Source organism: Tenrec ecaudatus, chromosome 14 (genome assembly GCF_050624435.1).
Source record: "Tenrec ecaudatus isolate mTenEca1 chromosome 14, mTenEca1.hap1, whole genome shotgun sequence".
Lineage (NCBI taxonomy): Eukaryota > Metazoa > Chordata > Mammalia > Afrosoricida > Tenrecidae > Tenrec > Tenrec ecaudatus.
The window spans coordinates 87,315,726-87,387,814 of record NC_134543.1 but is presented as its reverse complement, the minus strand read 5'-3'; the positions used below and the strand labels follow the sequence as shown (position 1 = coordinate 87,387,814).

Sequence of the window (72,089 nt, the reverse complement as noted above, 5' to 3'; positions counted from 1 at the left end):
TATACACACACTCACACATATTCTTTTTTTTTTTTTTTTGCATGATTCCTTATACCTGATCCCTTTGGCACCTCGTGATCGCACTGGCTGGCGTGCTTCTTCCATTTGGGCTTTTTTGCTTCTGAGCTAGATGGCTGCTTGTTGGTCTTCAAGCCTTTAGGACCATAGACAATAGCTCTTTTGATAGCCGGACACCATCCGCTTTCTTCGCCACATTTGCTTATGCACCCATTTGTCCTCATCGATCCTATCATGGAGGTGTGCACCCAATGATATGATGATTTTTTGTTCTTTGATGCCTGATAACTGATCCCTTTGGGATCACTCGCTCACACAAGCTGGTGTGTTCTTCCATGTGGGCTTTATTGCTTCTGAGGTAGATGGCCGCTTGTTTATCTTCAATCCTTTAAGACCCCAGTCACTATCTCTTTTGATAGCCCGGAACCATCAGCTTTCTTCACCACATTTACTTGTTAACCCACTTTGGCTTCAGCAGTTGTGTCGTGAGAGTGAGCATCATAGAGTACCAATTTAATAAACGAAATTATTCATGCATTGAGGGCGTGCTTGAGTAGAGGCCCAAGGTCCGTCCGCTACCTTAATATTAAACCTATAAATGTAGACAATTAGATCTATTTCCCCATCCTCCTATATATGTTTGCATGTACATGTGTTTGTCTAGACCTCCATAAATGCCCCTTGACTCCCAGCTCCTTCCTCCATCTCCCTTGACGTTCCTGCTGCCCCACCACCATGCTCTGTCCCCACCTGGGCTACAGCTATACCGCTTCTCTACGCAACCTTACCCTTGATGGTTCCCCATCAGGCCTGCCACTCCCCCCTCACTACCTTTTTGGGTCCCATGTTGTTCCCTTGTCCCTGTGTTTATTAACACCACTTCCTTACACTCCTCCACCTCCCCCACCCGGAACTGTCTGTCCCCCCGGAACTATATGTCCCCTTGTTTTTCCTCCAGAGAGTTCATCCAGCCTGTCCTATTCAGACTGACCTGTGGAGACACAAACATGCACGAAAACAAGACAGAGGAAAACAAAGCAACAGTATACAACCAGACAATAAAACTACAAAAACAAACCACTGACAAAGAACAAAACAAAACACTTCACAAAGAAAGGCTTGTAGTTCGTTCAAGGATTGTTTGCTGGCCCTTAGGAGCGTTCTCCAGTCCAGTCTGTTGGGGCACCATGCCCTGGCCCCAAAGTCCACTTTCACCATTCCCTGGGGACCTTGCCACTCCATTCCCTTGCTGGTCCACTGCACTCCCCCAGTGCTTTGCCTCGGTGTGGTGGGATCAGGTCAGGTGCAATTCCCATACTGTGTCTCTGGTGCTGTCCCCTCTATCGCCCTTAGTCACTGAGGGGCATCATGTCTCATAGTAGGGCCAGCCATGTTGTTCTCTCTGTGGACTGGCTGCTCTACTCAGGAACATCATCCTCACGGCCTCGTGGGCCAGGCTGTGTCCCACTGTCTCCTCCTGCCCCTTCATCTGCTCCCGTGTGCTCTGATCAGATATGTCCATCTACCAGAGCTGCAGAATCAATGTCATCCTTTGAAACAAATTCTTTTCGGGGGAGGGGCAGGAACCCACTTAATTTTTGGTGCTGGGGCCAGCCTCCCAGACCTCTCCACAGGTTCCCTACTCCACGCCGGGATATTGCATTCACAAGTTGCGGCATTGGGTTGAAGTCTGGTCCCACTTTCCCTGTGGAGATATAAACAATACCCTCCCCTTGGGTGGATTAGTGCCCCATGCCCCCAATTCCCTTTTCTTCCTTATATTCATCCGTTTATTTTCCTTTCCCCACCTCCTCCACTGTTGTCTACCATGTGCAACCCTGGTTTTGATCTAGTCTCTGCCATACTACACAGTCTTCACCCCAGAAATGTTTGTATACAGTAGCTTTTTCCCCTATGCCACTTTTGCATTAAAAAAATTTTTTTTAATACTTACCTCAGGGGGCTCATGTTGTACTTGTCCTTTTTTGCCTGACTTACTTCGCTTAGCATGATTACCTCCAGTTCTTCCCATGCTGCTATGTGCCTCATACGTTCATCACTGCTTTTTAGTGATGCGTAGTACTCCATTGTATGTATATACCACAGTTTTTTAATCCAATCGTCAGTTGATGGAAATTCAGGTTGCTTCCAACTCCTTGCAATTGTGAACTGTGCCGCAATGAGCATTGGAGCACAGATGTCTGGTCTTGGTTTGTTCCTTGCCTCTTCCGGGTATATGCCCAGTAGGGGGATTGCTGGGTCATATGGTAACTCTATTTCCATCTGTTTTAGGTATTGCCAGGTTGATTTCCATAGTGGCTGTACATACTTACAGGCCCACCAGCAGTGGATGAGAGTTCCTGTCTCCCCACAGCCCCTCCAACACTTGTTGCTTTTTGATTTTTTGAATTGGGCTACCTTTGAGGGTGTCAGGTGGTACCTCATTGTTGTTTTAATTTGCATTTCTCTTATGGCTAAAGATCGGGAACATTTTCTCTTATGTTTGTTGACCATTCGGATTTCTGTCCCTGTGAAATTTCTGTTCAGCTCCTTTGCTCACTTTTCAAGTGGGCTATTGGTTTTTTTCTTTTTGGAAGCTAGGAGAGTATTGTAGATTTTAGTAATAAGACCTTTGTCTGATGTGTCATTGCTAAAGATGTTTTCCCAGTCTGTGGAATCTCTTATTACTTTCTTGGTGAATTCTTTTGATGTACACAAGTGTTTTATCTTCAGTATATCCCATTTGTCAATTTGTGCCTCCTCTGTGTTTGTGTCCTTCCCTATTTCTGATAGCCTGTGTATTCCCTGCGCCAAAGTTCTCAAGTTGGTCCCAATTCCCTCATTGATGGCCCTAATAGTTTGGGGTTTAACTTCAAGGTCTGTGATCCACCTTGAGTTTATTCTTGTGCATGGAGTGAGATAAGGGTCTTGCTTCATTTTCTGCATGTGGATATCCATTTTTTCCAGCACCACTTGTTAAAGAGGGCGTCGGCTTCCCATTTGATATATTTGGGGCCCTTATCAAAGATCAGCTGTGTGTATGCTGATGCTTTTATTTCTGGGTTTTCAGTTCTTTTCCATTGGTCTGAGTATCTGTCATTGTACCAAAAACATGCAGTTTTGAGAACTGTGGCTGCATTGTATGTGCCAAAGTCAGGTAAAGCAAGCCCTCCCACGGTGTCCTTCTTCTTGAGGAGTTCTCTGCTAATTCTGGGTTTCTCCCCTCTCCATATGAAGTTGGTAATCAGTTTTTCCATTTCTTTGAAGAAAGATGATGGTAATTGTATCGGGATGGCATTAAACTTATATAGTGCTTTTGGCAGAACTGACATCTTAACTATATTAAGTCTCCCAATCCAAGAGCATGGAATATTCTTCCATTTGTTGAGGGCACTCTTGGTTTCTTGTAATAGTGTTCTATAGTTTTTCCTATATAGATCTTTTGTTTTTTTCAGTCAGGTGTATCCCTAGATATTTCTATTTGTGTTTGGCTATTGTGAAGAGTACCACCTTTTTGATCTCTTCTTCTGTGGTCTTATCTGATGTGTATAACAGTCTGATGGACTTCTGTTTGTTGATCTTGTATCCTGCCACTCTGCCAAACTCTTCTATTGCTTCCAGTACTCCCCTTGTGGAACTTTTGGGATTTTCCATATATAGAATCATATCATCTGCAAATAACGATAGTTTCACCTCTTCCTTCCCCAGACGAATACCTTTGATGTCACTTCTTTGCCTTATGCTGTTAGCTAAAACCTCCAGCACGATATTAAATAGGAGTGGGGACAAGGGGTATCCTTTTCTGGTCCCTTTTTCAGTGAGATTGTGGTAGTCTTTTCTCCATTAACTACCACTTTGGCTGTTGGTTTTTCATATATAGCTTGTATTGTCTTGAGGAACTTTCCTTCCATTCCTATCTTCGCTAGTGTCTTAAACAGGAATTGGTGTTGGATGTTGTCGAATGCTTTTTCTGCATCTATTGATATAATCATGTGATTCTTATACTTTTTCATGTCAATGTGACGAATAGTACTATTGGTCTTTCGTATGTTGAACCATCCCTGCATCCCTGGTATGAATCCCACTTGGTCATGGTGAATTATTTGTTTTATATACTTTTGTATTCTGTTGGCTAGTATTTTGTTAAGGATTTTTGCATCAATGTTCATTAGGGATATTGGTCTGTAGTTCTCGATTCTTGTGGGATTCTTGCCCGGTTTGGGTGTCAGAGTTATACTAGCTTCATAGAAGGAGTTTGGGAGTTTGCCATCTTTTTCTATGTTCTGGAAAAGTTTGTGTAGGAGTGGTATTAGTTCTTCCCTGAATGCTTGGTAGAATTCTCCAGTGTAGCCCTCTGGTCTAGGCGATTATTTTTTTGGCAATCCCTTGATAACCTTTTCTATTTCTTCTATTGCTATGGGTCTGTTGAGATTCTTGATGTCCGCCGAGGATAGTCTAGGGAAGGATTGTTTTTCCAGGAATTTGTCCATGTCTTCCAAATTGTTGAATTCATTGAAGTACAATCCTTCATAGTACTGTGTAACTGTCCTTTTGATTTCATTAGGGTCTGTTGTAATGACTCCTCTTTCATCCCTTATTCTTGTTACTGAGATTTGTTCCCTCCTTTCTTTGGTTAGGTTTGCCAATGGTCTATCGATCCTGTTTATCCATTCAAAGAACCAACTTTTAGCGATATTAATTTTTTCCATAGTTTTTTTTATTTCCCCTCTCCTGAATCTCAGCCCTGATTTTTATAATTTCGTTTCTTTTGTTATTAGTAGGGTTGTCCTGCTGACTCTGCTCTAGTTTTTGTAAATTTTGTGTCAGCGTATCCATCATGATTCTCTCTTCCTTTCTTAGGTGTGCTCATATTGCTATGAAACTTCCTCTGATGACTGCCTTTGCTGTGTCCCATAAGTTTTGGTACGTCGTGTGCTCATTTTCATTGGCTTCTAGAAATTTCCGAATTTCACCTCTGATCTGCACCAGTATGCACTCCTTTTGCAGTAGCGAGTTATTCATTCTCCAATTATTTTCTCTTATTTTCTTTGCCTTCTTTATGTTGATTTCCAGTCTTATGGCACAGTGGTCAGAGAGAGAGGTCTGTATTATTTCAATGTGCTTAAATTTATGTAGATTTGCCTTATGCCCCAGCATTTGGTCTATCTTCGAATATGTGCCATGAAAATTTGAAAAGAATGTGAAAATTTTTTTATTTGGATGAAAAGCTCTGTAAATATCTATTAGGTCAAATTGTCTAATTGTGGAGATTAGCTCCCTAGTCTCCTTGTTGAGTTTCTTTCCCTGTGATCTATCTTTCTCAGTGAGTGGTGTGTTGAAGTCGCCCACTATAATTGTCGAGTCTGTGATTTCTTTCTTAATCTTTTGGAGTGTTTGGTTGACGTATTGAGCTGGTCTCTCATTCGGGGAATATATGTTTACAATGCTTAGTGGTTCATTGTCTATGATTCCCTTGAGCATTATATAGTGTCCGCCCTTATCTCTTTTTCTGGTTTGCACTTTGAGGTCAATTTTATCCGAGATAAGGTTTGCAACCCTTGCTTTTTTTTGTATTGCTGTTTGCTTGGTAGTTCCTTCTCCAGCCTTTGATGCTCAGCCTTTTTTTGTCTGTAGCCTTGAGATGTGTTGCCTGTAGGCAGCTAATTGATGGGTTGTGTTTTCTAAACCATTCTGCTAGTCTCATTCTTTTAATGCCTGAGTTCAGGCCATTGATATTCAGGGTTATTATCTCAATGTGCACACTCTGTAATGCCATTTTAAACCTTTTGTGTTGGGAGTTTTCCTACATTCCTTTATCATTAGTATGTGTTTTGTGTGTGTTTCATTCTTGACTTCTTTCCATCCTTAAGCCATTGCTATCTTGGGGCCTGTTTTCTCTTTGTTGTGCTCTGGGTGCAGTTGTTCTATGTGTTGGTCTCTTATTTGTGCTTGGTGAGTGTTGTTCTTCTGCTCATACTGAGTCGGCGAGGATCTTTTGTAAGGCTGGGTTTGTTGTAACGTATTTTTTGAGTTTTTCCTTGTCTGGGAAGACTTTTACTTCTCCATCTATCTTGATCGATAATTTGGCTGGGTAGAGTATTCTTGGATTTGCATTGTTTTCCTTCAACTTTTGGAATATGTTACTCCACTCTCTCCGTTTTTTCATAGTTTCTGCTGATAGGTCTGAACATATCCTTATGTGGTGACCTTTATATGTGATTGCTTTTTTTGCCCTAGCTGCTCTCATGATTTTCTCCTTTTCCTCAAAGTTGGATAGTTTAACTATTATGTGCCTTGGTGATTTCATTTGGGATCCCGTCGTGCTGGTGTTCTTTCAGCATCCTGGATGGTTGCTTGGTTTTCATTAATTAGGCTGGGGAAGTTTTCCTCCAAGAATTCTCTCGCTACTTTTGCAGATGACTTCTTTGTTTTGTCTTCCTCTAGTAGGCCAATAATTCTAATGTTCCTCTTCATAGAATCAGACATAGCTCTTAGGTTTTCTTCGGCTTCTCTGATGGTATTAGATTTTTGTTCACGTTTATTAAAATCTGCTTGGCTGTCCTACAACACTAATGCGGTTCTCTGATTCCTCCAGTTGATTCTCAAGGAACATGATTTTGCTATTGTTTTTTGTTATTTCCTCCCTACGCTCCTGTATTTCCCTTTGGTGTATGGCTTTTATCTCCTCTATCGTTTCATCCTTTTTCTGTATTGTTTCCTTCATATCCTGCATGATTCCAAGCAGCATTCTGAGAGTTTCTTTGTATGGCTTCTCAATGTCTGCTTCTTCTATGTAGGTTGCTATGCTCAGCACATCTTCTGCCTTTGTCTTTTGTTTCTCCTGTCTTTTCTTTGAGGTCGTTGGGGCTGATGGCTGTTTGAGTTGAATTGTTTTTGAGGGACCAGGTGCCAATTTCTAGTCTCTCTCTGGAAGACTTAGAAAGATGCTTCTTTGAACTGCCTACAGCTGATTTTGCAAGGTTATTAACCTACCACTCTATCTTCCTGTGGCTTCCCTATCAGGGGAGTGCCCCAGATGGCAGGTCGGCTGCCTGCCCCAGTGTTGCAGAGGCTGGGCTGAAATTCCTGCTATTGGTTTGAATATTGATAAGTGTTGGCTGAGCTGCCTTATGTCCCCAGGTACACAGGCAGGAACTCCCTGGTGAGGAGTCAGAGGAGTATCCCCTGGAGAGCAAGCAGGCCTTTCCCTAGCCTTGGGCTATCTATGCAGGTTGGAGCTCACCTAGCTGGGTGTGGCCCAGGAGCAAATGCCCTAGGGCAATGGGAGTGCCCAGTAAGTCTGCAATGGCTTGTGAGAGAGCAGTTCAGGAACAAGAGGGGGAGAAAAATTAAACAGTGAGACCAAACTGTACTGGGGTACAGGGAAGCAAGGGAAGGAAAAGCAACTATGCAGCGGAGTCCCACTCCATGCCTCTGGACCTGCAAGGGCCCACTCCCTGCCCCAAGCCCCAGCGGCAGTCCATAGCTGAGCCCCAAGAAGAGTCGCATGAAAGCTGCTGAGCAGCCCCCAGAGAAGTGGGGGGTCAGAGAGCAGAGATGTTATCCGACGCAGCAGTGTAGCTGAAGCTTGATCCCTGCCTATGGAACTGTGGGGGTTTGGGTTCAGTCCCTGCTCAGCCCACAAAGTGTGGTAAGCTGTGGCTGTGCCCCGAAAAAGCCCCTGCACAGCCCTCCAAGGCTGCATGGGAATATAGAGCAGAGACACAAACAGAAGCAACAATGCAGCTGAACACCAATCCCTGCTGGGGGAGGCTCAAGGGCCCTGTCCCTGCCCTGAGGCAGGCAGGGGAAAACTGTGGCTGTGCAGAGGCCAAGCCCTGCTACAGGCTCCAAATGGTCCCGGCTTGGGCAGACACAGGGGCTAGGCTAGGGTTGAGCCCCAGCCGGACTCCACTGAGGTAAGTCAAAAGCCCCCAGTCCCTCAAAACCCCATGGATCTGAGACTACTTATCTTTATGATGCACCTCCTGCGATCCAGGGGCGTTGAATTTCCCTCTGAGCAACTCTCCTGGGCTGGATTCTGCGGAGTCCCTCTGGTATGTGTTCTTCTTGTCTTAACTTCCTGGGCATCGAGTGCCACGGATATTGTACACACAGGACTGGCCATAATTCTGTGTTCAACTCTCACTACTAGTGATCTCAGCCAGCTGAACTTGCCAAGAATTTGTGAGGGCACATGGGATGTGTGTTTGAAAGTATTCTCATGTTCAAAGGCTCAGAAAATATTTTAACTTTCAGAAGAATACGTAGAGAAATAATTTCTTGCAGATGCAATTGCTATCTGTCGCAAGTGTCAGAGTGGTTGTTTCAGTCAGGAGTTTCAATATTAATAATGGATCCATTGGAAAAGAGGGACAAAGATTGGGATGAGGAAGGATAAATAACACAAGTAGGGGTTCATAGCATTTACTTACAGCTAGCAATAGAACCATCTCCAGCAGTTGTCTTTAAAGAATGACAAATTAGCTAAATTTCTCTACAAATAAATTGGGATCTTAATCCCTGTACTTTTGTACCTGTGTATAAAACTCAATTTCTTTGTTATGGTTTCTGGTAAGGAGGCAATTGCATTTAATATTTTTGCAATCTTATCTTTAATAAGATTTATCTATCTACTCTGAGTTTCCTAGGGGAGAAATCAGAATTTAAAAAACAAAAGGATGAATATAAGGAAGAAAAGGGTAGTGGGGTCATGGGGCATTAATCCACCCAAGGGGAGGGTATTGTTTATATCTCCACAGGGAAAGTGGGACCAGACTTCAACGAATTGTCGCAAGGTGTGAATGCAATATCCCGACATGGAGTAGGGAACAAGTGGAGAGGTCTGGGAGGCTGGCCCCAGCACCATAAATTAAGAGGATTCCTGCCCCTCCCCCGAAAAGAATTTGTTCCAAAGGACGACATTGACTCTGCAGCTCCGGGAGATGGACATATCTGATCAGAGCACACGGGAGCAGACGAAGGGAGAGGAGGAGAGAGTGGAGCACAGCCTGGCCCACCAGGCCGTGATGATGATGTTCCTGAGTAGAGCAGCCAGTCCACAGAGAGAACAACATGGCTGGCCCTACTATGAGACATGATGCCCCTCAGTGACTAAGGGCGGTATAGGAGACAGCACCGGAGACACAGTGTGGGAATTGCACCTGACCTGATCCCACCACACCGAGGCAAATCACTGGGGGAGTGCAGCGGAACAGCAAGGGAATGGAGTGGCAAGGTCCCCAGGGAATGGTGAAAGTGGACTTTGGGGCCAGGGCATGGTGCCCCAACAGACTGGACTGGAAATCGCCCCTAAGGGCCAGTAAACGATCCCTGAACTAACTACAAGCTTTTCTCTTGTGAAAAAAAGAAAAAAATAATAATGGAATAAATTGAAGGAAAATTTGAATGCTCTTATAAGTCCAACAAAGCTGCAAAGGTCCAAGTGTCATGTACAAAGAAGTCTCAACCAAGCACTCGCTCCACATAATACAACACCAAAACCCAGGAATAAAGTAGTTTTCTCAAGGTCACCTTAGAGGCAAAATCTGTACCACTCATATAAAAATATGGATATTAATTTTTTGGCTAACCAGTAATGAGATAGACTTGAGCAACAATATTTGCTGGATCATTTTGGAAATCTAAAGCAAGTTTGCATATAATAAAGTTCTAAATGATCAGAGCCATTTCCCAGGATAAACAGTGTTTTATTTAAGGAATCTATGGAATAGTGGCCCTACAATTTATTGGAATAAATAATTGCATTAATTTGTAGAACATATTAATTATCTAGTCAACTTCATTTATTTTGAGCATGATGAAACTGAGGACCAAGGAGTAAAATTATTTTCCCAAGTACATCAAGCTATTTGATGACAGTCTAGCCTAGAAGGCCCTCTCTTCGCTTCCTAGTTTCACCTATTACTTCCCCAACTTATTTTAAGGCATTTTGGCCATGATCATTCTGAGAGCTGCACATCACAAAACAGTTTCATGTATAAAATTAATTCCTGGGATTTGTAAACACTAAAAATTAGCAAATTGCCTACAACAGAAAAAAAGCCATACTATTTGTATAATATTATTATTGCCCTTGTCTGAATATAGACAAAAATACATGGATATTTAGAATGATTGAAAATAGATTTGATGGAGTTGATAGATAGATTAATAAGTGAATTGGTAGGAATATAGATGTATAAGTGAGTGGATGTTAAATGGATATATGGTAATATAAGTAGACAGATAAAACAATATTGACTGTTCATATCTAAATGAATATAATTTAGAATAGTGACTCAATAGTTCATGTGTATGTATATTTAACCTGTACCAACTATAAAATACAATTTGTTTACTTTTGAATAATTATTTGAAAAGTTACTAGAATTGAAAATGCATAGTCTTAAATACATTTTTCACGATGAAGAACAACCACTAGGTATTAAAAATATGTTCAACCACCACTGGGACTATCTGATAATGAATTAAGGACAGTGAACATATAATAAAAGGATCTTTGACTTTTTATGAGTCTCTAAATATTATAAAACTGCCCCACCTCCATCACCTACTGAACCTTGTTAGTAAGAGGAATCCTTGCATTGAGCTGGAAATATTTCAGTCTGACCAATAGCATATGGCTGGTTGATGAAGAGGAGAAGGAGAACATTATGGTTTTTGTTTTGTTTTACTACATTTTAGGTTATCAATCATATGCTACATTATATTCTCCGCATATACGACCTTTGGACTTATAGCTAAATAAGTGTCATGGGTTCAGTTGGACTTGAATTTGTTCTAAAATAAGGGAAAGTTTCAGGAATACAATATAGAAAATTAACTCTAAAGAAAAAGTCTAACTATTTGGAAGCATCAAACAAACAAAAGTTGAGAAAAGGACTATTCCAGAATGTTAGTCTGGGTTGACTAGAGAAATAAATCCAGAGACACTCATATGTGTATAAGAAATATTTTATATCAAAGAGTAATTGTATGCTAAGAAAACATCTCAATCCAGTCCAGGTCAAGTCCATAAGTCCATACTCGTCCATAAGTTAATAATAGTCCATAAATCACTCTTCAGACTCCTGCAGTCACATACACTGATACAGAAGGCAGGAAGGTCTCAGGCTGGTGGTGCACAGTCTTCTGGATCCAATGGTGGTGGATGCATCCACAGGGCTCTGGCTGCCATAAGTGTGACTACATGTGGCTTGTCCACAGGAAGGTGAAGTAGGGAGAGTGTGGTCCACCTACCAGGAGAAAAAGGTAGGAAGTTTCCAGAATCCTCATGATTAGGCCATCCCCCAAGAGGTACCATCAGGTCGTGAGCTGACTGACAGACTAAACTCCACCCTTTCATTCTTTTACCAAGTTGACACAAGATTCTGTCACTACCACACAGACTATATTGTAAGCCCCCATCGCACAGTGGTTAATGTTGGTCTACTAACTTTTTGCAGTTACAAGTCTTAGGAATTCAGTTAGCTAATAGCTCCATGCCACCATTTAGTCATATTTCTCCTTGAGAAGAAAATTTCCCATGTTACTCAAATAATTACTTTCCTCTGCTCCTCTCATAAGCAAAAAATGAGGAAGTGATGTAGCCTCTGATGCTGTATTTAAAAATTCATGAAGCGTTATTACAATAAACTGACAAAGAAATGGTTTGGCATGCCATTATTTCTGCTCAGTTAGAAATTTGCTCATCTCTATTTCCAGAACATATATTTTTAAATTATGTTACAATTTTTGTTTTAAAAAATACCAGTGCCAAGGAGGTAAGTGCAAACCCAAGCTTAAACTTTGTCCAAGGGCCATGGTCTCAGGGGTTTTGATCACTCTTTATCTGACCAATAAGCCCGGGCCTTTGTAAGATGGTTAGTTTCGTTCCACCCTACTTTATCCAGGATATTCTAATGTGATTTCTTTCCGAGAAGTTGGTAGTTCCATCTTGGGTCTTTTGATCTCAAGGCTGTGAAGGTTGAGGTTCACGTGGTTCACTGGTCGTTTGAACTGTTTCCATGTTTCTTTCATTTTCTTCCCTCTTTGTTCCAGACATGGTGCAAATTATTCTAACTTATATGGCTGCTCGTGGACTTTTAAAACACACTTCATCATCAATGTGGAGCCCTGGTGATGGAATGGTTATTATACGGTGGGCTGCTAGCCACAAGGTTAGCAGTTCAAAACCACCAGCTGCTCCTTGTGAGAATTATGAAGCTCTCTATTCCCACCAAGAATTACAATCTTGGAAATCCACAGAGGACAGTTTTACTCTGTCCTATAGGGCCGATATGAGTTGGAATTGACTCAATGGTGGTGTGTTTGAGTTTGAAATGCCAAAGTAAATGGATGTAGAGCATTTTCCTTGTGAACTATATTGTGCTAGTTGAACTTTGTGTCTCCCAAGACTATGATCCAGAGACCTCATACCCAAGTGCTTATTCTTTCAAGGTGTTGTTTATGGTTAAGAAGTTTTCATAACATTTCCCTCTGTATGCGCTATTATATTTATGGATCTGCAGGAAAGGCAAATACATATGTATTTATATCCTCTGTTAAAACTATACATATTCATGGGTGTAGTCCCATTCTTCTTCCCAGACCAGTTCAGCTTGCATGTCTGTCTACGACACTGGTAGATTATTGTTATTACTGTTATTTCAGGACCGTGTGCATTCAAAATCAAATGGGCAGCATTTTCCCAGGGCAAAATCAGAAGGCATGAAGAGGTAAGAAAGAAGGAGGAATAAAGATGGAAAACTTAGGGTAAAATTGAAATAAGGGGTATTGCATTGTGGGGGTTGTTATCAATAACCTGAATCAAAATGGATATGAATAGCTGAATGGTAAATGGATGTGCTCTGTGCGTTTTCATTCAATTCACACAAAAAAAGGAAAAAATAAGCCATAAAAACACCAATGATTTTACACACAACACAAGTACGGTTTTATTATATCGCCCTTCAAGTTTGTCAAGGCTTATCTCTTCAAAAAATCTTCTTTATTTCTTGTATTGATTTCTTTTCAATTATTCTTCACAGTTGTCATTGTTTCCATTTGTTTGTTAATTTCTCCTGTGTTAATTTTTTAGTACCTGACACAGTACTTGACTTGGACATAATTAGAAGTGGCAACTTGCTGTACTTTCTAAATTAAATATCGTCTTAATAATAAACATACTGTCTGTACACTTTTCTTTGACATTCCACAGCTCATAGTAAACTATCATAGAAATTTTAGACACATTTCTTTAGAGAGAATTTCAAAGATAATAAAATGACCTTGTCATATTTCACTATTAACTGTAGTGGTTGATACTATGTCAACTAGACACTCCTGGCTAGGGGTGGAGTTCACCCTGTCATTCGGGTAACCGCCTGGTGATATCTTGTTTGGAGTGTGGCCTTTTTAAAAGTGGGAAGCTGGGAACTTTGCTTCTCTCTCTGTCCTTTCTCCTTCCTGCTTTCTGGGGTCCATGCTTGCCTCCAGGATCATCCCATGGGGCCCACTTGACATTGAGAGCTGTCGGTAACCTGCCATGTCCCCATTCACTGAGATCCGCTGCACTCAGCACCTAGCCTGTGATCTTCCTGCATTTTGCTTCTCAATTCTTAATTATAGAGCACCAGTTACATGAGTCTGAGAAGAGCTCTTATGTGCATCTGATTTATGGACTCAAGTTGGCCTGGACTGAGATGCCTTCTTGATACAATATTACTTCTTGATATAAAACTCTTATACGTATGTGAGTGTCGCTGGCTTGTTTCGCTACATAATTCAGCTTATGCAACGATGTGCAAAACTCTGATTTGATTGGCTCCTCCTGGGATCTTTTAAGCTGTAATATTCTAAGGTCCTGCTTCTCTGATTCCAAATCCAAGTTGTCCTATGGTAGTTCACGTATAAAACTTCCAAAAGTCAGATTGCTAGCAGTAGAATTGATATCAGGAATAAGTCATTGGGAGTACAAGGGAACGGTGGTGATGAGATTAGGGAAAAGGAAGCTGTGATTTGCACTGGTGTCTAAAAGACCATAACAAATAAAACAAGTGAGATGCAGCCACATGTTGCACCAATGCTCCCCCAAACCAAAAGAAGCCCCAAACTCACTACCATGGGGTTGGTTCCAATCCATAGTGACCTTTAGGATAGGGTAGAATTGCTCATGAGGGTTTGTGAGACTGTAAATCTTTACGGGAGTAGAAAGACTTCTTTTCCTTCCATAGAGGGTCTAGTGATTTTGAACTGCTGACCTTGTGATTATCAGCTCAACACATAATGACTATGCCACCAGGCCTCCCCAATGGTTCTCAGAAACCGAGAAACCATACTGAAATACTTTTATAGAAAAAGAGAGAGACAGAGATTTCCTCTAGTTTTCATTTCTATCTCTGTTCTAAGAATCCTCTGTGGGAGGTGGAGTGAAGGGAACCCAGAACTTGGCACACTCTGCCCCTCTCTCCCCTCTCCTGAAGACTCAGAGACTTTCAACTGTGAACAGAGGCTTGGGGACACTTGTGGAATGCCAATGCTGGGCAGCTGGGGCCCAATTTATACTCCCCCAATATTATGTACCCTGGAGGTGCTAACCCTGCCCATCCACCACCTGTGAACCCTGCCTGCCTTCCAGGCCCCTTTCACACTGCCCTGGGAGTGCCCCAGGGGAACCAGCTACCACAACTAGGGTATCTAGGATGCCAAGCCCCAAGGCCCTACCCACCTCCTGGTCCCTACCCTCCTCCATACCCACCACCTGTTTCTGGGCTGCCTCCTATGAATCCCTTGGCTCCTGGCGTGGAAGGACCAGAAATGATGATGGACAAGAAGATTCTGAAGAAAATGAAGAAAACCCATAAAAAGATGCAGAAGAAACAGAAGCAAGGCAAGAGGATGGAGGACCAGGAGGATGAAGTCGTCTAGGAAGAATCCGACCCCAGCCCTCGAGTGAAAGAGATGCAAGAGGAGGAGGAGGAAAAGAAGGAGCCTCCTGGTCCTGTGGAGGTTGATTCCCTCCCCACCATGGACATGATGGCTGCATCCTTCAAGAGATCCCACAAAAATAAAGAAGGGCCTGACATCCAGCACTTGTCCCCCCTCCAGGTGAAACTGCTGACCCAGTGGCCGAAAACGTGTTAGCAAACACTGGCAATCCAGTAACCCCAGTAAAACCGTTTCTGGCCATAAGTTGCCATTGATACTGCAGCTTCTGGGTCTCCTGTATTACTAAACAAGGTGCCACCGGTCAGATTACAGTCATATTGCCCCTGCAGCCCATAAACAGCAGAAGGGGGAGGGGTGGGAAACTGAGGACCTGGAGGGAAGTACACAGGGCCTGCTCCCAGCACTTGTGACCACGGGGCTTGGCACGTCAGCCCTAGTGAGAGACACGCCTCCACAGTCCCAGATATGGAAAGCACTTCAATGCACATATTCCAGGACGGATGTTTCTCCACCGCACATCTTCCCCCAGAAATGCTAATAGAAAGCTGTCTCCTACAGGTGCCTGGCTCCTCCCTCCCCACATGTGCAGCTAAAAGAAGCTCATTTCTAAGAGCATTCACTTGCTTTGTCCTTTATTCTAGAGGAACAATACACACCTCTTATCTCTTGCATGCCTGGTACTCCCTTTGAAGTATACCTGTTGAGGTTTTGGTTTGTTCAAGATGAGCACATTGCCCGTTTGATTGATGTGTATGTATAACGAGAGGCTTGCAGGCCCCAAGAACTATAAATACCTGTTGGTGACTAAACTCTGGACTCTTGCACCACTTCTCTCTTCCCAAATGAGATCAGTCACCTACACTCTGCTGTCTGTCTGCGATTTCTTTTTAACTGTGCATGTTGCTCTGCAGGACCATTCAGTGGTGGAGCTCGCCCTCACCAACAGACTCATCTTTCTCCTGCTGAATAAATGATGAGTTAAAAAACAAAAAGAATCCCCTGTGACTGCTTGATTTCTAGCAAAAAGAAAGACAAGCCTATCAAAAGAGACAAGTTACATATCCCATGTCACAACAGTAAGAAGTGTGGTAGACTAGGAAACCAAGAAGACTCCATAGTTCAGTGAGTTCAGAGCCTATGGGAAAGGCATCTTAGTTTTATACCTTTAAATTATCCTAGAGCCAGGTTTATCATTTTGATCTTCTATAGACTCCGATGCACTCTACTTAGTAACTACTGTCCTCCCACCCACCCCTCTATTATGGATAGAGGGAGATCACTGGAGGCTTATCTCCTATGTAGATCCCTTGAACCTTGGTACAAAGACTAATGAGCCTTGCTCTTTCCCTGCCATGAATAGCCTTCGACAAAGTGGATTTTCCCACTTTGGGCTCTGATACCTCAAAGCTTAATGAAGAGTATGCACGGCATACATGCTTTCGTTCACCGTGTTCCTGTAACATGTACATGTATAGGAATGTATAGGACTACTGCATGTACGTGCATACTTCCACTACATCTACAGCAACACTACATCACTCACGAGTTAATACAATTTTTTTTCACAGACTTTCTGCCCAAGTACAAACATTTTCCAGGGCTCACTATGAATTAGCTCTGGTGTCACCAGAACTAGAGTGTTTCTCAATAATTACAGTAACTTCTCTTATCTCACAGAAAGGAAACGAGGGCATTTTAAATAATTGTTATACTTTTCCTTTGGTAGTAGAATCAATATGCATTTGGGGACTAATCAGGAAGACTATTTCGTGAATTGCATTGGGAGCAGGGAGTGAATGGAACCCTAATTATGCATTAATATCTCAGAATCTATTCTGCCAATATCCTTTTTCTTCCCTTGATTATTATCTCTTATATCTTCTTTTCAAATATATCTTTTGATTGTCCTTTGTTGATGACAATCATATGAGTAAATCACCCTCAGTGTAGTGACTGAAGAGTCCTGGGAGACTTGTGCGATATTGAGATAGATTACATGTTGAACTGTACATGTATAAACTGGAGAATTAGTGTAATTCTGGTTTCATATTCTCAACACCAAAATATAAATAAATAAAAAGAATGGTTGGCATATTGTGCCAATGCAGAAATCTAAACTAGGCACAATGAGTGAGAGCTCAGAGGGGACAGTTTGGGGCTTAACCAAGTCCCCGGGAAAGGACTGTACCACCAGAGCTGCCCAAGTGATATCGCCTAACAACTGCCAGCTTCGGGGATGAACTATCTTTCTAGATGCTGTCCTTTCAAATGTCTAATTTTAACCATTTCCTGAATAGGACGTTCTTCCTTTTCTCTGAATAGAGAGCTCCCTTATATTTTCATAATTCTCGACAAAATCTCTCTACTGTAGAACTTTGTTTATTGATGTATAATGTCAACAAATAACAAGTGTTGCCATTCAAAGGAGCTCCATGGCATAGAGAGTGGTTAACTGCTTGACTACAAACTAAAAGGCCTGAGGGTCAAACCATTTGATATGGTTCATTCATGGCCAATATACTCCACATGTTGCATAAAAACCATATTTCTTACTAGTGGGGTTTTGACCTCAGAAGGAAAAAGACAGAAATCCCCTGCTCAGAGATGGCAGGAACTATGCCATTTGGAATGCGTGCCAGCTGGCATCTTTGAGCCAGTCATCCAGCACTGCCTCGCTCTTACTTGAGTAAAAACCCCATTGCCTGGGAAGGTGGGTGAGGGGAGGCGCCGGGCAGTGTAAGATAAGATAAAATAATAATTTATAAACTAGTAAGGGTTCAGGTGGGAGGGGGAAGTGGGGAGGGAGGAGGTGGGAAAGGAAAATGAGCTGATTCCAGGAACCCAAGTGGAAGGCGAAATTTGAGAATGACGAGGGCAATGAATGTATAAGGGTGCTTTATTCATTTGATCTATGTATGGATTGTGATAAGAGTTGTATGAGCCCCAATAAAAAGACTTATTAAATTAAAAAATCCCATTGTCAATGGATTAGATATGCAACACATACATGCTGTCAGTCATGAGTGTATTGTTTAAAATCAGGTTTAAAGGTTAGTTTGAAGCCGCCAATTACTCAATAGATAAAGAAATGGAGAAACTCCCCCTATAAAGATGACAGGTTTGGGGTAGCTCTACTCTGACTGCAGGGTCACTGTGCATCAGAACCCACTCAAAGGCAGTAGGCTTGATTTTTTTTTCAGTTATCACCGTTTGTTTCCAGATAATGCCCTTTTTGTAAACCTCATTTCATAACAATTTTAAATTACTCCATTAAAATCTTTTGGCTGGGTAAAAGCATTTAAAGACAGCCAAACCTACCTAATGTGTCTTCTTTCAACAATGCATATTTTATTTTAATATATCTGTAATACAATAAGACACGGATCTACTGATTATGTATTTACTATTTTTCCCTTCATTCAATCTTTGAATATATTTGAAGTTACAATGATTAAGAAAAGCACAAAAATAATACTTCTTTCCAAAAAGTACATACATACCAAAGACAAAAGTAAACACAACAAAGAATAATAATTGGCACAAATCCAATATTTCCATAGTAGTAAATATTAGCTAACTTAACTATCTTAGTACAGAATTAAAACTGTGCTCTCCAGTTCTAAGTAAACACCTGGTTCCATCCAGAACCCTGTAATGTTATAGATAAAAACACAACAGTAACAGTAACAACATTATTATCTAGTATTCATTTAAACCTTAATGCTAAATGTTTCAACTATGTTTTGTTAATCTTTAAATAATTTCTAGTAATTAAAGGCAACTATTACAAAGATCAAGAAACTGAGGCTTAGAATCTTTTAAAATGTCGAGTTTACACAGCCAAAGCTTTAGGACTGGACTTCAGACGACTGCAGAGTCATCATCCTTTTTCCTGTAGACAGACCAACCTCCTTGTATTTAGTGTGTTTGCATCACGCAGAAAGAGCCTTGAGGAGAGCGAGAGCTCAACAAGTGATCATTGAGCTAAAGGTTAACTTTCAGAAACAAAATTTTATATTTTAAAACAAGATCAAAATTTTACCTGAAGAATGGATATGAGGAAAAAATACATTTTCCCTTCAATCTTTTCTTTGTCTGACTGATTTTGAGGCAAGAAGGAAGAGTTTGTGATTTGGATAAGAAGAAACAAATATTTAAAACCAAACTTTTGTGCTTGATTTAACTTCAGAGTTCAAATATTGGACCTGGAACTTGTTTGTGCTTAAGCATGTTAAGACCAAAATTCGAAGATAAATGTACGATACTATTAATATCATTTGCCAGAATTCTTTTCATATATTCCAGTGAATAAAAAAGGTACCATCCATCACTATACTGTTAACAATACGAATCTCTAAGTATCAGATAACCTGCCTAATTTTGTCATCACCATTTTCACGATGGGAAATGGCACCATGCTCCTCTTGTTTGGCGGAAGTGTGTCATTTCAAATACACTCCTAGAGTCATCCTATAGCTAGGGTACCAAATGTTGCATACTGGTGGTTGGCCCTGAGTAAAGTGATCCTTCAAAAGCAGATGACATCAAAACAAACTTATTTTGTGTGGCTGTCCGTAGGGCTGAGAGAGAATGGAAATGACATTTATAAGCATTCTTTTCACATTTCATTAAGCAGTGACACACCATAGCTATCTACTTTGTTTTCCTCGCGTTAGAGGTGAGATGAGAAGAACATCCAGGAGTGAAGTCCCTGTCCCAGGATAGCACAAATGACAGCGTCAAGATGGGATTGCCAAGTTCATATGTAGACATTCCTAGAGGAATGTTCTTTACCACTTAAAGTGACTCAGCCCGGAGCCAGCTCTAGGAAACCTCCAGACATTAGGTTTTTCGGTTATTATATTTGTTTTATAATCTCATGATATAAAACATATTCTACTGGACATCTCCGTTTATACTATGAAATGGTCTTTAGCAAAATGCACATCAGAAAAAAACTATGAAGCCTCTATAAAGTAGATGATTGAGGTGTATCTTATAACTAGTTACATATGCACTTCAAACAACAGATTATTGTGGAATTTCTCATTATAAAAACTAAATTATACCTCGCCCGGTACTAACTGTGATTCAATATTATGTTCTAAAACCTTCAAAGATCAGATAAGCACAAGTTGAATTGTTGCCCGCTGAGAGTCACTGAGAGACACTGTTGAAGAAGCATAGAATTTTGTGAATTTGTACCTACAATTCTAGTGCTTAATCACATTAAAATTTGAATTTTAATGTGGCTTGTTATTCTCTTAGAAACAAACATCTGAATATGTTGTTATTTTTTTCATAGAGTCTATTGGCTTCCTGCCAAATCTGAAAATTTTGGTATTATTGTGGTATTTCAGGCTCTATTTTACAATTTTAATTTTAACTTAGAAATGTTAACTAGATAGGAGGCAAAATAACTCTCATTTGTCAATCAGATTTTCTTTATTCCCTTCAGCCTTTATAGAATAGAGGAAGAACTGAAAATATTCCGGGGAATTTTCTATCCTTAATAAAATAATTAAAATATACGCATATGAATACCTTTTCCATTCCTTAATGGCTATATTGGTCTTTTGTTCCTGAAATTATTAGGTATCCTGTCTCAGGACTAGGTATCAACTTCTCAGGAGAAGGTGCTCTTGTTTTATTATTCCAAATAATCTCTAACTGTACAAAAAATAAATGATTACTAAAAATTCAGGTTTAATTCACATCTCTCAACTTTAAGATGATTCTCTAGAATCACCTTCAGCACACACAAAAACATATTTAGGTTGATGGATAATAAAAAAGTGAGAATTAGGTCAAATATTTCTGAAATTTGTTTCACCTTTTTCTACAGGTCACATTATTATAAAAATGACATATTTTATACTAAGACTAAGGAGATTTTGGAATATTTTGCTTTAGAAATGAAAAGCTTGCCATTAGTATATTGGTGAATCGGTTTCTCAAATATTTACTTATGGTATTAAATGAATACATAATAACAATGAATGTAAGCCAGGATATAAAGCAATTAGATTTGAAGAGTTCATTTTCTGTTTTAAATATCAGAAATTTCCACTTGAATAATTATTTGACAGATCACTTACCATGTAAGATAAGAATCTTCAAAATCATTAAGAAACTGTGCTGCTCTGGGCCAACAGTGTTACATTTTAGATCTTCTTAATTGCACTTTCTTCTTCAAGTTTGACTCAGAACATAAAGAACTGAACCCATTGAATCAAGACTGCTCCAAATGTCCAAAAGAATCTATCTGCAGTATGAATCTGCCTTTGAAAATAGTTCCAATGCTGTAAGGAATTCACTTATCATATTCCTTGAAAGCCTATAAGCTGACACCGTCAGAGCACCACAAAGCTAGCCAAATTCACTCACTGCCATTGAGTCGATTGCGACTCACAGAGACTCCATAGGATACGGTGGATGTGGCCCTTGGGGTTTCTGAGACACGTTATGGGAGCAGAGAGTCTCGTCCTTCTCGTGAGGAGTGACTGGCGGCTTTGTGCTGCCTTGCGGTTAGCAGCATACCCACAGCCCACTCAAGTCACCGAGCTCAGAGTGGAACTCTTCTGAGTAGGAGACAGAATACAAATATGAACCTCAGATTTTTCCAAGTAATCTTAAAGTTAGGCATGTTTCTTATAGCGTTAACATTTCATAAACCCCTGTTTATTTTCATAATTTGATGATATGTACACTTTAATAAAATAACCTGCAGATTTCAATAATAGTTCAAATGAATTTATAATTGCACAAGGCTTGCAAACACTGAACTTTTGGGACAGATGTTTCATAGCTATCAAAACCCTGTGTTTTCTTCTCAGGACCTTAGATTAACTTACCCCAAAGGCATTCTAAATTTGATTTACTATTGCTCTATCCACAAAATTGATGGCAGTAAATATCAGAGAGGAGAGCTATTTTATTGCACTGGGTAACGTGGTGCGGTTTTCCCAATATTAAAATTTTGATAACTTAGTTTCTTCTTCATTGCTGCCTTCACGTCCTGGTTTCTCAAAGTATAGATAAGTGGATTCAGAAAGGGGGTAAAAATGGTATAGAAAACAGAGAGGACTTTGTCCACCAGGAAGTTGGTGAAAGGCCATACATAGATGAAAATGCAGGGCCCAAAGAACATGGAGACAACTATGAAGTGTGCTGTGCAGGTCGAAAGAGCCTTAGACGATGCTGTGGAGGAGTGGTGTTTGATGGTGACGAGAACAATGATGTAGGAGGTGAGCAAAAGCAGAAAACTCAGAAGAGCAATCACACCACTGGTTGAAATCATAAAGATGCCGAGAACATAAATATCTATACAAGCCAGGTGGATTACCAAAGGAAGGTCACAGAAAAAACTGTCTACAACATTGGGACCACAGAAGGGCAAATAGAGGGTAAAAGCTAACTGGCTTATGGTGTGCAACAAGCCCACTGTCCAAGAAGTCACCACAAGCCCAACACACACTTGCTCACTCATAATTGTTGAATAATGGAGAGGCTTGCATATGGCAATATACCTGTCAAATGACATGCAGATAAGTAGCACAATCTCAGTTCCAGTGAAGAGGTGCAGGAAGAAGATCTGTGAAATGCAGCCTTCAAAAGAGATGGTCTTGCGCTGAGCAAGGAAGTCCACGATCATCTTGGGAGTGGCAAAGGAGGACAGGCACATGTCAATGAGAGACAAGTTGCTGAGTAGGAAGTACATGGGGGAGTGGAGGTGTGCGGTGGAAATGACCGTGAGTAAAATCAGACAGTTGCCCAACATGGTGATTAAGTAGAAAATGCAAAACACCACAAAGAGGAAAATCTGGAGCTCAGGGGATTCAGTAAGTCCCAGTAACACAAATTCCGCCACTCTGGAATGGTTGAAGCCCTCCATTGATCTGCAGACTCTGCCCTCTACTCTTAAAAGAAATGAAACAGCCGAGCTAGTAGAACGTAATACTTCTGCAATACCTATGAAGGAATAATATCACCGAATAATTTATTACACACTATACTTGCAGTCTAAAAATGCTCTCAGTGAAAAAAATTCTTTTTCAATTAACTTTAACAGCTTTGATCATAAATTTCTTCTGAAAACAGAGCCTTGACGAGCAGCATCAGAACATATTGGCCTATGTAAATGACACAGCCACCAAGAAATAAGAATTTTGCTTCCACCTACTGAAATATCATTATCTGCATTTATAGAGGAAAGCTGCATTCTGTTTGTGTGCTCAACTTTTTTTAAACGTTTTATTAGGGGCTCATACAACTCTTATCACAATCCTTTTAAGACATGTAAATAAAACAGATCATTGAAATCACACATTCTGTTGCACAAACATATACAACGAAATGTAAGAGTTAGATCTGATTGTGATTGAACATTGGATTGACCGACTACTATTTAATGCAATGGTTTCAGAAGTCCTACTAAACTCTCCTATAAAGGGGATTAGCAATTTATTTTTGATTCTTCTCTCCATAAAACTAATGGAGACCAAAAGTGGAATGGAAGTTTATGATCTCATGTTAACATTGACATCGTTTGCCTTTCATTCTTCTCATGGTGCTCCCTTCCAATAAGGGGGAAGGGCGGAAAGGGAATACTGTAAGGAGTGTGAGAACAGTCGCACAACCTGAAGAGTGTAACCAATGTGACGAAATGGTACACGTAAAAATTGCTGAATTGAGGTACGTTGTGCTATGTATATTCCCAACAACAAAAGATAAGACAATTTATAAAATTTTAGTATAACATAGCCAACCTGTTGTATTTCATTGATCAAATCAGTTCCTTGTTTCATTAAATGAATTGAGAAATCTCAACTTCATTCCTTTAAATATGTACTATATTTTCCTGGTTTATCAATAGGAGTTGTTTTATTACGTACGTAAGTTTTTAACTCATTGTAAGGGAATAAAGTGTTGGGTTATTAAGAGTTCTTTCTTCTTTATTTCCAAAAGAACCCATCTCATCTTCATTCAATAGAATGATTCCTCTTTGTAACCTCCCTCTTTATATCTTCAAGTTACAGATATAGTATTTCTTTACTATGACTCTTTTGCTTTTTGTTTGATATAACTTCAAAAGCAATGCTTAATAATTTCATCTCTCTATGCTCTCTGAAGACAATTATAACTCCTTGTTAACATCTTTAAACATCACTTTTACCTCTTTACCTACCTGTTACACAGCAGGAATCAACAACACCATGTCCTTCAAGATCCACAAGCCTATAGAAATCACCATGATCTTTATTGAACATCCAGAGGCCTGAAGATTGAATATATGTTATGTCCTGTCTTAATATATAAGACACTAGAAGACAGTGACCTTCAGGAGATTGGGGATTACATGCAATAATCTACTTGCAGTGGGAGTTATTAAAACTTAGAATTGACTTTCCTAAGCATTGCAACAAGAAATGTGGAATGTGTCTTTGCTATTTAAAGTGAGGATACACTACATTGGTGAATCAGTGTTCAAGAGAGAAAAGGACACAACTGGGACTGGCCTTGGTGGAAACATACATAAATTTATTTAAAGAGCATATGAGGAGCAATGGGTACTCTTTAAATCTGAGGACACCCCCATCATTATGCTACGATGTTTACAATTCCAGAGTCGAGAATTTATTCCTTTAGATTAATGTGTCTTCAGCAAATCCTTGATTATTGAAAAAAATTGTGTACTCTAAGAAGGATTAAAGTTTCTTAGAGGATATTAAAAAAAACATAAGCTCGTAGCTATAATGAGAGTCTCCACAGGTAGATGAAACCTGGAAAAGTTTAGTGTTGACTGAACAAGTTTTGTAACATGGCCCAAGCAGGGAAAGAGGTTGAAAGCCAGAGAGAGGTCTGCCTGCAGGCATCACTGAGAATAGACAGTGCTGCTAAATATGTGCATCATGAGCATTTCTCATATGAATTGCAACCTGTTAACTCCCCTACTCAACCCTGTAGTTATCCGTATTATGTGTGAGATCTGTGTGGCCATTGCAATGGCGTATCGAACCCAACAGAAAAGTAAAAAGCTGTATGGGAGACAGAGCTTGGGTTCACAATCAATGCTCATGGAAACAGCAGTCAATAGATCAAATGACGTAGTGCTTTGATCAAGTCTGCTGCATAAACCTCCTTAATGTGTTAAAGGGCAAAGACGCAACTTTGAGAACTAGGGTGGCTTGGCTCAAGGCCTGCTTTTTTCACCTCCCTCGTAGGCCTGTGAAAGGTAGACAAGGAATGAGGAAGACTAGAGAAGCCTAGAGTGTCAGTAAAAACACTAAACATAACACGGGATCATTAAAATGAAAAAAGAAATCTATCTTGGAAGCACAATATGAATATACCTTAACATGAGAATGGTCAGACGTCACCTCTCTATCCTGTACATGTTATCATGAGGGCCTAGTTCCGGGAGACCCACATCATATTTTATCTAACAGAGAGTCAATGAAAAGCAGGAAGACCTTCGAGGAGATGGGTTGACACAGTGCCTGCTGCAATGGGCTCAAACACAGCAGTGACTGTGATGATTTCTCAGGATCCGACAGGGGTTCAGCCTGCTGTATGAGTACCATCCTAGGGTTTCCAAGAGTCAGAATAAAGTTAACGACACCCAACAACAGCGCAGCAACAGCAGACTAAACCCAGATTTCTTTAAACGGATTAAATATAGACTATGACAGAAAATATGCCCCTTATATTGAGATGCTACATCTTTGGTCAAAAGTCTGTAAGGATGGAATTATAATGAACAGCGATAACATGTCGGGATGACCACTAGTGTAGAATATGTTATGCTAGAGGTGAGATTAAGAGGTGAAAGGGAAGCTAAGACATAAGTCCTGGGTGCCAGACCCCAGAGTTTATGGGTTATGACTGTCATCATGTGTTGCTGTCATTAGTGCTGCCAAGTCAGTTCCATCTTAGAGCAACCCTGTGTGCCACGGAGTGAAGCATTGTCCGGTCCTAGGCCATCCTCACAACTGTTATGTCTGTGTTTATGTTTGTAGCCATCATGTCAATCTATCCTGTCAAGAGTTTCCCTCTTTTTTTTCTAACTCTCCTCTTTGCCAAGCATGCTATCTTTATCAGGGGCTAGCCATGACATGCCCCTCTCTTTACCAGGGACTGGTCTCTCTTGATAACATGCCCAAAGTATCCCTTCTAAGGCGCACTTCGGCTGTGCTTCTTTCACCACGTCTTTGTTCTTCGAGAGGCCCACAGTACTTTCAATGTTTTTTGCCAACACCAAAATCCAAATGCATCATTGTCCAACTTTCACACACATAAATGACTGAAGATACCATGGCTTGGGACAAGCACATCTTATCATCAAAGGGACATCTTTGCTCTTTTAACTCTTTACAAAGGTCTTCAGTGTAGACTTAGCAGACTCCTCTCTTAGATGGCTGCTTGTTTTAAGTTAAGACTGTAAGACTCCAGATGCTATTTTTCTAATAGCCAGCACCATCTGATTTCTTAACCACATTTTGCTATCACATTTATATCTTCAGTGATCTCTTCATAAAAGTGAGTATCAATCAGGGCCATGTCACAAGACCTAATTGCTCTTATATTGGGCTAAGGACAATTGGGATCTCAAAATCCATTCATATGTCTATGGTTTATATATGTCTATGTCCCTGGTTCACTTTTGAGCTATCAGTGTCATGTTGTTGGAGCACACCATAAATCATCTCTATGGAGCATAAGCTAATGAGATTGATAGCATCATTATTTTACTCATTGTTATGCAATTTAAAATACTGTTGATAAAAACAATTCATACATATGTATGACATCAATGTATTCTTTTAAACTATTTCTTATTTTCTTATCGATTGAGGTTTTCTCTTTTTTATTTGGTCATTGTTGCGGGTCCTTGTTTGTTTTTTTCTCTCTGTTTTGTATGTTTTTCTGTACAGAGAAGTCAGGATGGGTGGATCTATGAGAACAACAAAGATAAATGGCACCTGGTGGCACAGAAGGGGAGCTAGGGTGAAGTGGGGAGCCAACAGCAATGGGTACAAGAAGGAAAAACAATATTCAAGGTTCATTGTGGTGAAGAATGCACAACCCTTCATAATATGTTGAAAAACTGAATTGTGTGATATATTAACTATATAGCAACATAACTATTTTTCAAAAAGTCTTGTGCCACAGGTTTACCCAATTCAATATGCCATTTGATGTCTAGACAGAATATTGATATTGAATCCAAGTAAAATGAAATGTTTTGGCATTTCAATGTTTTCTTTTTTATGATATTGTCTATTGGTCCAGTTGTGAGGATTTTTATTTGGTTTACATTGAGTTACAATTCCTACTGGAAACTTTAGTCTTTGATTTTCATTAAGAAGTACTTCAAATCCTTCTCATTCTCATCAAGCACGGTTATGTCATCAATATGTTGCCATTGTTAATAAGCTTATTCCAATCCTATTGCCAGGCTCTTCACATTGTCCATCTTCTCAGCAGGCAGATTGAATAAGTGTGGTGAAAGGGTACAGCCCCAGAGCACACATTTTCTTCCAGCATGACGTAGCTCCTCATTCCCTTTGAACAAGTACCTCTTGGTCTAGTTACAGGTTCCTCGTGAACACCATGGCATGTTCTGGAATTTCCATTCTTCACAATGTTATCCATAGTTTATTGTGATTCCCACAATTGATACTTTTGCATGACCAACAAAAAAAAACAAATAGGCACCTTGCTGGTTAGTCTCTGCTTTCATTAAAGATCCATCTGATATCAGCAATGACATCTCCTTTCCACCATATTCTTCTGAATCTGGCTGGAATTGATATTAGCTCCTTGTCAATGTACTATTGCAGTTGTTTTTGAATTATGAACAAAATATCACTTGCATGTGCTATTAATGATACTCTTGGATTATTTCCTCATTTTCTTAGGTAATTTCTCTTTGAATGGAAACAAATTCAAGACTCTGCTAGTAGGATGACCAAAATAGCTTTTTTCTAAACTTTGGGGTATAGACAGTGCTGCCTTGGCTTGTAAAACATTCCATTGATATTCCATCCATTCCTGGAGTTTTTGTTGTTATAGCTATTTTGTTCTAATGTCTTTAATGTAGTTTATACTTCTTCCTCGATATCATCAATTCTTAATCATCTGTTAGCATCTAAGTGTCATTTAAAACCGATGAAGTTGGAATAGCTAGCACAGTCATTGAGAGACTGCTGTTGGGTTCACCGAGTTATTTCTGGAAGATGAAGAAGGAGTCCTGAGAAGGCTGTGGTTCAAACAAGAGGGAGTGATAGACAAAATTAAATATTACTCACAAGTCAAAAACAGTGAAATCTGAGTGAGGACCAATAAGAGCAAAGACAATGGTAATTGTGGTAGAAGTTTTATTGGAGTGACTGACTGGGTCGAAGAGGCACAGTAAAAATATAAAGGCTTTTAGATACATTGCAGTAAATAAAAGGGACACTGAGGTGATATATAGAGGAAGAAAAAAGGAAAATGGTTTTGTTTTGGATTATATGCTGAAAGTAAATGTGTAATAAGAAAAGGAAAGTTGATGCAAAAAGGAAAGAGAAGAATTGCCAGCATAATGGCCTTGCACAGAAAACAGCGGATGGAATTTGGTGCACAGGTGGACAAGTTGACATTTGTGGGATCAATATTGGGCAACATCATCTCGGTCACAGGGTCAGACATGCAGGATAAAGGTTTTTAAGAGACCTGAAGAAATTTTCTGCTAACATATCTTTCAGCAAAATAGCAAGCAAAGTGATAGGTGAAAAATTGGGATGGGAAATAAGTCATTTGAGGATCTAGACCACTTTTTCTGTAGTCTGATTATTTTTAGTATGCACGTGGTTTATAATAATAAATATTTAAATTTGAGATTAATTTCAAAATGTAAAAAAAATAACTCTACTATTGGATTTTGGTATCTAGATATGTTTGGGGGTTCTGCCTACTATATGTGCTGTCATATGAAACTTGATTTTGGAAATAACATAATTCAGAGAAGCATCAGCATGAGAGGTTTCTGATTGATTAGAGGAGATCTGATTAATGTATAGTGACCATAGATCATTGGAGATAATCTGGTGCCATTTTTCTGTTGATGAAAGGCAAAACTAATTAGGTAGGTTTTCTCTACTGTCCTTCTAGATCTCCTGTATTGTTCTGGGGGCCAACTCTGGAATCCCAGCCTATTGGCTGCTCTTCTGGGCTTTTTAATCTTTATGTCAGTACTTAATCCCCCATACTGAATTATCTTTTCAAAATAATTAGGAAGGTCTCTGCTATCTGCCACAAATAAACTGACCCGACAGGGAACTATCACTATCATACTCAAGTTCAAATTCACTCATTGGTTTCATATGCATTTTTTAGTCTTATCTACATTTTCCCCCTTTCAACTTGTCATGTGCCGATTCAATAATCTTTTCATGGAAGCTTTCACTTCCTGGTTCCGAAGAGTATAAATCACCGGATTCAACAGAGGGAAAATCACTGTGTGGAAAAGAGAAACCACTTTGTCAGCAGAGAAAGTTCTGAAGGGGCGAGTGTAGATGAAAATGGCAGGTCCGAACATGAGAAACACGATGATGATGTGAGTGGTGCACGTGGACACGGCCTTGCGCTTCCCTGCAGACGAGCACCCTTTTAAATGGAAGAGGATGACGGCGTAGGAGGCCAGAAGGCCGAGAAAACACAGGAGGATGAGCAAGCCGTTATTGGAGACGATCAGGACCTCCACTAAGAGAGTGTCTGTGCAGGCCAGCTGCACGACTTGCGGGGCATCGCAGAAGAAGTTATCCAGCTGGTTGGAGCCACAGAAAGGCAAGTGGAGGATAAGTGCCACTTGTACAAAGGCATGCGCAAAGCTTCCCAGGAACAGCGCCCCCATGAACGCATAGCAAACTCGCGGTTTCATAATCGCTGAATAGTGTAGAGGTCGACATATGGCTATATAGCGATCCAAAGCCATGAAAACAAGAAGGAACATCTCTCCTACTCCAAGGAAGTGCAAAAAAAAGAGCTGAGTGATGCATCCTGGATAGGAAATCACCTTCCTCTCAGAAAAGAAATCCATCAGCATCCTGGGAGCCACAATGAATGAATAGGACGCATCCAGGAAAGCCAAGTTGCCCAGGAAGAAGTAGAGGGGAGCTGAGAGACCAGGATCTGATACAATGGTGAGGATGATGAGGAAATTTCCAGGAAGGACGATGAGGTAGAAAACTAACACTAGCACAAAGATTAGGAGTTGAAGGTCTCGAGACTGAGTAAGACCGAGAAGGATGAATTCTGTCATTACAGTGGTATTTCTTATCTCCATCTTCATGGCCTGGGGTGCAGAAAGAAGCAAGGAGCGCTTCTTCAGCAAAAACAAACAAACAAAACATTTAACACTCCTTACCTAAGCCAAAAGCAACATAGACTATTGGCAAACTCCCCTAACCTTTATTCATTTTGATTAAAACAAACACACAAAACCCCTAATCTCAAATCAACACTCTTACTTCCATTCAGCCATGTACTTCTATGGAGCTGTTCTTCACTTCAGGAGTCTAGGTTCCTGCACCCTGGAATTCCTACCTTCTTGAGCCCAGTCCTCATTCAGATGCAGCATAACTTCAAGCATCAAGATCTTTGACTTTATTTGGGAAATATGTTTGAGGCTTATCTATTTGGGTGGGGGAGATAGACCTATTTTTTCTTAATCACACAAGCCTAAAACTGTATTCCTTTGGTCCCTGTGGAAAACCCTGTTCCCCCTGTCAGCTCTCTGCTTACTCTCTGTATGATTTTATTTATATGCCTAGTGCCCTGCCTCTAGTCTGGTGATCTTATATACTGTAACCCCAAACTGATCATCAGGTTTCCACATATTAACTCTGCCTTTCACTAAACTTAAAAGTAGTCCCCTAGTTGTATCCTTGGTTGAATATCACTTTTGTGGCCACTTCATATACTGTTTATGCAGCCCTATTAATACCCTCAGTCTGAAATATGTATACTCCCAAACCACCTTTCTTTGACCCCAGTATTACACTTATTGGGGAGTCATCAAATAATATGTCAACAAATAATATGCTACAATAAAAAATTGACAGTATAAAATACTTCTTGTGAAATGATCTTAACTCACATATTTTTGAAATGAAAGTGTTAAAAATTGTTATAAATATCTTGCAGTTTAAATCCTTATGTCAAAGAAAAGGAAATTTTTATCTGGTTTGCAAATGATAGAATAATGTAAGGTATATACAACTCAGATTAAATTGTTTAAGAAATTATTTCTCACAGCTTTAAATCAATTGATGCATCTTTTGGTTGCATATTCAAAACATTAAAAATAAGATAACTAGTCCAAAATTACTCCTTTGCTGGGATTAGAAGTCCAACCCTGTCCAAACTATTGTGGAAAAAATTCCGTTTCAGAGGCCAGTATGCCAGTCTTTTTAGTAGACTGTACTCATTTCAGAAGGTGTACATGATTATCCAATGAGATGTCAAATTAATTAATAATATATCACCAAAACCTAACTGCTATCAAGTTCATCTGACTCACAGCAACCCTCTGTACCGGACAGAGTGGAATTGCTCTGTAAGGTTTCCAAAATTGTAAGTCTTTACTGAAGCAGGCTGCCTCGTCTTTCTCCTGGGGAGCAACCTGTGGGTTTGAACCACTGACATTTTGGTTGGCAGTGGAGGGCTTCACCCACTGCATCACCTGGGCCTCATTTATATATAGCACTAGTTAGCACTATTTATATGCATGCATATAAATATGCCTACCACACTGTATTCTAAACTTATAAAATTGTATTTGAAAATATTTATAATATAAATGACATATTGCTATATTTGGTATATATACAATTTATAAATAAGTACAAGGAGGTATCAAAATATGGAATTATTTTCAAAGTTATGTATTTAATTTTTTTAATAAAACAACCTTATCACCTTCTAATTACTCTGCATTGCACTTAATACATTTGTGAAATCTGCAATTTTATTCTTGTAAACATTTTTCAAACTCATTTGTTTGGATGGCTTACAGCACCACCCTCATTGTTTTTTCACCTCTTCTATGCTGTCCAATCACAGTTCTTTCATGTCCCTCTTCATTCATGGAAACAAAAACAAGTTGCAGAGTAAAATCAGGTGAATAAGGTATGTGGGACAAGAGAGGCGTGCAGGGTATTTTTTTTTTTTTTGTCAAACATTGGTGTATTGAGATGGCTGCATGAGAAGATGCACTGTCACGGTGGCAATGCCAGACCCTTGTCTGCCACAAATCAGGTCTTTTTGGTAGCATGCTGTTATACTACCTTTTCAGAACCTCTAAAAAGAAAGAGGATTAGCAGCCTGACCTGGTTGAACAAACTCCAAATGTATTACAAGATGGTATTTTCATCCATTCAGGAAGTTGACGGACGTCCAGAATGAGGTTTGTCATCAATCAGCATTTTCCCCTTTTGGAAATGAGAAAAGTACTCATACACTTGAGTTTTTTCCATAGCAATGTCCTTGTAAGCTGTATTCAGCATCACCACAGTTTCAATGTCATTTTTCCCAAGCAGGAAACAAAATCTCACGGCTGCAGGCTGTTCTCTTAAGTCAGCCATCACAAAAAAAGAGGTTCAAATGAAACTGCTTTCACGAAAAAATTTACTGTGACCAGAGAGAACCTTCCCAGGATACACCACTGGCTGCACTACCCCAAAACTGAGTTGCTGGATGCCCGCCTAGCAGGAATACTACAAAACCTCACCCAGCAGAGCTTTGCTCCAGATGTTTGTTTGTTTTGTTTGGGGGGTGTGATTAAAAATGTTTTACAATGGGATACATTTTTATGGGAAAATTTCTGATCGATAGCAAAAGACAACAATGTAATATGTTCAAAAGTGACCCGTGATTGAGTCACACATGTTTAAAGTCAGTGCTATGGAACATAGGTGCAGAAAGGAGGGAAAATCTTTGGCAGAACGTGATAGTGATGTGGTCCCTAGAGAGAAAGACAGAAAGAGACAGGGATGAGGAACGGAAGGAGGAGGAGAGTCATAGAAAAGTCCAAAGAACAGAGTCCCTCTGCACAGTACTATAGTGGGTTATATCTTTTAGGAACCATCAGAACTATCTGCTTTTATAAATCTCTAAAACTGAATGCAAAGACAGCACAAAAGATCATTTTAATGTGTCTCTAAGCTGAATATCCCACAGATTCACTATGAACCAAATTATACCAAATGACAGTGAACTAGGAGGTAGTTAAAGCTGAACAGTCAATGTTTCCAATGGGTGCCAGAAAGTAAAAGTGGAATTTATCAAAATGATATAATACATCAGCACACATGTGAACACAATCAGCATGTTTGTTTGCACATGCAAAATCCAGAGAGTAAGGACAAAGGGTGATCAAATGTACAATGTTCTGGGTAAAAAAAGAACAAAAATGCTAATTTCAGTTCAGCACTCTTATTTGTATTAAGCCATGTACTTCTGATGACTGGCTCTGCACTTGAGGACTCTAGGTTCCTACATCTTGAAATCTTACCTTCTTGCCATGTAACTCCAAGTATCCAGATCTTTGACTTTATTAAGAAGTATTATGCTTGAAACTTAGCTATTTTGTAGGGTTAGATCTATTTTTTTTACTCCATCATACAACCCCGAAACTGTGTGAGCTGTTTGCTGCCAAAAATTTTTAAAAAGTCAGCAATTACGGGCATCTAAAAGGGACAGATGAGGAGGAAAATAGCTACTTGAGTCAAATTTGTGGAAAGAAGTTAAAATAAGGTAAGAACTAAATACAATTTAATAAGATACAATTATTGCCAGAACAGGGGGAGGGGGGCTTTCCTTTCAATCAATGTTTAGAGGTTAAAACAGAAATCAACACCCCAATCATTATGCGCAGTCAAAAAGTATTGCTATTGAGTTTTCAGTTAATACAAATGAGTACATTCCAAATAAAACATGTTTAACGGGTTTCTGTGATCCGTCTGTAGATACGTTTTCACAATAATACGTTAGTCTTAGTTTCAGGAGGCTTCGTTCCAAAAATTCCAATCCAAACAGTGTCTTCCACAGGGATTTGCTGCCAGTTTAATTGAAGGCAGCAAGAGCAGCTCTGGAAGGTTAGGGCAGCCCTGTTTGGTATGCGGGGGCCTGGGGGCGTGGGCGGGGAGGGCAGTTCCAGTAAAATAGTCCTGATCTTGAAGGATACAGGGACTTATCAGGACAAAGTCTTAACACAACTGAAAGCTGCACGATTCAGAAAAAGATCCGGACAATTGTTCCAAGGATGTCCCCCTACCGCACTGCTCCCCATCACGACATCATTGTGAGAGTGGGAAAGATGTGCTCCACAAGAATTCCATTCGGAACCTCCCCGGTCACCGGGCAGCCCTGATCTTACCCCTTCAGATTTCTTTTGGGCCCCCAAACTCCAAAAACATTTAAAATATCACACTTTTAGTCTGGTAAAGCTGCCACAGTGACTTTTTTATGTGGCATATATTGAGAAGTACAAATTCTACAAGAGAAAAAAAATGGACATACTACCTTCAGAAGTGTACAGACCTCGATTTGCAATATGTGGGGAAAAATACCTTCACATGGTGATGCTTTTGCTTAATAAACTCTCCTATAATTTTCTTTAATATTTTTTTTACTTAACCTTCCTATCTCTAATCTTTCTTTCAAGTTCTGCTAACTAGGAGCCCTGGTGGTACATTAGGCTGTGATCAGCATGGTTGGCAGTTCAAAACCACCAGAAACTTCTTGGGAGAAAGATTGGGCTTTTTACTCCCATAAACAGCTACAGCTGTGGAAACCCACAGGGGTTCCTATGAGTCAGCACTGACTGATGGCAGTGAGAGAGGAGCCCTGGTTACACAGCTGTCCAGAGCTCAGCTGCTAAGGAGCCCACCAACTCTCCAGAGGAGAAATATAAGTCAGTCTGCCTTCATAAAGATGTACAGCCTTGGAAATTGTGAGGCAATTCCACTCTGTCCTACAGGGTGGCTGGGAGTCGAATCCACTTGCTGACAACACGTTGTTAGTTGTGCGTCAGAGTCATCTGATTCTGACAATGATAGGGAGTACGGAGTAGGAGACATGCTTCCACCTTCACTCTTAGTGTGGAAACACAAACCCCCACACCATCGTTCTATATGCCTCGCATCCGGGTTGTGGTTAGAACAGTTCTTTGTTTGCAATACTTATCCATGAGTCCTTCTGTATGTTACCTCTCTTTCTTTCTCACCCTTTTCATTCACCAAACACCTTCCTTGCTTAATTGACATTAAAAAGTTTGATGGTGGCTCATTTCCCCTGTTAACATGTTGCTACGTTTTCTCTTCCCACAGCCATTTTTTAAAATTGTAATTTTTTTCATCTTTCTCTCTCTAAGTCCTCTATTTTCTTTCATTTGTAATGTTTTCCCCTTTTAATGTCTATGTGCATTGCTATTCCATTCTAGCCCACTCCTGTCTTGCCTTTGCATCTAAAAACCAAAAGCTTCAATTGGTTTCCTTTGCCAGTAAGACTGAGAAATGTGCCTCCTTCGTAACATCTCCACTTATTAATATTTTGTGCACAGAATCCAAGTGTAACTCAGAACAAAAAGAGTAACTCACTCCTCAGTAATAATTTTGAATAATATCCTACTTGAAACACACCAGATATGAAACGTCCATTAATTCTTCCCCTTCCTTCAGCTCTTATTTATGCAGGTAAGAGAGCCCCCCCCCCAAAAAAAATGATGATTTATTTGTTCGACTAAATTTTATTAATCGTGTTTTAATGAAATTCATTTATTAGCAAATTTTCCAAAATTAGGACAGCACTGTTTGTCATCACACTGATACAAATGTGCATGTCATTTAGGTATAGAATAACTTGTTTTCTATATTGTGAAAAATGTGACTCAGGCTGAAGAATATAATCAAATACTTCCCTGATATTCAATTGCTACTGACCCAGTGAGGAGTATAAAAAGCATTCCGTGTACACAACATCACCCAGAAAATTCCTTGATTAGGAAAAAAGGATATTTCCGGCCATGTAGAATGTGCCTTGGTTTTAGAATTGTTTAATCTTTCTCTAACCCCTTGGCTCAGCAATTCACAGTATGACTTTGGAAAGCCATGTCATTGTAACAAGCCGGACTTCTCTTCTGTCAAATAAAATATGTGTCTACTCTTTCAATCTGACAAGTGTCATATGAGGATTAAGTGAGGTGACGGTTATAAGTAACTCATACTAATATGGTTAAACCAAAGAAGAACCTGAAAATACTTATGTATTAAAAGATAGCTGTATTAAATAGACACATACCAAAAAAGTATTTGCCAATATCTTTGAAGAACAATGTCCTTTGCACAAATCTGAGTTATTAATAATAATGAATGAATTAGTCAACAGTTACCTCGAAGTCAATCCTAACTCCTAGTGAATCCATGAATCCAGAACATTCCATGAATCCAGAACAGAACCGCGCTCCATAGGTCTTTTCAGTGGCTGGTTTCTCAACGTGGAGCGTCAGGCTTCCCTTCGATAAAGCCTATGTAGACTCCACCTCCAAGTTGTCAATTAGAGGCTAAGGAAGTTAACTTTTGCCCCACTCGGTGATTAATGGGAAAAAATATTGAGGTTTTAGTGAAATCTTCATGGAAAGTAGTGCAAGGTAGTCGGTGGTTTTTGAACAAAGTTTTTCTTGGTTTTACAACTTTTTCTTTGACTATCAAAGTTCTGTATTTGTGAATGACAGAATCATAGGCTGTCCTTCAGTAAGACCATCAATTCTCTTTAGTCTCCAGAGCACTTAGCTTAACCTATTCTGGATTTTTCTTCCTTCCATCTGTACTTTAAAGAAAATCATAGTTATCGTCCATTTGCTTTAATCACAAATATTAACAACCCAATGCTCTTGATAATTTCACTTTATTATGGTTATGAAATGAAAACGTGTGTTTCCTCTTTAAAGTAATTCGAAATAGCATGAGTAAACAACGTATTTATTAGTGGAGAGGTGAGAAAATACTGCACTTTTAAACATTGACATTAAATGATTCATACTAAAACACTGACCTCTAACTTGGCATTCCAAGACACCACATGAACCCAGGAAAATAGTTGGAGGGTTGTTTTTTCCTTAGTCTTTGCCTCCTTTTGGTTTCCTGTAAGTATGAAGACCTACCTGAAATTTGACTCTGTAGAGTTCTCAAGCTGTTCTCATAAAGCAGCCACCCCTCCTGATAAAAAATTAACTGACCATTCTTGCCTATGTTGACAAATACTCTTTTCACACAGGGGATCACTGGATTTATAATGTAGTGAAGGAAGCACTTTGGGAAATTGAGAATATTTCCAATGGGACTTAGAATATCAAGTCAATTGGACAAAGTGAAATACCAGAAATGCTTTGTGAGGAATAAAGTTTAAAATGTGTCATTAAGGTCTCACTGGCTTAATTCTATGGTCTAAAATCAAAATTTTACTTATGAAATAAATATGTTTCCTATTTATATATATTTATTAGATCAAAAAATAAATAGAAATTTGATGAAAGCTAGTTACACCTTGTAATAAAATTCAAAAGAAATCAACTCAAATAAAAGATTGTTGATGCCATCAAGAAAGCAAGCAGGAACAAATCTAGGCACAAAATTTATAAGATACCAAAAACTTGAGTACACATAATAAATATCTTAATGCAATGATTTGTTAAAATTGGGATTCATGCAAAAGAGATTATCACAAGTTTCAATTTCTGATTTTTCTTTTTGCCTCAGGCTCTAATATAGATCAATATGACACTGTTACTGATCCTGATTTTACTTATTTTTGTTGTTGTTGATCATCAAGGAGCTTTAAAAATTAATTTCAGTCTTTTAAAATATAATCAAATTATTTTTATCTTGGTTGATGAGATTTTATCACTCCATTAAATGTTTTACCCAACATAAGCACCTCACATGTCTCCTAACTTCAATGCAGTTCTGATCTTAAAAGCAAATCATAGGGTAAGTCGATTTTGAGTGTGTAAGGTTTTGATTTTTAAAATCTTTTTTCCTATACCTATTCTGTGTATAATTTCTTAAGATGACAACTTGGCTAAGTTATGGCACCATTTACCACTTTCCTAATATCAACATAAAGTTACTAATTTCTACATGAACATTGCTTTATTTCCATCTCAAAGATATCAATAAATCTTGATTTTATGATCATTCAATGTGGAATATTGTTTAATATTCTTTATAATTGCTTCTTGGATACATAGGGTTAGTAAGAAGTGTGTGAGTTTATATGCAGCATTTTTCATTAATTTTTGCCTTTATTACTTATTTCTTATATAGTTACTGAAGATGAGAAAATAATATATGTTAAGCCTTTTTATGAGTCAATATATGGTATGTCTTGGTAAAAGTGTCACTTGCATTTGAAAAGCATTTCTTACAGTATTAGGTGCAGTGCTATGTACAGCAGGTCGGTCAAGTCGATTGATGTTGTTAAATGCCATTAAGTTGACTGAGTCACAGGGACCCTGACACAACAAAATGCAACACTGCCCAATTCTGTAATACTTTCACCATGTTGTTATACTTGATCCTCTTGTTGTACCACTGTTTTTCAAATCCTCCATATTCCTACTGATCTTTACCTTCTTATTCTATACATTTTCAAGGAAAAGTCTTTCAAAATATCAAAATATAAGTTAAATTTTTTTTGCTCTGTCCAATATTTAACTCTAATTGAAGTATCCCTAGTGGCATAACAGTTAAGCACTCATCTCCTAATTGAAATTTTGTAGCGGTTCAAAAGACCTGGCACCAGACTCCCATAAAGAGTCCAAGCAAAAAACTCCATAGGGAATTCTTCTCAGCCCCACAGGATCACTGGGAGTTGAAAAAGAATCGATAACATCTAACAACAGCATATTTAGTTCAGAAACAATTTATATTATTAGAGGAATATATATAATGTTATGTCTTGTTGATGAACTGACATTTTTAACATTAGGAAGTACCTTTCTCAATACTTAATAATACCCTAGGGTGCTTAAAGTTTACTTGGTTTGATATTAAATGTCAACAATGTTCATATGGTATTTAATTTTCCATCTTTTTATTTCTAATACACCTGTACACTTATCTTTAAAATAAACCACTTTTAAACATTATATACTTGAATCTTGCTATTTTTATACAATCCTAAATCACCACTTTTTGTTTTTGAGGACAAACATCCATTATGTCAGTGCGTTTGGTCCATTTACATTTAAAGTAATTGCTGCTATTTCACCATTGATAAATGCTTTTTCAATTCATTTTTGTTCCTTTGTGTTTTCCTTCCTTCTTTTGAATCAGTTGGGTATGTTTCAGTATATCATTTCCTCCATTATTAAGATTTTATGGCTAACCCGTATAGGTTTTTGTTTTGTTTTATGGTACCTCTAGTGATTACAGTATGTATCTTTAACTTACTACAATCTGCCTTGAATCATTATTCAAGGATGTTAAAGTTTTACAAAAGTATATGTCCTCCATAAATCCCTTATGAAATTGATGTTATGTATTTTACTTGTTATTGTTGTTGCATGCCATTCAAGTCCATTGTGATTCATAATGATCCTATGGAAGAGAGTATAACTGAACCAAAGCATTTCCTATGTGGGAATCCTGGTAGCAGATGCCTGAGTCTTTTCTCCAGTGGAAAGACTGTAGGTTTGAGCCATCAAGCTTACAACTATAGATTGTGTGCTTATCACTGCATCACTAGGGTCTGTGATTTCATTTCTTCACATATAATTCTCGTTGAACTTTCTTTCTTTTGTCCTTTTCTTTTTTCTTTCATTCTTTAAGCAGCCAATTCTCCTTTCCAGTAAATTTTAAGACAAAAAAGGGGGGTCTCCATATTTACATATTTTTCACCTTATTTACTTTTCACTTCTCCAAGTTTCCCATCTGGTATATGTTTTCTTCATCATGAATTTCCTCCTCCAGCACATCCTTTATTGTACGTCCGTTGCCAACAAATTCTTTCTCAGCGTCTCTGAATATTGAATGTTAACTTCATCTTTTTTACTTTCACTGTGCAGGGATTAGGCCAGCTATCTTGCTTCAAGCTGGGTCCGAAATGAGGCGTGCAGATGAAAGGAAAAGAAAGAGATATATACAAAGTATGGGATCAGGAGGACTTCAATCTGATGGACTGCAGTCCCAAGTATATTTGAAGCTTGGATTTTATATTTTTCTTACATAAGGGAATTGGTCACAAAAACAAACATCAAAGAACTTAAACATTCCCAAACTCTTATCTATGAAAATGTTACTTAACTAGTCACAGTTTCTTAACTTTAGAATAACAAAAGTACTAGGTTCAAGGACAATCACACGGATATGCAGAGTTCAAGAGAGTCTCAAAGAGATTGTGAATAGCTGAGTTATCCTTCAATACTTTTAACAGAAAAGTCACAAACAGTTGTATTGCAACTCTTTTGTCTGCAGAGACACAGAGGCACCGGGAATTAGTCATCCATCCGTAAACATCATCAGCTGGTTGCTTCCTACATCACTGTATATAGAATTCTAACTGAACAGTTTGTTTTCTTTAAGAACTTTCAAAATACCGTTTCATTGACTTCTGGCTTGTATTGTCTCTGATAAAAATCTGCCATCACTCTTACTGTTGTTCTTCTGAACTTTCTTTTTCCTCTGGCTGCTTTCTTTGCTTTTCATTTCTGGTTAGAATGTGTTGCATGTTGCATGCATGGCTGAAGTCATATTTGTACTTATTCTGCTAAGATCATCTACGATTTTACTGAGTTTTTTGGGATTCTGGGTTGATGTTGCTCTAAAATTTCAAAAAAAATTTAGTGGTAACTTCTTCTAATATTTCCTTTTTTTCATTCTCTTTCTCCTCTTTATCTGAAATTCCAGTAACACATATGTTAAAATGATTTGATGTTGCTCCACAGTATATTAACTCTGCTCATGTTTTCAAATCAGTTCTCTTTGTCCTTCATTATTTTATGTTATTAACCCATCTTCACAGGTATTGTTCATTTTTCTATCAAGTACAAATTATTCTTTAACTCATTTAAGAATTTTTAAAATACTGTCATTTTCATTTCTAGCAAATCCATTATATTTGGAGTGTGCATTTGGCCGCTCAAATTCCATTTAGTTATTATCTATCAATATTAAAATAGATTTATAAAGTTTGTATATAATAATTTAATAATGTACTTCAACTATAAGCATATTTCTGTTAACATTTTATTAATTACCTGATATTCTTCCCTGCTTTTGGCAAAAACACTGACAACCTTCCCATAGCAGATTAATCACTTGAACATAGGTATAAAAGTTGCAAAAGGTCATGCCTCTCAGGAGAGTTAATGAGATAGCTTCATTCAATCTTTGATAGACTTATAGAAAAATACTGTTTTTATTTTGTCTAGTTTTCCTTTTGTTGAAAATAAGTAAGGAACATTCTTTAAAATGCTAGAGAATCAGTGGTGTTTTCTGATGGTTGGTTTTTGAGGGTAAGACTTTTCATGTTTTCCTCTTTGAATTTCCTATGGGTTTTTATCACTCATGCCTTCTTTCGAATACAAATATTTTAAATATTTTCTTATAAATGTCCTTTTTGTATTAAAGGAAACTTTTTATCATTTATATAAACGTTGTTAGTTAAGGCTTTTAAAATTAGTTTTATTTAGGCTTCTCCCTTCTGCAATTTGGGGTCAGGAGAGACATGCAACTCAACATCTATGAAAACTTTATTACTGTACAGAAAACAATCTGCCCATCTGTATGTGGTGGGCAGACTTTCATCACTCTTTACCTTTGGACTACAGCTTTTACTTTTAAAATTTTAAATATAAGAATATATATTTTTTACTTTCTGGTTTTTATGCTTGGCTTTTCTTATACAAAAGATTTTAAAACTATTCTTATATATTTTTAATAATATTTTAAATATTGTTTTTGGTTCAAAAAACCCCAACCATATTAATAAGTTTTCTATAATTTAGCATCTAGGGTTACATCTTCTAATAGGTAAACCAAACCCACTGCCATAGAGTCAATGTTGACTCACAGGGAACTCCTGCTGAGTTTCTGAAACGGTAACCGTTTAAGGGAGTAGAAAGACCAATCTTTCTCATGGAGCTACTGGTGGTTTTGAACTAGCCAACTATGCAAATCGCATCTCACTGCAAAACCACTACACCACCAGGAATCCTATTACATGCATGTAAAACCTTACTTTAGAAAATAATTTAACAGGGGAGAGAAGAAATAACACAAGAAACACTCTGGCTCAATCTCCTGATCCCAGACCATGACTAACCAACTATTGTGTTCCTTAAACCAAGAGCTGACTTTGCAGTGCATTGTTTGTTCATTGTTTCCCCAGTCCCTAGTGACCTAATGGTTTTGCATTGGGATGCTAATGGCGAAATCAGCAGTTTGAAATCACCAGCTGTCCGCAGGAGAATGATAAATTCTACTCCCATAAACAGTCTCAGAAACCCACAAGGTTTCTGGGGTTTGTCTGGGATTTGTCCCCATGAGTCAGAATTGACTCTGGCAGTGGATTCTTGATTGTTCAAGGGGCAGGTCACTTGGCAGCCTAGTTGAACAAGCTTGTTCCGGTCATTACTTCTAATTACCTACTTAGTAAATGACCTGTCCTTCCAAAGCCTTACAAGTACTGAATTTTCAGCCTTACACTCACCGACATGGAATTGATGCAAACTCATTAGGGACCCTATAAAAAAGAGCAAAACTACCACTGGGTTTTCAAAACTGTAACTCTTTACTGGAGTAAAAAACCCCATTTTCCTCCTGAAGAGCTGCTGGTGGTTTCTAACTGCTGAACGTGCAATTAACATCCCAACATGTCACCACTAGGCCACCAATAATCCTCTTTCCACATTAAGTGCCATTATATTTAAAATAACTAGAGTAGACTGGTTTGGGGAAATTTAAAATGTTATCAAAATCATAATCAGAGTGAAGTAAATTTAGGGTAGATTTAACATCCAGAATGGATGTATGTAAAACTTGTTAGTACAATCATGAAGTTTTGTTTTGTTTTGTTCTGTTTTGTTTTGTGTGGGGGTGGCGGGTGTCAAGTGAAATGATTTTATGACTTTTTTCTCATAAAACCTGGTCTTTCTTTCTTAACCTCCTGCCAAATTTTGAATAGGGAAAAATGTTTCTTTCAAAACATATCTTCATCAGGATATTTGGCTCTTAGTGATGTTTTACAGCTTATTCAACATTGCCCAGAGTCTTGACGATGTTGCCCTAAGCTACAGAGAAAATGATCAATTGTAGAAGACTCAATCTCTTAATTTAAAACTTAAAATGGATTCCTATTTCAATCAGAATTTAAGCAAAGTCCTTATCTCAGCTTAAAGGATCCCATATATTTTGACCCTGCCAGTCACACAAAATTTAATACATATTCGCTCTATTCTAATCATTATTATTTTCTTCCTATTCTGTAAATACCAAGTCGTTTTCTTTTTTGCATAATTTTATCCAATGTCTAAGATAAAGCAAAAAGCAAACCCATTCTCATTGCACCCATTTCTTTCAGCTGAAAATCATTCATTCATTTACAAATACTAGTTTTCATTGACTGTATCCCACTTGTCAGGTACTATTGTAGGCACCTGACAAATAGAAAGCTTTCTGTTAGACTAATATATGCTAAATGAATGAGTGATTTCCTTCAGGGTTTCCTCTTTCTTAAGCTCTTGTTCCTTATCAAATTCATCTAACAGACTACGTGTCTACCCAATAACCTCCTCATGGACGATTTCACTTCCTGGTTACGAAGAGTATAAATCACAGGGTTCATCAAAGGAAAGATCACCGTGTGAAAGAATGAAACCACTTTGTCAGCTGGTAAGGCCCTGAAAGGCCGAGTGTAGATGAAGATGGCAGGTCCAAACATGAGAAATATAATAATGATGTGAGTTGTGCATGTCGACAGAGCCTTGCTCTTTGCTTCGGAAGAAGACCTATGCACGTGGCAGAGGATGACTGCATAGGAGACCAGAAGTCCTAGGAAACACAGGAGCGTGAGCAAGCCACTGTTGAACACCATAAGGAGCTCCACCACAAAGGTGTCTGTGCAGGCCAGCTTGATGACCTGTGGGACATCACAGAAGAAGTTATCCAGCTGGTTTGGGCCACAGAAGGGCAAGCGAAGGATGAGAACTACCTGGATAATGGAGTGGACAAACCCCCCAAACCACAAAGCAAACAGTAATGCATAACAGACTCTAGGGTTCATGACAGTTGAGTAGTGTAAAGGCCGACATATAGCCATATAGCGATCAAAGGCCATCACGACAAGAAGGAGCCCCTCTCCTCCACCAAGAAAGTGCAAGAAGAAGAGCTGAGTGATGCAGCCTTTGTAGGAAATCACCTTCTTCTCAGTGAGGAAGTCCGCCAGCATCCTGGGGGCCACAATAAAGGAATAGGACGCATCCAGAAAAGCTAGGTTTCCCAGGAAGAAGTAGAGTGGGGCTGAGAGACCAGGGTCTGATCTGATGGTGAAGATGATGAGGAAATTTCCAGGGAGGATGATGAGATAGAAAATTAAGATCAGTACAAAGACCAGGAGCTGAATAGCTTGAGACTGAGCAAGACCGATAAGGATAAATTCTGTCACCGCTGTGCTGTTTCTAAGCTCCATCTCCTTTACCTACAGAACATTAAAGAACAGAGAGTTTATTTCCTTCTCTCTCATCTACAGTGTAGATTCTACAACATAGTTCTTCTTGAGCTAAAAGCAGGATATGCCATTTCCACAATAGACCATGACTCTCCTACAGGCTAAGAAATATCTATCCATATTCTTCCAGATTTCAGCACTGCAACACCTCTGTCTCTAAGCCTCTTTTTTACCTCAATCCTGTGCTTCCATGTGAGACTCTGGAATACCATGACTTGTATTTGTTTCTGATTTGCTTGTTGAATATTAAAATTTTCCTAATAGAGAAAAAATCTAACCCCATTTATTGAGGTCTTCTGATGTTTATTGAAGGTGGGGAGGAAAACAAGAGCAGAGTTATGGTGGCACTTTTTAATGTGACAGAAATGTTTCATTTCTTTCTTGTAGTGGCTGTGCATATACACATACATATAATTTATTGTGCTATAAAAATTATACATTTACGATATGTATCAGAAAAAGGATGATCTAAAATGAAGAAAAGAGCAGTTGCCCCTACTCTAATATTTCCTTTATATCTGTCATGCATCAAACTGGTTGAAATAAAAAAAATACTTGTCACTCTTACACTAAATCAGGATTTGATACTTATCTGCACAGTAATTCCAAGTTAGTAATATTTACCTTGGGGGGGTGCACATGATTATTTATTGGGTATGAAAATAATAGTAGGAGGGAGGGGGAAGGGAAGGTGGGGTAGAAAAAATGAATATAAGAGTACAATTTGTATACATATGTAATTATAACTTTCAAGTTCTATATTTTGAACATATTATGATTTATATAAAAACATTGTATAGTCAAACCTATAAAATACATAAATATGTACATGTGTTTGTCGATGATGTGTTTTCAAAAATGTTTTGTAATTAAAATGAAAAATTTTAGAGCTTGAATATTCCTGATTAGGGGGATACAATACAATATTTTACATGCATTCAGTTACATTGCTTACTTGTTATGAAACAGTGTCATGGGGCACAGAGGAAGGAAGACAGAAGAGTTAGTTCATTCACTATAATGGAACAGAAAAACAGAATGAAAGATACAGAAGAAAGAAGAGAAAAATAAAAGTCTAAATTAATTCAACAGAACTCTATACAATATCATTTAAGGCACAATTATCCAAAACAACCAAATGTTACCCTTTGCATATTTAAGCCCATGATTAATTAATATATAATGTGAATTTTGAGATCTTATGTCACATAAGTATATATATATATCATAAACACACAGAGGAAGAAAGCACACTCATTGTTTCCTACTCAAAATTGAAGAACAAAAATTTATAGATGGTGCTGTTCAAGTTAGCATTTCTGTTACTTTTTTTCATTTTTGTCGTTCATTGATTGGCCTTTAAATTCATTATCCCTTCTGTGTGTAAAATTAGTTGTTAGAAATGAAGGCAAGAATCTTCAATTGTGTATATCTTGTAAACTAATTTATTTCACACTCAAAGTATTTTTATAGTTAATAGTCAATGGATTTTTCATCCTGTCCTTTGTTTTATTTCCTGTATTCCACTTCTATCCTCTATGACGTCCTTGTTATTGTTGACTGACATCAAGTTGGCTCAGGCTCATAGTCAACCTTCTCTATAACAGAATGAAATACTGACTGGTCTTGTGTGCCACTTTCTTGATCATTGGTATTTTGATACTTTGGAGTCCTTAGTAGATGAGATTTGTTACCATCTAACATCTTTGATGTCCTACTGCTCTGTATCTCACAGCACTCTATTTTTCTTGCTCTGTCTCCTATAGTGCAATTATCTACTTGGTTTGATAATTCACTACAATGGCCACACAGAACTCATAGATAATACTCATGATTATGAGGTCAGTTAGGGGTGTTAACAAGTTACAATTCATTTGAGATTTTTCAGGATGCAGTCGTTCATTCAGCACAGTCTCTATCTGCTCTGTCAGGAGGCAGGATTCTCTGTGACTCTTCGCCTCTTGGCTTGGTCTCTGCTGTACTCAGATAATATTTCAAAGCTCTTTTAGAACTTCCAATAAAGGCCCCAAAGGCATGCCACTCCATGAGAGGACTCAACCTGAAGGCACTCAGCTCTAGCTTGGTAGTCAGCAAAGCCAGCTTCCTCAATACAGTGCCCAGAGACACCCCACTCCAAGCTGCCTCCTGCCCCAAAGTATCCAGCTCTCCTTGCTTGGTGGGCTGGGAAAGTCATGACTTTGTCTCATGCTCGGGTCCCTGGTTTTACTGCAGCTGCTGTTGTTACTCTTCTACTACTCCTCTGATGTAGCAACTATCTCCTAGATCAAAAAGATTCAATGCACAGAAATCTCAAAGACCAAAAAGTACACTCTACTCCTGACCTCCCTCTTTTGCTGGTAGTGTGATTTGCCCATTCCTGCTTTCAAATGCCTGATTATATTTCCAGAAGGAAGGCAATCAAATTAACCCTGTTGGCATATACATGCAATTTACATATCATGCAATTTAATTGTTTGGTCATACTGAGATTTGTGCATCACCACAAGTTCAGAACATTTTCTTCTCATACTCGTTGTTAGCTCCCTACCCCACCCCTCCTCCTCCCTTGCTATGCCCCTAGGTAATTATCAATGGTTTACTGTCTCTATACATCTACCAATCCAAGATTTCATATACAGAAAATCATACAAAACACAAACAAAAAGCAAACAAAAGGTCAAACAAAAAGGCTAGATGAAACAGAAAATTTTTCAACCAATAAGGAAACAGAAAATATTAAAATATGAAACTATTTTAAAATGGGTTAAAAGGAGATCAAATGATAAGGATTACATTTTAACTTAAATATACCTGCTACAATTGACTTTACTATGCTCTCTGAGACCAAAGCCTATTCACTTCACTCAACTATGGTCAGAGGGGAGTCAACAGAGGCTTAATCCATGTGGGGACCCAGCAAAAGGATTCAGGGTTCTCACTGTCATTCATGGCCTTGTGCAAACCTAGTGCTCACAACCCAAGTTACTTCAAAAACTTGGATTTTATTATTTACAAGCCTTGGATCACACAGGCTGGTATGCTTCTTCCATGTAGACTTAGTTGACACCTCACTTAGATGGCTGTTTGTTTTAAAATATGCTTTAAGACCTCAGACACCATTCTTTCTGAGAACTGAGCACCATCTGATTTCTTCACCACAGTCTGCTCTAGCATCCATATCTCCAGTGATCTCTTGGTACAGCCACCATGTTATAAGAAATAATTGTTTTAGTTCGAGGGTACAATTAAGGGGAAGCCCCAAATCCATTCATCTATCTATGGCTTATAGATGCCTCTAGTTCACTTTAGAGACATTGTTATCATTTTATGGTAGAGAGCATTGTAAATCATGGCCCTGCAGTAACTCTATTGAGAGTGTCATTAATTTAGCCAATGGTATTCAACTTAAAATACAACTGAATAAAATGAAATTGTCTAGAGCCATACCCCCTGAACATATGTGATCTCTGATCTCACAAGCAAAGCCAGACAGGCCTAGTTAGTACTTGAATGGGAGAAAAGGAAATTATACAAGTGTAGGCTGACTTCAGACTAAAATACATGTTGTTGACTTGTAAAAATTAAACTCTTAAGTAACTAGATGCAATTGACACATGGTAGTTGGTGATAGGGCAAACACTTTCAATAATACTCATAGTGAAGTATATGCCAATAAAAATCTTAAAATTAAAGTAACCCCAATTCAATCATGTAATATAATCAGTATCTCTCCCCCACTTTCTTACCCAGCTCCATCATGTAACCAAGATAACTGATGTAAGTTTTAAAAAAGCTACAGATACAAAAACCATATTAAATAATTCACTGCATTGCACCCATCTCCCATTTTTTGTGGTAAATTTTATTCTCACATTACACTCTCCACACATCCAGAGACTGTGTGTGTGCATTCATTAGATGTCCATAATTCCAGGTAAAATTAAGTAAATTCCAAAGAAAAATGAAGGCGCAGAAATTTCTGGAGACACTAGCTTTCTGTTCGCACTACTGCATGGGGAGAGTACAAGCAGTGCTAAAAGAAGCAGAAATAGAAACGTGAATACTTGCCGCTACCTCCATCCTGTCTTCAGCCAATCCAAAGGTTCCTCTAGTGCTGGTGACGCTGAAGCAAATGTAGACCAGAGAAAAGTCATGGAAGCGAAGGCAGACAGGTAGCTCCCTAAAAGCTAGACTGTGCATGGTGTGTGCTCAGGGAGAAGACTGCTTTGAAGAGTCCTTAAGAAAATTGATCACCATCTACCGGAGTTAATTCCCAGGTTTGTTTTTTAATTCCTTTAATTTTACTCTCATACCCTTCCCACTCCATCTTTGTGTACTTCATTTTCTCAAGTTATATTTCCACGTCTGGATTGGCTTTTTTTCTCTATTTTATCTTGCCTTTTTCCCCCCTCAAATTCTATCCTTTGATTTCCCTTCAGATTTCTCTATCTTACTTAAATTTTCTTTGATCTCTTTGATTTGAATTCTACTGCATTTTTAGTTGTCAATCACTTTGTTCATTTTGATTGTCTTGATTTCCCTTTATTATGTCCTAATGAGCTACCCCATTAATACTGTGAAAAGTTATTATTATTTTCTTTTGAAGCAAGAGTGAATACAATAGTTGCTTTCTCCACTCTAATGAACTATTCTAAAGATTAAAATATAGCTCAGTTTGCTGTGCTAGGATATTTTTTTCTTTAATAATATTCTCCTTAAAGCATACCAAGCATGAACTCTTTTTAATACTTTTCTGTTCTCTCAGATATTTTGTTTGTAACTGATAGTAATAAAAATAATCTACTTTGACATTCCCAAGAAATTTCTCATCTTCCTATCCTACTATAAAAATTGTCTACTAATATGTGGTATCTAGATTATAAACCATTGACATATAGAATTAGTAGTCATTATACAGTTTGAAAAATTTGGATGAAGTTAAAGAGCATCATCAAATATTTAACTGATATTCATATTGAAGGCAGCTCAGAAAGATAGTCTAAAATATATGGAACCATTATCAATAAAAAGCCTGCAAATCTCTTTAAATGCTATTTTTAAAGGCAAAATAATAAATACCGTAGCAAATGCCCTAGTTTGAACACCATTCTCTGGGTTTAATTTTTTTGTCCTATAATGCCTTAACCATTAGATTTGTAAAAACTCATTAACCTCGGCTTTTTTAACATCTCAATGTTGGCGTGAAAATCCAAAAGGATGAGGATGATAGTATAGTCCAGTCTGATTAAACCAAGACTCAGTCATGAAAAAAACGAGTGGCTAAGAGGGGCTTTGATTCTAATAAATAAAGTACGGTAACAGATCCCCTGTGCCTACCTTTGGAGGTAATCCTGGGGAAATAGTAACTGCATAAATCTGAAAATTATGTGACACAAACTTGTAGGGGTTCCAATTGAGCCAGTTCTCAAAGTTTTTTTTAAATCAATATGCTAAATTATTTCTTTTAAAGAAAGAAGGAAACTCCCATCCCAGCTGACTGTAGGAACATAGGCTTCTGCACAAATCGTGAAGTCAGTGAGGATTCTCTGGTCCTCAGTCTAGCACATGTGCATTAATTGTGATTCTTCTCTTCCTCATTTCCATCCTACAAATTACATAAAACTTTAAGACTAAGTATTAGCTCTCCAAGGCTATCATATTTTCAGAAAAGACTTTTATATTACCCACAAAGTGATTCTAAATATTGAAGCCAAAAATAAATAAGTGAAGTTGAGTCCATTCTAATTCAGTGTGATCCCCTTGTGGCACAGGAGAATCATGCTCCCTGCGGTTCTCTTTAGTTGTGTCCTCCTGGAATTAGATGGACAAGCCTTTCTTCTGGGTAGACTCTACTGCCCACCTAGGTAGCTGAGCCCTGCACCATCTATGGCACCTCAATCACGAGCTCTAGATTCTTTAGACTCAATAAAAGGTGCTGCTCTCTTGCTAAAGTCATCCCTTACATATAAATCTGTTCTGCTTTTATTTTGAATTCTATCCATGGCATTCCCCGATAGCAGATATCTTACCTAAAGAGTTTCAATATGTATTTTCCTTTCTTCTTTCTGTTCCTACAAAATCTAAAGAATAAAATAATGTTCACCCGGTAGGTATTCAATGTTACTCTGACAACAAACATCCACTTTTTTCTGATGGAAGGGACAGTAACCGATCACTCCTGCTTCTTAAATATTTTGCTCATGGGGAGGCAGGGGCATCTCTTACATTTGAAAACACACTTCCAATTTGTGACACAATGGAAAATGTACTTTGGGAATTTGGAAGCTGCCACAAACTACAGAACCCTTGCAATGGGAATTATTAGAATGTCAACAAGAAATCAAGAAAGGAAATAATTTGATCAAGTTGATAGCTTAATTAGATTGAATACATTTCTGGTGAAGAAGACAGAGTCAAAAAATAAATACATGATATGAAGACTTCCCTGGGAAAATTCTGAACTGCATGTTGTAGAACAGATTAATTCCTCAGGAAGAGATATCCTCCTAAATAGATACTATAGTGATCTTGGCATTTCTTATTTGTTTTAAGAGTAATTATCTCCTGGTGGAGTCAGCTGGTGAGCCTTGGAAAGCTTGCCACAAGGGCAGTGGTTCAAAGCAGCAGAGGAAGTTATCTGCTCCTGTAAAGATTCCCTGTCTTCAGAAAACCCATATCGGATCCCTATAAGGTAGAATCAAATTGATGGCAGTGGGTTTGTGTTTTTGTTGTTTTTTTTTTTTTTTTGAGGAGATAGAGAAAAGTTGCTGCTGTGTTGTAAAGTCAGACCTTACATATAAGTCCATTCCTGTTGGGATTTAAATTCTATACATTGAACCCCCAAGGCAGCAACTACCCTACCTGAAGAGTTGTGAAACCAAGAACGACTTGGTAGAGAAAAACCACAAGTTGTTGGGAGGTTCAAAGAGTGCTCAACTACTAGCCTAAAAGTTGGTGGTTCAAACCCACCCAGAGGCAGCTCAGAAGAATGGCCTGGCAATCTTCTCTGCTTCTGAAAGGCCACAGCCCCGAAAGCCCTGTGAAGGCAGTCCTACTCTTTACACATGGGGCTGCCAAGAGTTAGAACCAATTCGATTTAAAAAAACTGGCTTTGTTTGTATTGAGCCATGAAAATGAAAGGCAAGATTATTTAACTTTTTATAGATTTTAATTTAAAAAATAATTTTATTGGGGGCTCTTACATCTCACCACAATCCATACATACAACCAGTGTGTCAAGCACATTTTCACATATGCTGCCATCATTTTCAAAGCATTCTCTTCCCACTTGAGCCCCTGATATAAGCTCTCCATTTCTTCCCCCACCCTTCCCCACCTACCTTTCCTCAGGAGCCCTTGATAAGTTATAGATTATTTTTTTCCATATCTTACATTGTCCTCCATTGCCCCTCACCCACTTTTCCATTATTCATCCCCCTGGGAGGGGGTTCTAGATTGATCCTTGTGATCAATTTCCCCTTTCTCCCCCACCCTCCCCTAATCCTCCTGGTATCTCTACTCTCCTTGTTGGCCCTGAGGGGTTTATCAATCCTGGATTCCCTGTGTTGCAGGCTCTTGTCTGTAGCTGCTTTACTAGTCCTTTAGCAATCAAGTGTGATTGCTCTGGTCTAATCCCATTTGTAAGGTAGAATTGAGGTCATGATAGTGGGGTGAAGGAAGCACCAAAGAACTAGAGGAGAGTTGTGTGTATGATTGGTGCTAAACTGCACCCTAACTCATCTCTTTCCTGTGATCCCTCTGTGAAGGGATGTCCAATTGTCTATAGATGGGCACTGGGTCTCCAACCCATTCACATTGGGCATGATTCTGTTTAGTTTTCTTAGATGCTGATACCTGATCCCATCGACACCTGGTGATCACACAGAGCCCACAGACTGGGAAAACATCTCAAAAATGACACACCAGACAAAGGCCTTATTACTAAAATCTACAATACTTTGAAAGCTTACTATAAGAAAAAAAGAATTGCCCACTAAGGAGGTAGGCAAAGGTCCTGAACAGAAGTTTCACAGGGGCAGAAGTCCAGATAGCCAATAAACATATGAGAAAATGTTCCTGATCATTAGCCATAAGATAAATACAAATTAAAGCAACTATCAGATACAACCTAACACCCTCAAAGATAGCCCAATTAAAAAAAACTTAGAAAATAACAAGTATTGGAGGTGCTATGGTGAGATAGGAACTCTGATCCACCACTGGTGGATCTATAGGTATGTACAGCCACTGTGAAAATCGAAAACAGATGGAATTGAGCTACCATATGACCCAGCAATCCCTCTATGGGTATATACCCAGAAGAGACAAGAAACAAACCACAGCCAGATATCTGTGCTCCAATGTTCATTGTGGTGCAGTTCACAATCACAAGGAGTCAGAAACAACCCAATTTCCATCAACAATGAATGGATTAAAAAACTGTGGTACATACATACAATAGAGTCCGACGCAGCCCTAAAAAGCAGCAAAAAAGGCATGAAGCACATTGTCACATGGGAAGAACTGGAGAAAATCATGCTAAGTTAAGTAAGCCAGGCACAAAAGGCCAAGTACAACATGAGTCCTCTGAGGTAAGCTTAAAAAAAGAAGTAAAAAAACAAGGCACAGGGGAAAAGCTACTGTATACATACATTCCTGGGGTGAGGTCCAGATACTATAACAGGGGTCAGTTGCAATCCAAGGATACATATGGCAGCCAACTAAATGAGAGGGGGAAAGAAAGAGAAAAAAATAGATTTGACATTTTTAAAAGATTGTTTTGGCTTCTGAGTGTAAACCAAAAGTAGAAGCTAAAGGACTCATAAAGCAGCATTTGAAATACTACACACAAGAGATGATGGAAGCTTAGTGTAGTTGGATGATTGCACATCAACTTGAAGATGTATAAAAGTGTGGAGGTGGTATCCAACCTCTCAGTCAGGTCACAGCCTGATGATGCCTCCTTGGCGATGTGGCCTTATGTAAGGAGGACCCTGGATACCTCCCCTCACTCTACCACTCTGCCCTCCTGCTCACTAGGATGCTGGTGGCCACCCTGAGAGTGTCCAGAGTCCTGACCTCTCTCCACTGATATTTGATCCACAAAAGTCTGTACCCACTGGCCTGTGATCTTCCTGAATTCTGCATCATTACACGTAGCTGCATGAACCTGGAGAGGGTCTGATGGACTAGTATTAGAGTTATGGACGAGTTGGACTGAGCAAGGACACTTTTTAAATATTTTGAGATGCAAAAGTGGCAAAAGAAGTTTATTTGCCAACACGAGCTAGGGCTTCTTCCCTCCCCTGCCAGGTGCAGCGGGGACCCAGCATCCAAAGGGAATCAGCCCCAAGCTCTTTGTTCCCGGGATTTTATAGGGCCAGAGACAAGGGGGCAGTCCAAGGTTGCTGTTCTTTAAACTTATTGGAGAAAACTTCTGGCGCCAGCATTGTCCAGCAGTGATTGGTGAGTAGGTTCGCGCATGCTTTCCTCATTGGTCGGTCACTGGTGGGCCGTCACTCGAACTTTATTGGCTAAGGTGTCATCAGGCGATATCCCATTAGTTAGATGGATTAGGTGATGTGTTGCATCAGTGACCCAAAACCGAAACCGAAACCTAGGCCTACCTCAAACCCAGGCTTTCATACAGTCTGATTTTACTTTTACTCTGCTGATTCTAGCAGTTGCACACCCATGCCCCACATACCCCCCTTTTTATGTTTTAACTACTTGGAGTAATCATACTTCAAAAATGCGGATAAGCAGGTGGACAGAAGCGAGAAATTTAGCAGATTATATTACACGTTTTATAGTTAATTCAGCTTGGTTTAGGGGTGCATATGTTTGGAGGACACTTTCTTGATATATAATTTTTCCTGATATTAAGCTTTTCCATATAAATATTATGAGTGTCACTAGATGTCACTAGATTTCTTTCTCCGGTCACCTGGACTAACACACTTAGGCTAGTACGAGAAGATGAAAGATTCTAGACTGAGATATATTTTGGAGAGAAAAAAAAGTGGATTTTTTGAACGACTGGACATGAGAGGTGAGCATGCAAGAATAATTTCAGATTTTCAGTGGCATAACTGTGCAGGTAGTGATATAATTTACTAATGTCAGAACAACTGGAAAACATAAGGGTGGAAAATTCAACAATTTGCTTGGGAAAAAATAATTTTTTTCTGAATGAGTAGGCTTTTTTTAGGATGGGTGGACGAAGGCATTGAAAAACGGTGGTACATATATACAATGGCGTATAATGCATTCCTAAAAAGCAGTGATGAAGGCATGAAGCACATCCCCACATGGGAAGAACTGGTGGAAATCATGCTAAGCAAATAAGCCAAGCACAAAAGGACATATACAATATGAGTCCGCTGAGGTAAGCTTAAAAATGTAAAAGGGGCATAGGGAAAAAGCTATTGTATACAAACATTCCTGGGGTGAGGTCCAGGTAGTATAGCAGGGGCCAGACTAAATCCAGGGACACATATGGTAGCCAACTAAAAAGGAGTGGACAAAAATAGGGGGGGAAAAGACATAGGTAGTGAGGGAGCAGGGCACTAAGTCATCCAAGGGGAGGGTCTTGTTTATATCTCCACAGGGAAAGAGAGACCAGAGTTCAACCCAGTGCTCCAAGATGTGAATGCAACATACTGGCATGAAGCAGGGAACCAATAGAGATGTCTGAGGGGCTGGTCCCAATCACACCTGTGTAGACAGTCCCCCTCCCTGAAGAAGAACTCACTTCATAGGACAGTATTGAAGCTACAACTTAGGGAGAGGGACATGACTGATCAGAGCACACTAGAACAAATGAAGGGAGAGGAAGAAAGAGTGAAGCACAGCCTGGCCCACCAAGCCCTAAGGACAAATATACCTGCTCAGAGCAGCCAAAGCACAGAGAGGACCGTAAGGCTAGCCCCACTATGAGACACGATGTCTTTCACTGATCCATAACACTACAGGGCACAACACTGGAGACACAGTGAGGGAAATGCGCCCAATCTGACCCCACCACACTAAGTGTGTGCAATAGAACAGCAGGCAGATCAAAGCAACAAAGTCCCCAGGGAATACCAAAAATAGACTTTGGGTCCAGGATGTGACACCTCATCAGATTCTACTGGAAAACACTCCTATAGGTCAACAAACAGACCTTGAGCTATTTACAGGTTTTGTTGGTGGTGGTGGTGATGGTGGTGGTTTTCTGGTGTTGCTGCTGTTTTATTTTCTTTTGTTGCTTTGTTTTGCTCTGTCTTGTGTTTTTGTGCATATTAGTATCTGTGCAGATCTATTTAGAAAAGATAGGTGGGATAAACTATCGAGAAGAAAATTATGGGACCGAGGGTTCCAGGGAAGAAAAGGGAGAAGGGAAGGCAGTGGAAAGGAAGTGGGTGTTAACAATCCCAGGGACAAAGGAACAACAAGTGATCCAAAATCAATGGTGAGGAGGGTGTAGGAAGCCTAGTATGGCTTGATCAAGAGCAATGTACCCGAGAGGAATTACTGAAACCCAAATGAAGGCTGAACATGATAGTGGGACAAGTGGAAAGTAAAAGGAAATAGAGGAAAAAACTAGGAGATAACGGGCATTTATAGAGGTCTAAATACGGGCATATGTAAATATATATATATATATATATATATATATATATATAATGATAGGGAAATAGATCTATGTACATATATTTATATGTTAAATATTAAGGTCACAGACGGACATTGGATCTTCACTCAAGTACTTCCTCAACACAAGAACACTTTGTTCTATTAAACTGACATTCCATGATGCTCAGCTTCCCAACTTGATCACTGAAAACAAAGCAGTGTGTGACCAAATGTGGTGACTAGAGGCCAAATTGGTTTTTTGTGTCTTTGTTTGGTTTTGGTAGTAGTGGTATCTTATATTTTTCTTTATATGGCTCTTTTATTTCTGTGTTTATATTTATCCCTAAATATTTTATCTTTTGTATATGGTATTGTTTTTCTGACAGGATTTTCAAAATTATTTTTGTTAGTGTAAAGGAATACAACATATTTGAGTATTTTGATCCTGTATCCTACCATTTTGCTTAATCTTGCAATTAGTTTCAAAGATCTTCTTGTTGAATCTTTGGGATTTTTTATGATTATAATCATATCAGCTAAAACATACACAGTTCTACTTCATCAATGCCATTTTGTTCAATCATTTTATTGGGGCTCCTACAATTCTTATCACTGTCTGTACATACATCCATTGTGTCAAGAATATATGTACATTTGTTGCCATCATCATTCTCAAAACATTTGCCTTCTACTTGAGCCCTTAATATTGGCTGTTCGATTTTTCCCCTCCCTACCTCATGAACCCTTCATCATTCATAACTTATTATTATTTTGTCATATGTTACACTGTGTGATGTCTCTCCCTGTGATCTTCTCTGCTGTCCATCCCCCAGGGAGAAGGCTATACATAGATTCTTATAGTCAGTTCCCCCTTTCTACCCCACATTCCCTCCACCCTCCAGGCATCATCACTCTCACCACTGGTCTTGAAGGAGTCATTTGTCCAGGATTCCTGTGTTTCCAGTTGTTATCTGTACAAATATCCATTCTCTGGTCTAGCCAGATTTGTAAGGTACAATTGGGATCATGATAGAGGAAGGAAGTATTTAGGAACTGGAGGAAAGTGATGTTTCATTGTTGCTACCCTGCACCCTGACTGGCTCATCTCCTCTCCACAACCCTTCAGGTAGGGGGTGTACAGTTGGCTACCACTGGGCTTTGAGTCTTCATTCTGCACTCACCTACCTTTACAATGATATGATATTTTTGCCCTTGATGCTTGATCCCTTTGACAGCTTGTGGTCACATAGGCTGGTGTGTTTCTTCCATGTGGGCTTTGTTGCTTCTGAGTTAAATGGTCGCTTGTTTATCTTCAAGCCTTTAAGACCCCATATGCTATAACTTTTGATAGCCAGGCACCGTCAGCTTTCTTCACCACATTTTCTTATGCACCCATTTGTCTTCAGCGATCATGTCGGGAAGGTGTGCATCTCAGAATGCCAATTTAATAGAACAGCGTGTTCTTGCATTGAGTAAGTGCTTGAGTGGAGGCCCAATGTTCATCTGCTGCCTTAATACTAAACCTATAAATATATGCACATAAATCTGTTTCCCTACACTGTTATATAAATATATTTACATATGTACATTCCAGTCTTTAGACCTCTGAAAATACCCTTTGACATCTAGTTTTTTCCTCTATGTCCTTTGACTTTCCTCTTGTCCCACTACCATGATTAGCCTTCATTTGGGTTTCAGTAAGTTCTCTCAGTAACCTTACCCTTGCTGAAACCCTGCCAGGCCTCTCACACACTCCTTGCCAATGATTTTGGATCACTTGTTGCTCCCTTATGCCTGGGTTGGTCAGCACCAGCTCTTTACCCCCCTCCCCCTCTCCCATATCCCCCTGGAACTACTGGTCCCATTGTTTTATCCTCCAGACTATTCATCCAGTCTATCTTATCTAAATAGACCTGTAGAGATAATAATATGCACCAAAAATCAAGCCATAGCAAGATAGGTGATGAGTGAGTACACAGTAATGACAACAAAAAGGAAATCAATTACCCATAGAAAAATTAATTAATTAAAAGAAAAAAAATTTAAAAGATAGAAAAACCTATAAATAGATCAAGGTCTGATTTTTGATCTCTAGGCATGTCCTTCAGTCAGGTCCAGTGGGGTACCATGCTCTGGCCCAGAGTCTGTCCTTTGTACTCCCTCGGGGGCTCCTTGTTCAGTTCCCACGGTTGCTCTGCCACACGCTTTTAGTGGTTTGCCTCAGTGTCACAGCATCAGTCTGTTCCAGTCCCGACACTGACTCTACAGTGTTGTGCCCCTTAGGGACCTGGGTCACCAAGGGATGGCGTGTCTCATAGTGGTATCAGCCATATTGTCCACTCTGTCCATTGGCTGTTCAGAGTGGGGATATCGTCCTCCAGGCCTGATGGGCCAGGATATGCTCCACTCTCTCTTCCTCCCCCTTCTTTGTTCCCATTTGCTCTGATCAAACATGACCCTCTCCCCTAGCTGCAGCTTCAGTGCTATCCTCTCAAGTAAATTCTTCTGGGGTGAGGGGCAGTTGTCCATGTAGCTGGTATGGGGGCCGAGCCCTCAGGCCCCTCCACTGGATCTCCACTCCTTGCCAGCACACTGCATTCGTCTGGCACTGGCTTTAAGTCTGGTCCCTCTTTCCCTGTGGAGACACAACAAACCCTCCATTTGGGTGGGTCAGTGCCCTATTTCCCCAGCACGCATCTTTTTTTTTTCTTTCTCCTTTCCTCCCAGCACCCCCTTTATAGTTGGCTACAATATGTATCCCCGAGTTTGGTCTGGCCCCTGCACTATACTATCTGGATCTCACCCATGAAGTGTTTGTATACAGTAGCTTTTTCCCTGTGCCCCTTTTATACTTACCTTTCTGTTCTCTCATATATATATATATATATATATAAACTTACCTCAGCGGACTCATTTTACACTTGTCCTTTTGTGCTTGGCTTACTTCATTTAGCATAATTTCCTCCAGTTCTTCCCATGCAGCGATATGCTTCATGCGTTCATCACTGCTTTTTAGTGATGCATAGTATTCCATGTATGTATGTACCACAGTTTATTAATCCATTCATCTGTTGATGGGAATTTGGGTTGTTTACAACTCCTTGCGATTGTGAACTATGCCACAATGAACAATGGAGCACAGATGCCTGGCCATGGTTTGTTTCTTGCCTCTTCTGGGTATATGTCCAGTATGGGGATTGCAGGGTCGTATGGTAACTCAGTTTCCATCTGTTTGAGAAATTGCCAAGTCGACTTCCATAGTGGCTGTACATACCTACAGGCCCACCAGCAGTGGATGAGAGTTCCTGTCTCCCCACAGCCCCTCCAACACTTGTTGCTTTCTGATTTTTTGAATTGGGCTATCTTTGAGGGTGTTAGGTGGTATCTCATAGTTGTTTTGATTTGCATTTCTCTATGGCTAATGATCAGGAACATTTTCTCATATGTTTATTGACCATTTAGATTACAGATTCTGTGAAACTTCTGTTCAGGTCCATTGCCCACGTCCCCAGTGGGCAATTAGTTTTCCTCTTATTGTAATCTTGCAGAGTATTGTAGATTTTTGTAATAAGGCCTTTGTCTGATATGTCATTGCTAAAGATGTTTTCCAGTCAGTGGACACTGTTATAACTCTCTTGGTGAATTCTTTTGATGTACACAGGTGTTTTATCTTCATTATATCCCACTCCTCTATTTGTGACTCCTCTGTATTTGTGTCCTTCCCTATTTCTGATGGCCTATGTATTCCCTGTGACAGGTTCTCACTTTTGACCAAATTGCCTCATTAATTGTCCTAATTGCTTGGGTTTTATCTCAAGGTCTGTGATCCACCTTGAGTTTATTCTTTTGCCTGACGTGAGGTAAGGGTCTTGCTTCATTTTTCTGAAGGTAGATATCCATTTTTTTCTAGCACCATGTATTGAAGATGGCATCTGCTAACCATTTAATATGTTTGGGCCCTTATCAAAGATCAGTTGCCTGTATACTGATGTTTTTATTTCTGGGTCTTCAGCTCTTTTCCATTGGTCTGCATATCTGTTATTATGCCAGGACCACACTGTTTTGACTACTGTGGCCATATATTATGTGCTAAAATCAGGTAAAGCAAACCCTCCCACTTTGTCCTTTTTCTTGAGGAGTTGTCTGCTAATTCAGGGCTTCTTCCCCCTCCATATGAACTTGGTAATCTGTTTTTCCAATTCTTTGAAGAAGGACAGTAGTATTTGTATCAGGATAGCATTGAACTTATATAGTGCCTTGGGAAAAAATGATATCTTTACTATATTCAGTCTGCCAATCCACAAGCATGCGATATTCTTCCATTTGTTGAGGTCACTCTTGATTTCTTGAAGTAGTGTTTTACAATTTTCCTCATACAAATCTTTTGTTGTTTAGTCTGGTATATCCCTAGGTATTTTAATTTGTGCTTGGCTGTGGTAAAGGGTACTACCTTTTAAATTCTATCTTCTGTGGTCTTGTCTGATGTGTAGAGCAGTCCAATAGACTTCTGTTTGTTGATTTTGTATCCTGCCACTCTGCCTTATTCCTTTATTGCTTCCAACACTTTGCTTGTGGGGTTTAAGGGATCTTTAATATATAGAATCATGTCTGCAAATAATGATAATTTTGCCTCTTCCTTCCCCAGCTGAATACCTTTAATATATTTCCTTTGTCTCATGTTGTTAGCTAGTACCTCCAGTATTATGTTAAATAGGAGTGGGAACAAGGGGCATCCTTATCTGGTCCCCTTTTTCAGTGGAATTGTTTTAATCTTTTGTCCGTTAACTACCACGTTAGCTGTTGGTTTTTCATATATGGCTTGTATAATATTGAGGAATTTTCCTTCTATTCCTATCTTCTTAACTGTCTTAAACAGGAATGCATGTTGGATGTTATTTAATGCTTTTTCTGAGTCTATCAATATTATCATGTTGTTCTTACCATTTTTCCTGCCAATGTGGTGAATAATGCTGATGGTCTTTTTTATGTTGAACCATCCCTGCATCCCTGGGATGATTTCCACTTGGTCATGGTGAATTTTTTTAAATATTCTTTTGTATTCTAATGACCAGTATTTCATTAAGGATTTTTGCTTTGATGCTCATTTGGGATATTGGTCTATAATTCTCGATTCTTGCGGCATCTTTGTCCGTTTTAGGTATCAAAGTTATACTAGCTTAATAGAAAGAGTTTAGGAGATTTCTGTCTTTTCTATGTCCTGGAAGAGTTTGTATAGTATTGGTGTCAGTTCTTCCCTGAATGCTTGGTAGAATTCTCCTGTGAAGCCATCTGGCCAGGGGGATATTTTTGTTGGTAATCCCTTGATTAGGTTGTCTATTTCTTCCATTGCTATGGGTATGTTGAGGTTGTTGAAATCCATCTGGGATAGCCTAGGGAGGGATTGTGTTTTCAAATATTTGTCCATGTCTTCCAAATTGTTGAATTTGTTAGAATATAGATCTTCAGAGTACTGTGTAATTATCTTTTTTGATTTCATTGGGTTCCATCGTAATGTCCCCTGTTTCATCACTCATCCTTGCAAATGTCGTTTGTTCCTTCCTTTCTTTAGTTAGGTTTGCCTCTCAATCTGTTAATTCTTTAAAGAACCAACTTGTAGCAGCATTAATTTAACCATAGGTTTCTTGTTTTCCCTCTCCTGTATCTCTGATTTTTATTATATCTATCCTCTTGCTATTAGTAGGGTTGTTCTGTTGGCTGTGCTCTAATTGGTTTAAGTTTTGTGTCAGCATATCATCCACAAGTCTCTCTTCTTTTTTAATGTGTGCATTTATTGCTATCAGTCTTCCTCTGATAAATTCCTTGCTGTATCCCACAGGTTTTGTTACGTTGTATTTTCATTCTCATTGGTTTGAGAAACTTCCTGATTTCATCTCTGATCTGGGTCAATACCCACTCCTTTTACAATAGGAAATTGTTCATCCTCCAATTGTTTACCCCTATTTTCTTCACTGTCCTTTTGTTAATTGCCAGCTTTATGCCACAATGATGGGAGAGAGATGTCCGTATAACCTCTATGTGCTTGAATTTACTCAAGTTCAACTTGTGTCCCAGCATGTGATTTATTTTCAAATATGTGCCATATGGGCTTGAAGAGAATGTGAATTTTTTTATATGTGGGTGGAAAGCTCTGACAATATCTATTAAGTGAAGTCATCTAATTATGCCATTTGATCTATAGCCTCCTTGTTGATTTTTTCCCAATGATCTGTCTTTTTCAGAGAATGGTGTATTAAAGTCACCCATGATAATTGTTGAGCTTATGCTCTCTTTTTTCATCTTTTGGAGTGTTTGATTTACAAATTTTGCAGGTCTCTAGTTAGGTGCATATATGTTTATTATGCTCACTGGTTCTTGCTCAATTGTTCCCTTGAGCATTATATAGTGCCTCTCCTTGTCCCTTGTTATGGCCTCTATCTTGAGGTCAGTTTTGTCAGATATTAAGATCGCTACCCGTGCTTTTTTTGCATTACCATTTGTTTGGTATATTTTTCTCTAGCCTTTAATTCTCAACCGGTTTTTGCCTATAAGCTTGAGATGAGTCTCCTGGAGGCGGCAGATCACTGGGTTATGTTTCCGTAGACAGTCTGTTAGCCTCTGCCTTTTAATGCCTGAGTTCAGGCCATTGATATTCAGTGTTATTAAATCCATCTGTGGACTCTGTGATGTCATACTGTAATGTTGTGTTTGATATTTTCCTGTCTACCTATGCTATCCGCTTGTTTTGTGTGTGTGGTTTGTTTGCCTTCTTTCCACTATTGAGTTGTTGCTATCCTGGTGACTGTTTCTTCTTTTCCGCCCTATGGGTGGAGTTGTTCTATGTGATGGTTTCTTATTCGCCTTTGGTGAGTTTTGATCTTCTGCCCCTACTGGATAAGCAAGGATCCTTTGTAGGGCTGGGTTTCTTTTTATGTATTCTTTGAGGAAGTCGCTGTCTGGAAAGGCTTTTACTTCTCCATCTATCTTAATAGATTATTTGGCTGGGTAAAGTATTCTTGGGTTTGAGTCGTTTTCCTTCAATTTTTGGAATATGTTACTCCATTCCCTCTTCTTCCTCATCATTTCTGTTGATACATTTGAACAAACTCTTACTGGGGTACCTTTATATGTGAGTGTTTGCTTTTCCCTAGCTGCTTTTATGATCTTCTCCTTTTTCTCACAGTTGGATAATTTGACAATTATATGTCCTGGTGACTTCTTCTTGGGATTTAGTATGGCTGGTGTTCTTTCAGCCTCTTGAATGGTTGCCTGATATCATTTATTAAGCTGGGGAAGTTTTCCTCTAAAGATTACATTGCTATTTTTGCTGTTGACTTCTTTGTTGTGTCTTTTTTCCGGTAGTCCAATTATTCTAATATTGTTTCTTTTCATAGCTTCAGGCATGACTCTCAGGTTTTCTTCATCTTCTTTTATTGTCTTATTTGACTGCTTTTCCCATTTGCTGAGGTCTGCTTGGTTGTCCTCTATGTCACTGGTGAAATTCTCTGCCTCCTCAAAGCTATTCACATGTTCTGTTAATTTGTCACTGGTTTTTGTTATTTCATCCCTTAATTCTTGTATTTCCCTTTGGTGCGCACTGCCTTTATCTCCTCTATCATTTCATCTTTTTTTCTGCATTGCTTCCCTCGTATCCTTTATGACGTCATCAGCATTTTGAAAATTCCTTTTTGCAGCAGGTCAGTATCTGCTTCGTCTATGCCCATTATTAGGTTCATGACTTCTTCCAACATTGTCATCTGATTGCCCTGCTTTTTCAATCAAGATGTTAGAACTGGTTGCTGTTTATGTGTTGTTTTAAAGGATCCTGTAGGCATCTTCATGAGTCAAAGAACCCTGGGATCTCTCTTGGGGGGTTAGTATAAGTACTTCTATGAGCTACCTGCTGGTAGCTGTACTGAGGGGTCAGGCTATCGCTATATCTTCCTTTGGCTTCACTATTATCCTAGCCATCTAGTATTCTGCTACTTGGAATGTGTGTTGGATATTCTTCTCACGTGACACTAGTTGGGTAGGAGTAGGCCCACCAAGGGGTCACTTCCCTGGCCAATTTCTAAGTAGGTTTCACAGTTCTTGTAACACCTCAGCTGCCCTGTGGTGTTTTTCTCTGCAACTGTAGTGCTGAGGAGGGTGTGTGGGTATACCCTCCTTTGTGTAGAACTCTGTAGTTGGCAGGGGAATTAATATAGACAGAGAGATCGCCTTGGAGGTTGGGTGGATGTTCCTGCAGTAGCATGGAGCCCCACAAGTGGTGGTCAGGCATTTCCCCCAGTCACTTGTAAAGCATTTGAACTTAGGCTGGGGATACCCCCTCTTTTTGTAGGGGAGAACCCCCTACTGACACTTAAACAAAAGTGAAAACAGTTTTTTAAAAACCTGAAAACAGTTTTAAAAAAGGAGAAATAAATCTACTAACGCTGCGGTAGGAAACAGAAAAGAGCTAGAAGAAGAGGAGAGAAGCAGAAAACATTAAAGAAGAACAGGAAGAAAGAGAGAGAGAAAGACAAGAGAAAAGGAAGAAGGAGAGAGAATTTTAAAAATAGTTAAAGAAATAGCTGACCTCATGCTGTGCTGTGTGCAGCACTGTCTTAGGGGTCAGCCTGCCCACTGGGAGGACATGGTTACCCTAGGCAGAGTGTAAGGGTCTGGGAATCAGCAGTGGCATGTGAAAGGAATGAAAGGGAGCAGAGAGAATCATACAAGCATAAATAGAAGTGTAGAGAACAAAGACAGAAAGAGGAAAGAAAGAAAAAGAGAAAGAAGGGGGGAAAACCAACTCTGTTCTCTAAGATTGGCTGTGATGGTAAAGAAGGACAGAGAGAAGGAGAAAATAAAGAATAAAGAGATAGGTGATCCCTGATTGCTTGTATGTGGGGCCAGAGGAGTTTAGACTAGACCCTGCCTCCAAATAGCATTTTGGAGTGCCCTTTTAATGCCAGGGCCAAGTGGTGCTGGGCAGAATTTCCCTAGTTGATGAGCTCGCCTTACAGGTTTGTCGGAGGTTTCCTCATCAGCACAAAACAGTGTAGTTCTTTGTCTCAGCTGCCTTGTGTGATGTGCAGCACTCCCGTGGTGGGAAGGCTGGAGTTCCTCCTGCTATTTGGGTTGATGTTCCCTAGTGACCTGGAATCCCGTAGTGGCACATCATAGGAGAGAGGGGGAGAGAAGAGGAGAAAGAGGGAAAAAGAGGGAAAAGGAGGGGAAAAAGTGGGAGAAAAGAAACTCAATACGAACATGAGTTCGTTAAGACTGGCTGAAGTGGGAAATATAGAAGGGCTAGTGAATAGAGTGAGAAGAAATAGAGCAGTAGGTAAAGAGATGACTGAGGCTTGATCACCTGTCCATGAGGCTCGGGGACTTCCAACTCTTTTACAAGGTAGCAGGGTGGTGTACCCATTTGATGTAGGGTTCCACAGATGCTGTGTGGGATTACTTCAAAGGCAAGATCACACCCATGGCCAGGCATCAGTTGGGGTGGGGTTCCCCTCTTGTCTGGAATTCTGTCCCCTCTAGGGCATCGGCCTGGAGAAATCACTGCTCCCGGCAAGGGCGCAGCCAGCACCTATTAGAGTGCTTTAGAGCGTTTGGTTTGCTTTGTGAGTGGAAATCCCTCACAAAAAGGGGTTCAGGAGATACCCTTGCACCCTAGTTCTAATTTCAGGACTCCACCTCCCTGTTTCCTTTGCCTTACCTCCCAATTTTCTGGTCTGACAGCAGAAGCTCCGGACGAGTGAGTCCTATCAGGTCGCCATTTTCCCCCAACCAAAAACCATCAATGCCATTTTCAATCAACCTGGAGAACATCCTGCATAGTTAAATAAGTTAATTATAAAATGACAAATATTGTATTAGACAATTGTAACATGTCCAGAAAAGATTCTCATACTAAAAGAAATATTTTTGATGTTACTAGGAATGGGAGAGGAAAGGAAGGTAAGTTAGCAACTAGATGGTGAACACATATTAATTTGGGTGAAATCAATATACAATAGACGAGAGGTCAGCAATAAGGAGGGAAAAGGTGATAGAATCAAAAAGATAGTCACCAGAAGGAATGCAGATGTTAAAGGAAATAGAAGTGAATAGTGCTATGTACATACTCTGCAATAAAGGGGACCACAGACCAATGTATGGATAGGCTTTCAAGCTTGTAGGGTATAAGAGGGACAGTGGGACTATACTCGGGAATATACATAGATTGACAGAGGATATTTCTACATGTTCATTTACCTACACTGAAAATATATCCATGAATATGATGGAGCATACAGGGGACAATTTATGAAAACTTCTTAGAAATAAGTAAACACTTTGAAGTAATGAGCCACTGGACTGAAGGGCTCAGGACCACAATCTCAGAGGACATCAAGGTCAACTGTCATAATATAGTCCACGAAGACAATACTCCACATTTTACTTGGGTGAGTAGCAACCAGGGGCTTAAAAGAGCATAAGCAGCCATCTAAGGTGCAACTAATGGTCTCTCTCAGCCTGGAGAAGAGAAGAATGAAGAAAATCAAAGGACCATTGGAACAATTAGTCCAAGGAATTAATGGATCTTGTGAACATAAGCCTCTATGACCCTGAGATCAGAACTAAATGGTATGAAGCTACCTCTACCAACTGATCGAATGAGATCACATCAAAAGATCCTGGAAAAAAGGGAGGAAAATGTGGAACAAAATTCAAAATCACAAAATTTCAAGTTTTCTGTTCCCTGAAACTATGGCCTTGAAGCCTCCAGGTGACAGTTCACAAAGTCAATTTTTCTGCATCCTACTTGGTGAGTAGTTACTCACGCCCTGGAAGCTTATGAGTACTATTTAAGATGCAACTATTGGTCTCTCCTCATTCAGATGAAAGAAGAATGATGGCGTTCTTAAGGCATATGAAAATAATTATTCCAAAAGACTAGTGAGCTATTTGAATACCAGTCTCTAAAACCCTGAGACCTGAAGAATTTGATGGTACACAGTTATGACTACCAATTTCTCTGAAAGGAATCAATCACATAAAACGGTCTAGGATAGAATGGGAGATACATGTGGAACAAAATTGTTTTTTAATTTCTTTGTGTTCTGAATTTTCTACCTGTTTCTGGTGTTATTTGGGGTGCTGACTCAGAACAGTGCATTGGATAAACTGCATCAGCTCTAGTTTCTTAGATGTGGTTGAACTTTTAAAAAGTTAGTCCACTCTTTAAAAGATATGCAGAAATGATATGTCATAAGAAACTTTTGTGTTTGCAAGGGGTACTTAGGTTCTCTTTGGGTGTATAATGCTTTTGTTTTATAACCACTCCTCCGCTTCCTTTCCTATAACACACAATCTAAATGCTCCTGCTTAGATCTTGTGCCAATTCCACCTTTCCATGAACCACCATCATTCTCTGGGCGAGTCTTGCATGTCTGATATCACACAAGGTAAGAAGCGGGGTGTGTGTGTGTCAGGGATTTCCAAACAACTTCACATAGGAAAGAAAGGTTTTGATCATAATGAACTGAGTGATCTGATCACAAGCTTAAATCTTTCCAAGGAGTCTTCTGAATGGCTTGCTTCCACACGAAAGGAAAGGAACGTACTTCAGCCTAGAATGAAAATCACACTTTATCTAAAAAGAGAAAAGGATTTACTGTCATCCCTTCCTGAACTCAAAAACTGAGTGTTCTGTAATGACATTGGGGAACAAATTATTCTTTCATAATACATAACAAATAAGTGGTATCAATTCATCAATAATTCAAAATGTAGTTTGAAATGGGTAATTTTAAATAATGGAAACAAATATGCTTCTAGTCCAATCAGTCACTCCATCAGGATGAAAGAAGAGTACAAGACCATCTCTTTAGTCTTTTAAAAGATAAATCACTAAGTGCATCAATGAGCGATTTGTGTGGACTTGCAGATAACTAATTTCCCTCTTTGTCAACAAGGTGCTCCATGAGTATCCTTGCTTTATGTGGCTTTTGGATAATAGAGATGAACATGAACATTGGGCAAGAAAAGAATGGCCTCTGTGGGAATAGACGGTGGTTGGAAGACAAAATGCAATCAATGATCCTCTGGTAACAGGAGAGAGAATCATTCTGCCACAATGACATCTAAAGTTAAGCCTGGCCAAACAACTTGTAAAGGCTTTGAATAAAGACAGTTGGGACTTGAATACTTAGCACATAAACTACCTGGACATACCATGGAAAAATTGAAGGCAGGAATTTTTGATGGTCCATAGAGCAGACAGCTTATAATTGGCCCACATTTCATAGCATCAATGGATAAATCATGTACCTGGACTTCATTTGTTCTTGAGAACATTTTTCTGGGCAAGAAGACAGAAGACTACGCATAATTAATAGAATATCTGGTCTTTCATTACAACAGGTTTGCTGTAAAATGAGTGTGAAAGTCCATTATGTGTAGTGTCACTTAAATCACTTTCCAGAGAACCTTGCAAAGAGCAAGGTAAAAGATTTTGCCAGACATAAAAACCGTGGAAGCCAGGTTCCAAGGAAGATACAATGCATCCATAATGGCAGACTATTGTTGGAATCTGACAAAAGTTTGTCCTGGTAGATGTCACTCTCAGAAGTCTTACCAAAGGAATTTCTTGTTTGTTACTTGACCAGAAAGTTTGTATCAGAAATCTGTGCTTGGTGTATGAATTAAGTAGATCATCATGTAGCACAGTTTTAATTTTTAATATGCTTCCTTCAGGCTTCAAAGATATTCATTTGAATATAGTGCATGAAAATATCCTGATTTTCTATATGGGTTAGCAGAGTGATGAGTGGTATGTGGAATATGTTCTACATCTCAAAATTTAGAGTTCATAGGGGAAATCTGGTGCCATTTTTAAATCAGCAAGTCAAATATACCACAAAAAAGTCTAACAATTGAGGCAGCAAAATGTGTGTTGGCCAGTGTAGTCAACCATTAGAGATCTAAAGAAAAGCTTTCTTTTTTTCAAGGACAAATTTCAAGTGTTAGGAAAGAAGGAAGGATAGAAACAGGAAACACAGGGGAGATGATGTGATACACTAGAGAATTACAGCCTATGCTGCTTAGAGTGTTTCCGTATCTAGGCTGATGTTGAAATGTCATTAAAAGGTCACATCATTTGAGTCTTTCACTTCTGGTTTAAAATTACAGATGTATAGGGGTTGAATTATTTACTATCCCTCTTTTGCTGTGTCCTGTTTAAAAAGTAAGATGCTTGTGGCAAAATGACTAGTTCTATAGAACTTTGGAAACAAAAGGAAAAGTTACTTGTATCAAAAGTTTACATCAAGCAAATAAATAATGCTGAGGTTTTGAAAGTACTGCACTAAGTGAAATACTGTATTTTTTTTTGCTTTGGTTGCTATCTGTTATCAGCTTAATGTTAATCTCATAATAATTTTAATAATTGAATAATTAAAATTTATATGTATAATAAATTCACTATTTTCAGCAATGAATGCATAAATTAAATTTTCATGCAAGCCAGTGAAGAGTGGGAATACAATAATCTGAGGCTCAAGATATTAACTATTAATTTATTTCCTCTGGATAAATCAATCCAAAGATTGCTGATACTACAATTTGAAGCTCAACAGAAGTTTGGGAAAGAAGAGAAAACAGATATTGAAAACACACACACACACACAAATGGTTGAAGAACACTTAGAAATACAGCCAAGGGAACTGGGATGAGGTAAATGAGGAAAAAAGAAATATGAAGTTGTTAGTTAATTATCTCTCCCCTACACCAGCCTGCCTTTTCCCCACTCATTGTCTCCACCAAGGTTTCTCAATCTTGGAACTATTAACATTTCTGAATGTTTAAGTCTTTTTCTTTGGTAAGAAGGACAGAAAGGACCCTTCTGTGCATTGTATGATGCTTACTAGCATCCTTGCTTCTACCAGGGCGCTAATAGATGCATGTAACACCCCAAAAAACATCTAGTTGTAGCTACAATCAAAAGTGTCAACCAAAAAGCCAAAACCAAGCCCACTCAATTTCAACCCAGGACTGACAAATTTCAAATGTTCCTCGGAAATGGTAAAATTTCCCCCCAGTTAAGAACTACTATCTGTGTTTTTATTAAGACAATGTTCATTAATAAGAAAGCTCTGGTAGTGTAGTGGGTTTGATATTGGACTACTAACTGCAAGGTCAGCAGTTCAAAACCACCCACCACCATGTGGAATAAAGATGAGGATTTCTGCAGTACACATTCACAGTCTTGGAAAACCGCAGAGGCCGTTCCACTCGACCTTATAGGGTCTCTATAGATCAGAATCAACTCAATAACAGTGAACTCCAGGAATCAGCTTTGGTTCCAAATGTTGCTTATATCACCTTCTATATTAGTTCTTATGTTTAGATATTTTAATTCATTACACTCTGCATTTCATGTGTGTAGTCATAGTCATTGTTTTAATTTTATTTATGAATTTTTATTTCAACAAATATCCTTCTGAAGTGACAGTACACTTAAGTTTGAATATCAGGTCAAGTCAACGTCCTCTGACCTACATGATAATCTCAGTTAACTCAGATGATGAATAGCTATTTTGGGTTACTGAGATTGTTCATCTTTATAGGAACAGATAGTCTCATTTTTCTTCCACATAGAATCTTTGAACTACAGGACCGTGTGGTTAGCAGCTGAATGCCTAAAGTGCTCCCTCCACCAGGAGTCCTCCCACAATATATAGAAAGATGAAATAGGTAACAAAATGTCTAGAAAGATGTCATAATTTTTATTATTTACATGTATATATTTTGTATGTATGCTCTGTTGAAGAATATTAGAGGAGTCTATCATTATATTTATATCCATGCCATGGGAACTCAATTCGAGATTCAGGAATTATAACGCCAGTCTGTGTCTTTAGGTTCCTAGAAGAAAAACACCATATCATTGAGGATAGAAAAAGGTCATTATAGAGAAATAATTCCTAAATCGAATAAGAAATTCTATGCAAACCTCAATCCCTTCTGTGATGATGAAGTGGCCTATCCTGGAACAAATTATCTCCTATACTATTAATAAAAATAATCTCTATAGATAAATAGCAACTTGGAAATTGTTATAGTTTATTCATATATTCATTCTTGAGGCTGGCAAGACTATTTTTCTCAAGTTTTAATCATATGTTTAATCAAATAAAGTAAAATACTAATACTCAATTACATGATGTTTTGATGGGTATATTTCCCTGGTTGACCTCAAAAGTTAATTTAAACAAGTACATATGTCATAAACTCAAATGTTAAATGTATACTTTACCTTCTGAAGTGCATTCAGTAATTAGGTTCTTAGAGTCAGAAGGTTGATCACTAACAAATGACTACAGGATCTTGGGAATCAATACTTCTAAGTCTTTTTCATGTGTATTTTAAAAATACATATGAAAAAGAACTTTGAGTTATAAGGCTAACAAAACTTTAAACCAAATCTACTGCCATCTAGTCGATTCTGACTCATAATAAACCTATACTAGTTCCCTAATAATTTAATATTAGCATGAGGAATGAAAAGAGTAAATTCATAAAGCACACAGAAGTAGCACAGGTTTTTTAATTTTTAATATAAAATTACACAGCCGGATAGCTATCATCCCAATCAAATTACAACATCTTCCCACTAAGCCTCATTTAACTTGGAGGATGGCAACTGATTGGCTATAAAAACCTCTAGCCAGGTAGCAGCTACCTCTGGAAAAGAGAGACT

At 39.0% G+C, this 72,089-nt stretch overlaps 3 protein-coding genes across 3 annotated transcripts; all 3 read right to left on the bottom strand.

The window, feature by feature from the left end:
- Positions 1-21,904: 21,904 nt before the first annotated feature.
- LOC142425857 (olfactory receptor 4K2-like) lies at positions 21,905-22,864 on the bottom strand. The gene has a single exon (XM_075531288.1). It carries the CDS (start codon positions 22,862-22,864, stop codon positions 21,905-21,907), a length of 960 nt encoding a protein of 319 aa, XP_075387403.1.
- A 6,507-nt stretch (positions 22,865-29,371) lies between these two features.
- Positions 29,372-30,304, bottom strand: LOC142426670 (olfactory receptor 4N5-like). Its single transcript, XM_075532254.1, has one exon. It carries the CDS (start codon positions 30,302-30,304, stop codon positions 29,372-29,374), a length of 933 nt encoding a protein of 310 aa, XP_075388369.1.
- A 13,469-nt stretch (positions 30,305-43,773) lies between these two features.
- LOC142425912 (olfactory receptor 4N4C) lies at positions 43,774-44,700 on the bottom strand. Its single transcript, XM_075531369.1, has one exon. The coding sequence runs from the start codon at positions 44,698-44,700 to the stop codon at positions 43,774-43,776; it is 927 nt and encodes a 308-aa protein (XP_075387484.1).
- Positions 44,701-72,089: the final 27,389 nt, after the last annotated feature.

Bases quoted from the DNA above. Each gene is read 5' to 3' on its own strand.
- LOC142425857 (XM_075531288.1), bottom strand. From the start codon at position 22,864: ATGGAGGGCTTCAACCATTCCAGAGTGGCGGAATTTGTGTTACTGGGA.
- LOC142425912 (XM_075531369.1), bottom strand. From the start codon at position 44,700: ATGGAGCTTAGAAACAGCACAGCGGTGACAGAATTTATCCTTATCGGT.
- LOC142426670 (XM_075532254.1), bottom strand. From the start codon at position 30,304: ATGAAGATGGAGATAAGAAATACCACTGTAATGACAGAATTCATCCTT.